A 72089-nucleotide genomic window follows, 5' to 3' on the forward strand; every position below is an offset into this window, starting at 1 on the left:
CCATATGACAAAGTGCAGCTCATCAGGCAACTAACCTGCTGCCACTCAGGACTCAGAACTCAGGCCGCGCTGAAGAGCCATCAAAACAGAGATACTCGTGAGCCACTTGGCCAGGAGGAAGACAGCAGGACGAAGGAGATGACGATGAGCCGGCCTCGTTCAGCAGATGGTCAGACTCGCACCTTGTTGTCCTGGTGGTGGATGTCCTTGCTCTCTCTCTCTCTATCTTTCTCTCTAGCTCTCTCTATGAATATGTGCAAATTAGCATATCAAATGCCATAAATGGCGCTAAGGCCGATAGCTGTGTGTAAATGTGAGTGAGCTGCTCTCCATTGTTACCCATACGCCACGTTGCACGAGCGAACGAATGAGCGAACGAAGGGCGGTGCGAAAAGGACGAGGGTTGGGTGCACCTGCAGCTGTGTGAGTGCAAGTGTGTGTGTGCGTGTGATTTAGTTGCATGCGATAATGTCAACCACAGAGAAGAGCCGTTCGCCTTTATTCCGCTGCTTGGGTTGGCTCGCCTTGCGTGTCCTGTATTGGTGGCACACGTGTATGTAACAGAGTGTGTCGGTGTGCGGTGGCTCGCTTTTCCTTTTTCTTTTCTTTTTTTTTGGTGGTGGTGCAGCGCTGCCACTTCAAACGCTACTGAAACTGCTGGACGCCGACTTTGGCTACTTGGCGACTTGGCTCTTCAGTGTCAATTCGTCGACACGAGGCGCTGCTTTTCGCTGAGAACTATTAATCGTTTAAATCTTGAGAAGATTTTCCTGATTTCCCGGGTATTTCCGGCTGCCACGTGCTCATCCGTCCTCTCTGTTTTTACCGTGCTCGTTCTGTTTTGTTTCCCGGCCTCTCCGAGTCGCGAGTTTTGTTGTGCGGAAGTATAAAAATTCGATACAACCCATCCAAAAGTGGGCCATTCGGGCGGTGTCCTGCCACGTTCTGTGCCAGTGTGTGAGTGAGCACTGCACTCCGGCCAACGAGAGAGAGAGTGTGAGTAAAGTAGAAGGACCTCTGCAGGCCGCTCTCTTTGTTGTGCTTCATGTTTTGGCCTACGTGTTCTGACCTTGTTTACAATTTTTTTCGTGTTGCCGCAAAAGACAACAGCGGCTCAATGGTGTGCGCATGTGTAAAAGAAAACAGATCCTTAAGTCGAAATCTGTGATATTACTCTACATTGTTCGAACAATTTGATGAGATTTTATGAACAAAAGACTTAAAAAGAAATTACGATCATATCAGATGGTTTTATGACTTTAGTTTTCACATACAATATTAAAATAAATATCACGTAAAGTATATCTATCACCTGAAACGCTCTTTAAAATGTGCATCATTCCGCTTAAATCTTAGATCGAAAACATATAATTGACAAAATCGAGAAATAGTCGACATATTCACCAAAAATTATTCCGAAAATTAAGACATTGAAAGAAAGGCTTACATTTTATGAAAGGAAGATTCCTTTTAAGCATTTTTACAGTCTGATGTACACCATAAAGTCATTAAATTGCATTTGGTAAAGGGTTTCTTTATTATTTTTTATTTGAATTTTACGCATATAAGCTTACTAGAACAATCCCATTAGGGCCAACTCAAAACATATTAAAAAGAAGTTATATTTACCAGGAAATCTACACTAAATACTGAAATGTATTTTAATTAGTTAAGCAATAACCTTGTCATGCTTGAACATCCAAGTGGTAGTTCAATGGAATTTGGCAGGAATTTCTAATTTTAAGTCCCATTCTAATGCATTTATAATCAGCCAGGGATTACACATTTAAATGCCAGATTTAAATCACAACCCTACCCTCAGCGGTCCGCCCACATAATTTATGTAAAAACTTTATAATCCAGGAGAGGTTTTTTGTTGCAATGGCGCTTCATTAATTTATGAATATCAAATTGCATTTTGACATTTGCCAACAAAAACTATTTAAAACTTGTCCCGGGGTTAGCTTGGCGCACAATAGCCTTGGTCCCTGTCCCAGGACCTTTTCCGGGCATCCTGTCCTTACTTCGCTCTTCGCCTTTTCCCATCCCGCGCCATTGGCGATTCGGTTTGATTGAAGCAGCACCCGCATGTACAGAACATTTTAAATATTTACAAAGATATTTCAAAAAACGCTTTTGGCATGTTTTGTTTTTGTTCCCACCGCCCAGTTCCCTTATAATTGTTGTTGTTCTCCAGCTTGTATGTCCAGAGGTCCTCGGAGTTTCCCCCTCAGTTGGTCGAGTGTTTTGCTCACTTTTCGGTCGTTGGTTGAAAAAAAAAGGGAAAACCGAACTTCAAATGTGGCATGAGGGCGGCTTTCGAGCTGTGTGTGGTGGTGTGTGTGTGTGTGTGTTTGTGGGCGGGGCACTTGAGGGCGCGTGTGTCCTTTTAGGAAAGTGTCAAAAACCGTTGGTCAAAAAACCGTATGGCAATTATTCAACACAATTGAATATGAAGTGTGGCGTTGGCAAGGGACAAGGATGTGGGCTGAAAAAAAAAGTTGCAACGCTGGGCAAATAATGAAAAATACACCCACATCAGTATTTTTCGGCTGTCTGCACTCAGGCACACACACACACACACACACACACATACACTGAACCGAACAACCACCCACCCATACATTTGCACCCTTTTCATGTCCTGCTGCTCCTGCTGCTGCTGTTGTTGTTGTTGTTGCGCAGTTGCTGCCGCCTGGCAATTTTCGGTGATAAAATATTTAAATTTAATTAAGGCCACCACCGACGAGCAACACGATTGCCGACCGAGCCAGCGGCCAAAAAAAGGGAAGATGAAGTGGTGCCGGTCCTGACCGGACCTTTGACCCTGCATTCTCGTTCCCAGGATACGCGGGGCGGGGCCAGGTCCTTTTTGCGCCTTTTGCATTTGCGTGCGGTGCGTTTTGCAGGCTTACGGCTGCCCGGCAAGAAATTCATTAAAAATTTTTGCTTTGATGCTACCAAATTCTTTTTGTAAGTTTCTTTGTACTTTCGAGCTTTGTATCTCACGGACAACACTGTGGGCCTCGGCCACATACAAAACATACTTTCAAAGGACCCCGGCGGTCGGTCTGTGCCAGTGTCCTTGCCAGTGATTATGTGCCAGGACTAAAACCCCTTTCGGTTTTTGTAATTAAGCTCCAAGAGCCACAAAACTTCCATATGCACGCGTATCGCCCAAGATATTGTGCACACAAATTGAACACGATTGCAACTGAAAATTGTTGGGCAAAAGCAAACTTTCCATTTGCTGGCATCTTACCGGCAAGAGTCAGAAAGTTGCTGGCTTGCCTGTCTAAATCCAGAAACTAAACTATTTCTGCTCTGCCACCAAACTTTTGATCTTGAGTTGTGCAAATATTTTTCATTATGCGGGGCCAAGTATTTATGGAATTATGGAAATTTGTTTTCAAGATATTTGTTTCTGTATCCAGGGAGGTGAATTCTCTGGGACTCAAGAGTGGTTTTAAGGGCATAATCTGTGTTGTTTAAGAGTCTGGTGGTTGTTTTAATATCACTCGGTGTTGTTTTTGATGTTTTATTTAAATTGTAATCTCTCTTATTTTGGTAGGTGTTCCTTTGTTTTTGAACTTTGGAACAACAATACATCTTCAAATCATCTTTTGATTTATCCAGTTCAGCTAAAGCTTTTCTCTATGTACTAAAGAGACTTATGACTTTGATCTCCTTTATTACCCCATTACAACCTCTTTCTCGAGAGTCACAAAACTGATTGATTGCCAAACGTCTCAAATTATCCCTCTATTCATTTCGAAACTGCAATTTTAGGAATCCTCTGTCAAGTACCCGATTGACTTCTGATCCTGATTGATTCTACACGTATGTTGTAAATGAGGATTTATGGCCGGCAGGCAGTCTGACAATTAACCATGGCCACTTGGCTAAGGCGAAGGCACATCTCCGAGTTCCGAGAAATTTGGCCAAAGGGGCTAGTTGCTATGATGGCTGGACACGTGCACCTGTTTTGTCACATCTAATATTCTATTGTTTGGCCTGTTGCAAGGACTCGTTTCGGGCCGAAAATGCGTTTCTGTTGGTTTCAAGAGAAGGGGCAGGATGGATGGAGTCAACAACAATGGACTGTGGACAGAGGCATGCAAATTGGCTAGGAAAAGGAAAGGGAATGGATGAGCCAGAAGGAGAAACGGGAACGGGAACAGGCCCAGCCAATTTTTCTTGCATTTGCCTTGGAGTTTTTCGGTTTTCCTCGTGTTATTGTTGCCCCAGCCCGTGCTGTTTGTCCAAGTTGCCATTTCAAGCGTGTTGCAATGAAAAGCAAACTTTTCCATCGCACACGCAGTTGGGGTTAGGCATTCGGTCTTCGGTCTTCGTCGGCCTCTGGGCTGCAGGACTCAACAGGCGAACACGGGGCGTATACGAAATTAAAATGCACTCAGCTGAAAAATTGGTTTTCTCGTTCTTGACAAACTTTGAGTGATTTCTGAAAGCCTCCGACGAGTGTGCCAACCCATCGACGGCGAATCCTCGATTGCGACTTTGTAACCAGCAGACGAGGTGCTGAAATCCCACCCACAATAAGATACTCGAACTTTTTAAAGAAAACCAATGTACCTCAACCTTGTTTTTCCCAAAGAAAAATGTTTTAATAAGGCGGCGTACATTTTAATCAAGCGTGCCGAAAATAACTCATAAATTATGGGAGGCCAAAGCAATGATAACAAGAAGCCAGAAAATTGCTTGACTCATTATAAATAAATTATTTGGTATTTTAAGCCCTCTTCTGAACTTAGGTAGATGCTGGCTACTAAATGGCTCATTGAAAAGGGAAATTCTTTGAAGAATTTGTTACATTTTTCTAAGGAAAATATCTATTTTCTACAGGAAAAATATTTGTATTTTATGGGTCCTTTATGAACTGAAATTAAATATCTACGAAAATGAAGGAAGCCTTTTATTTTATTGAGTTTTGAGTAATAGATTTGAAAGTTGGGGTATTTGAAGCTTCTGCTAATTGTATTGTATTTTAAATTCCTTCATTTTCCTTTTTGTATTTCCAGCCGAATTGAGCTGTTGCGGCCAAGATAGCGAACCTGTCGACCGGACTTTCGGCCAGTCCCGCCGCGGGGCTGGGTATTGTAGGCATCCTGCCCTGTTCGCTTCATTGGCAGCCGCCGGGCAAGGCGCCCAAGCTGCTGAACTACTCCTCCGGTGCCCGATCCACCAGTCAGCCGTATGCGATGCCAGCTACCGGCAATAGTTGTTGCAGCAACAGCAGCAGCAGCGGCAGTGCTTGCTGCCAGGACTGCCATTGCTCCAAGCAGGGCTACGAGCATTTGCCTGTTCCTCGTTTTCGGCACCAACAACCACCGCCGCCGCTCTACCAGGTTCCACAACAACAACAACAACAACCACAACAGCAGCAACATCAGCAAGTCAGTTGCATTACTACCCTGCAGCAGACAACGACAACACAGCAGCTGCAGCAACTACCACCTGCAACCTCCTCTATTTCCAACTTTTCCTATGGCAACTGCCTGATGCCAGCAACAACAACCTCCAGCACTTACGTGAGCAATATTCGGCAAGATCAGCCTCTACTAGCAATGCAACATTGCCACTCGCATTGCAATGGGTATGGTAGCAACATGCAGCAACCTTGCAGCAACTGCAGTACTAGCAGCAACATGCCACCAGCAATCTACAACAATTCACCTGCTCAGTCGATGATCTTTGTGCCCTTCATGTTGCCCATACAAAATCAGCAACATTCTCAGCAGCAACAACATTTTCATGTGCAACCTCCTCTTCCGCCGACTGAAGATTGCAAGCCCTTGTTGGAGGGCAAGAGCGTTCCGCCGCCGCCGCAGCCACCTCCGCTTCTCACCCACATCCAGTCGCTGTTGCAGCCACCACCACTGCCACCGGCTTCGCCCTCACTAATGCCTCAAACACAAGTTGCCTGCCCCCTGCCCAGTAGGGCACCTTCTACGCCTCCGCTGCCGGCAACCCAAAGTGTTCAGAGCCTCAAGTCCGCGGCTGCATCGGCTGTCAGTGTTTACCAGAGGGTAAGTACACTAAGAAAATATAAGATTAAGTCGAGTCTGGCCTACTTTAATTAGAGTTTTAAAGGAGAACGAATTAGGATTTAGATATAATTCCCTTAAAACGAATAAACTTCTAGCTAAGATTAGGCCAAATACCTGTAAGATGTATCCATATCGATCCAAGTTGGCTGGCTGTAAACTGAGAATATTTGTAGTACATCAGCAGCACTTAGTCAATGGCTGCAAATCCTCCTGGGCTACTAAAATGTTGCAATTTGCGAAGCACAACAGAGGCAGGGACAATGCCACGTATACTTAATATTTATGGGTGTGCTGCTGCCAAACTTCAATTTACATAAACATAAAAGACAAGCAACATCGGAGGAGCAGCTCTTCCCGTGTAGAATCTGCATGCATGTTGTTGGTGAGATTTAGCGCAGCGACAGGACACAAAAAATCAAAGCTACAAGGTTGGCTGGTGGTGGAGGGGTAGGGGACGAAATGCAAATCGGAACGAGCGGAAGTGAAAGCGCAGATATGGTGGGAGGGATGTGGGGTGGCCATAGATGGTTAAGGCGGACTTACGACGAGCACGAAAAACTAATGCATAACCTAGTAAGATCATCAACACGAAATTTTACAGCAAACTCATGTCCAAGGATGTGGAAATAAACTAGTTGTTTTTGTTACCATGGTCGCTACCTTTGCCACTTTTTCCTCTCCTTTCCCCTTTTGAAGTTCTCCTCCTGCCACTGCCCCTGCCCCAATGTTGTCCTGCGCTCAATGACTTTTGCATTTAATATGAGTAAAGAAGCGCAGGACAACAGGAAAAACAGCCAGCAGATAAACACACTGAGGGGAATTTCGATTGACTTCGATCAGTGGTTCTTAACTTGTTTTATAATGAAGAGTAATTGATTTAAGAAATAATATAATATTAAAAAGTTAAGTATAAGCTTCAGTTATAAACCAGTTTCGGTTTTCAAACTACTACTGCTGAATTTTTCTCTGTGCAGCGTTGGTCTAAAAGCTGAGCTGGACTTGAGTATTGGACTTCGGCCCTTTACGGCGGGCTGAGTCCTGGCCAGCGACATGCAAAACGTGCTGTTTAAATTACGTTCCTGCCGGCAGATTTCAGATTTCGGATTTCAGGTGGGGCCGCCAGTAAGGACAAGCAGATAGTGTCTGCTGTCGGTTCGCCTCCTCAGCTCCTCAGCTCCTTTACAACTTGGCTGTGTCCGACGATTCGTTTATTTGATAGCCTTGCTGTTGATGCTCCTGCATAGCGGATAAGTTTGTCCTGATTAAGAATCTGCAACAGAAAAAAAAGTAAGGAAAAACGCGACTTCAAAGATTTGTCGGAGGTAGGCAAAGCGGAGTGGTCAATGTCTTTATGCGGTGGCTAAGAGCTGATCTAGATTGCGGAAGGAGAACTCATAAGTTATCAGCCAGCAGTTTTCATTTCATATATCTGATGACAAATCTGTAGCATCTCATTTTCGTAGCTGCTTCTTGAAGTGAAACATATTTTTTACATACAAAATAAACATAAGCGAAATGCACATCATAGTCCTGCATCCTTAATGCTGTTCATTCACATGTGCCTAAGTAGTTTTATTTAGGAGGAGCACCCTGGCACACTAGCACACGAAGGACCCTGGACTCTGCACATTTGAATGTTAAATCTTTTATGAAATGCCTTTTTTTCGACAGTCCGTCTGTCCGCCTGTATGTCCTTTTGTCCATATCTAATACATCCAGCAAATACTCATGTGAGAGTGCTTTTATATGTGTGGGTTTGTTGTGGTCTTCCTGCAACTTAACAATACCTTTTCCTCACATTTCCCCTCCATGCCCCCCCTCCTTTCCATCCGCCGGCATTCGCTTTCATTTGTTTTTGCATTTCCTTCCCCTGTTTCTGAAAAACTGAGCGCGCTATCATGCACAAAGAAAGCATTTTATGTGCTGCCTTTAATGTTTGCACTAGCCCACTGTTATAATGTACTCGCACTTGAGCATGTGTGGGTAAATATGGTATATGTGTGACTATGAATCGGCACTGGGAAAAATAATTGTTAGACTCTCTATTGAAGGAGAAGTACCTTCTCTACTTATTACAACGTTGCAGTTTCAGAAAGGACTTTACTTAGATTTCGCTGATGATTTAAAGTTAATGGTGAAATTTTCTTTCTGTGTAATTTACCCACAATGATTTCGGTTCTTGGGTCTCTGCATTAGAAAGTTTTCTCGGATCTGTTGTGCATTCGGAATCACTTGAAGCCCGGGCATCGTCTGGTTGTCTTTGGCCACCCACTTGACCCCGCCCCGGGGCATTATGTTGGAAAAACAGTTGGTTTCCATCTAATAATTGTTCTGCTCATATTCCATATGCACTTGCGGAGTATCTCAAAGCGGATTTCGTTGTTGGGGCTTTCTTGTTTTTACGGTTCTTATTTTTTTTTCTGGTTTGCTAAGCTCTGAGATATTTCATATTGTTTATTTGGGCTGTCGAAATCTCTTGCTTAATTCAGCTCCCTGGCAATGATGATGCTGGTGGAGAAGTGTTACTAAGTACTTACATCATAAATAGAAATGCGGCCCAGAAAACAATTAATGCTAAATGAATGGTAATGAAGTAGAGAGTTTTTATCCTGCCAACGGGTTTGTATAGAATTTACTAAGAGGCTTTCGGTAAGCCCGTAATTATGGTCCGGATATTGCGATTTGCCTACTTTTAAACTTTTATAAATGGGAAAACCTTTTGATACACAAGAATGTAGTAAAACATTTAATATGTATTAAATAAGAAAGTTACAAAAAAGGAACCTTACCTCCCCTAGATGCCATTTTCGAGAGCACTATAAAAAGCCTTGGCCAATGGAGTAAAAATTGAGAAAGGGCCACAGCTTCGCACTGTTGTGCCTACTTTTAAGAGGGAACTAAAGTGGCAAAAGAATACAGAATAGTGGTAGAGGGGCATATAAGTTGGACACCGAAAGAGGGAATCCTTCAGTCGACGGGAGTGGAAGCAGTGGTGCTGACTTAATGGCCTCGAAGGGTCGCGAGTGATGCGTAAGTGAATCCATATTTCATATGCCGCGTTAACGGGCCAGCAAAAAGCAGACACACAAAGTGAGCAACATATTTCGAGGACTGCCAGAATGCGTTGACTTCATTGGAAGAAATCCAAGCAAAAAGTTGAAGACCAACCAAGGAGGCTGTCATTATTTCGCTCTTAGCAGTGGCAAACTGAAACTGAAACAAAACGAAATAAAAGCTGAGGAACGGCCAGGAGAAGAGATTCGGGCATGTCCTTGTTGCTGCTTAAGTAAAAGAAATTTGATAGCTGCGCCAAAGGATGCGATATCAAAGGACTGCCTTGTGGCCAACGAGTGACAGGCGGCGAAGGAAAGTCGAAGGAAACGGTTGACAGCCAAACAGCCAAACTGGCAAATTGGACAAGCGCAAGACAGGACAAAAAGGCAAGGACCCTGGAGTAAGCAACCAACAAAAAACGCACCCAAAAGCGCAAATCCAAATCAAAACTTGGCCTTAGGGCCAGTAGTAGTTTTCAGTCGACGGCCAAAGCTGCTGCCAAACAGCCAAGTTGTGGCATTAACAGTCGCCCCATCGCACCATTCGCCAGCAGAATGTGGTGACTTTCTCGCCTTTCACAGAGCCTGTAAATGTGCTTCATTGCTCTCTAGAGGATTTCGCCATACCACCCCCGCCACCTCAATCCCTTCGCATCAGCAGTTTTATATGCCGATCTCACCATGAGAATCTTTGGGTCCACCGACCACGCAGCTCTGTTAATTCAATCTGCTGGCTGACTGGCCGCGAGATGGCGCCCCAAAAGTGCCAGCCACTGCTGTTGAGTGGCCCGAATCTCACCGCATCTGATTGTGTGAGTGAGTGTTGGACGCCTCGCCCTTCGTCCTTCGTCCTTTGCGCACGAGTGTGTGCGAGTGTGTCGCGCACTGGCTGGCTAGAAGGCGATTAACCCATTATGGGCTCAGACGAGTTATTTTAAGTCACTGGGTAAAATGAAAATTATTTAAAATATTGGTCTTAATGGTTTTTTTTATCACAATAAACTGTAAATCAATTAACAAAAATCATAAAATATAATAAAAGTTTGCCAGGTTTTAATTATTTAGAGGAAAGAAAAGAAGATAAAAAAGTTATCAACAAGCGATTAAATAGGAAAAAACTATCTTTTGTGAGAAAAATCTCATTCAAAGCAGCATTTCACTTAAAAAAACCTTTTCCATACTAAATTGTTTTCCCGAATAGTGGAAAAACCTCCTAAAATCGAATTGTCCCGGCAAAAAAAGTGGGTTAATCATTGCGAAGCAGATAAAAAGGACGCGAGCGTCAGGAGCAGCCTCTCCTTTCTTGTTGTTGCTGCTGCTGCTGCTGGCACTTGAAAGCTTTTACCACAATGACAGTGTATTGGTGCGTGTGTCAGTGTATGTATTTCAGCAATGTGTGTGTCTGTGTGAGTGCGCCCATCAAGTGCTCCTTTGTTTCTCGCTGTGTGTGCGAGGGCGCCAAATTTCAAAAGCAGCCGCGCCAAAAGCTTTTTTGCTGCCAAACGGTTTATTTTGCGCGACACTCGACATGGGACGCATCCTTTGAAAGTGTAAACGCCGTCAGCAGCTTCACTTTCAATGGCGGCCCATGCGGCGTATACTTGATACTGGATGCTACAGGATACAGCGGGATACAGGAGTGAAGCAGCGCTCTTAAGCGCCGTCTCTTAAACCCTTGCCAACCCTAATTTAATTTAGCGTAAATTCAGTTTTAGCTTCAACTTTTTTTCTGCCTTTTTTTTGATTTTTTGTTTTGCCGTTGTGTGGTCGCTTGGCTAAGGTCAAACCGCCAGGAACAGGGCGAATTAAATGCAATTGACAGTTGCAATTTCCAACTGGCTGTCAGGCCAAATCCCAAAGCAACTGCATTCGAAACAAGGGAGCGGAGCAGGGCTAAGTCCAAACTCTCTGCTAACACAATAAAATGCAACCTCAACTGACACAAAGAAAATGTTTTACCGAATGTGAACCAAGAAGTTGTTGGTTGTGCAACAACGTCCAAGGGGGCGTTGCAAAAAAAAAGGGTAGAAAAAAACCTATAGTAAAAAGGATAGACATCACGTAAGCGAAAACAACAATGCCAAACCACGGCAAACCTCCGCGGCTGTCAAATTAGAGGCATTCAGCCAGGCAGGCAGGCACCTCTGCAACTTTGTGGGAATTTTCTCATCAAATAATTCAGAGCTTATAACCCACATTCTCACACTCACACACACACATTTTCATCGAACAATTAAGTTGACATCCGGAGAATTTAGAACAGAAGACATAATTCGCATTGCAAGTGAGAAAATCAGTGAAATGTATTCGCAGCTTATTGAATCAATCATTTTGGTTAAGTAAGCAATTTGCACCGAAGGCGTTGATTCATATGCTCTATAGGCCATGACCACTGTGATTCCGGCTCACATGTAATCGTAATTGAAATGCCCCGGCATTGTTGAAATTAAAGTTTAGCAAGCACTCAGCCTGAATCGTAATTTAGTTTCATTGCCTAACTGAGAGACTGAGACCATAATGACCGTAGGAGTTGTTGTCGCAAATTTGCCTGCAGTAATGAATAGGTTTTTGGTATGTCCTTACACCGATAGAAACGGCATCATTAATCAGGATTGATCTATCTTTGTATGATTTTTCTTTAGGGAGAATAACCATTTTAAATGAGGTCTTAAATCTTGATTATCATGACTTTAATCTGAACATTTTATCTTAAAATTGTTCTATTAATGTTCGTTTTATCATCGATTTACGGATAAAGTGTAGATTTTAATTTTGAATTTTAAAGTTATTATTATTATTTATAATTTATTCTCAGTGCACATGAAATAAAACAACTGTCGATGTCCGTCTCAGCTCGGTGTTTGTTAAATATTTTCTGAAATTCTTCTCAAGCTTAGACCAGAATTTATTTTATGGAAAATATTTGGCAGAAAATTACCTGTCCATCGGCCAGTTGATATGTATGCGAGCGTCGTTAAATTAGAATGCAGACACAGCTGGGACTTTAAATTTCATCTAATGACTGACGCATGTGAGTTGTTTGTTTCATTTCGATGCATTTTGTTGGTCAATTAATTTGCATGTCGTTGGTGGCCGTAACTAACGATAACAGGACTCTGAAGATGTTCGAGTGGACACGTTAGAGACTCCCAGGTGGTATTTCTTCATTAAATTAGTGTATGTGGTGACTTTGACAAAGCGGCTGTCTGTCTGTCTCTCAGTCTCTCAGTCAACTCACACCCATCCCCATTTTACCTCAAAATATCCTTGCAGATGGTTCGTTACGTTGGCATTCCTGGGCTGGCCGCCTTGTTTTGTTTGTCTTTTGCAACATGTTCGGGCATTTTTTATTTTCAATAACAAATAAAAAATGCTACCAAGTACAACGTAAAATAAATTGCAGCCACGAGCTGCTGTCTTCTGGGCCTCAGTTTCCAGACTGTCCTGGATTCCAGTCCATTATATTTGTTCGCATTTCCTTTGCTTTTCGGCATTTAATTGGCCGTATAATTGATTGGAGTTGTTGCTGTTACTGGTCCTGTTTGTTGTTGTGGCTACTTCCTGGTATTCGATCCCCCTCATCTAACTCATTATGTGTGTGTAGAGAGTGTGTGTGTGTGTATTTGCAGCAAAACATTTCAAAATACCAGAGACCAAGTGGCAAAGTTTTCTTTGGCCAACTATTGAATTGGCTCATGGCACGAGCCTTTGATAGACTTTCCTCCTCTTTCCCTTTCAGCTGGCTAGTAGGCTTTCGGGTCTGCCTCTATAAATTTGTATTGTACTGGCTTGTTCTCTGCGGTGCGTAATTAATTATATTTGCCTCCGACTCAAAATGTCAGTCGGTCTCTAATTATTATTATTCGAATAGGGGAAGAATGTCCAGTGCCCCCCAAGTCTGCATATCTTTTTTGGCCTGGCTCTCACAGGTTGTTTGACATTAATTGATTTATTTGCCTTTTACATAAATTAGGCGCTGAATATTCGGTTTCATTGCCGAAGTGCAGGTGGTGTGAGTTCAGCTCTATTTGGGGTCTCATTTCACTTGGTTTATTCATTAAAGTAAGTCAATGGGTATGGCCATTAGTTAGGAAAATAAGACGTATTTATTAGGTTTATTTTTTTATTAGGAAAATGGGGATCCTTTAAGGTATGTTCACATATTACCCGTTAAGTAGTCAATAGCTCATAATAGCCTACCTAATAAGTTAATATACTAGAATCCCAAATATTGCAAACACAATTGTTGTATCAAACTTTTGGCATTATGCCAGTTAGCTGGGTTTAGCTGCTGTTTTTGAGCGAACCAAAGTCCGTTGCTTTTTGGCGGTCGCTCAGCTGGAAAACGCGATCGAGGAGGCGGTAGGCGGATGGTGGGAAAAAAGGCAAACTTTTTGACAGCGCAACATGCAAAAACAAATTACCAAACAGTCAAACTGTCAATTACGGGGCAATTAGTTGGCTTCGATTAAATGGCAGTCGCCGTTGTAGTTGCTGTCGTCGCTTAAGCCGTTTTGGCCCCCCATTTACAATGGCAGCACGTCGTCTCCATACAACCAACTCCTGTGATACCCAGAGCCGGCCCAATCCCAACTTCCAACTGTTCCAAAGTCCCTGGGAAGCAGTGTGCAAATATTTGTGGCTGAAAATTAATGTCCGACAAGCCAGCGGCATGGACAACTTTCTGTGATAATTGGCCCACTGCATTGGGCGCCCGCTTAAGTGGCCGGCCAGCAGTTTGATTTATTCCCGCTCCCTGGCCGAGAGACTCTGGCTCCGGGACTCGATAGCCAGGTGCATGGATCGGATGCATCCCCGGTGGCCACTCAAACGGCAAATACACAACATTTACAACAGTGCTGTGTTTCCAAGGCATCCAGCTTCACCATCAGCTCCAGTTCCAGCTCCAGCTCTACAATGCACTTTCGGGCCTGACAACTGATAAGAAGATAAATGAGCACATTCGGCCAGCAAGAGTTAAGTCCTGCATTCAGAAAAGGATATGCCATGAGTTATCGAATTTCGCAAGCAATAAACTCTTTGATTGTACTGCTAAGTGTGAGGGATGTTCGAAGGCCTTCGCTTAAATGGATAAGTTTTTCCATCATTATTAAAATGTTAAGTTGCTTATTACATATTTTTGCTAATTGTATTTCTTTGCTTATAAATCAATTCAAGTTATCCACTTACATATTTTTTACTTAGGCAACACTGAATCAGGGAATTTAGGAATTTTAATATATGGCAAAATTTTGGATTTTTATAAGGGGTAACACGAAACAAGGGGTAACATCAAAATTTTGGAAAGAAAGTCAAAATTGTACGTTTCAAGGTGGGGATGCAGTTTTGTTAAAAACAAAATTACGAGCTCAGCGAGGTATGACATTCCATATTTGGACTATTATTAGCTGAGTTATAGGAAAAATACTGTCACCTTGAGGAGGAAAATGGGAGAAACCAATTTTCGCATTTTTGGTAAGGGGTACCATCACCTTTTTTTTTGGTAAAAATTGCAAAATTTTGACATTTTAAACTGTGAACACAGTTTGACTAGGAATTTGAAGACGAGCTCATCGAGCTATTGCATTCCATATTTGGACTATTATTGGGTGAGTTATGGGGAAAAGGTGACAGACCTTGAAGAGGAAAATGCCAGAAGCCAATTTTCGCATTTTTTTGCAAAAAAATTGGCAAATTTTGTCTCAATGAAATTTGACGTTTAACATTTGGACCAATATTTTTCAAGTTGTAAACAAAACTGTGCTTATTTTTGTTTGGAAAATTAAGATTTTAAAGGAAAACTAGTTTTTCGATTTAAATAAAAAAACATTTCTAAGTCGTATTTGGATAAAGTTCACAAAGTAATTTAAATGTCTTTGAGAAAAAACATTTGAAAATTTAATGATCATAAAAAACAGCGGTGGGCCTTCCTCGAAAATAAGCAGCATAGCCCATGGCAGGATATGCAAAATGGAGCCGAGACACTGCCTCCAAATAGCTGCCACTCCTCGGACGTCGTCCTCTATCTTTGTTTGTTTGCTTAGACTGCCTCCGGGTGGCATATGCGAACTGGAAATTATGAGCGATAGTACGCCTCGTGCGTCTGAACGCAGTCTTGGGCTATATTTCCCGATACGGCTTTGGATCTGGCTCGTCTCCCGTGTGACGGCACATTTGGCATTGCTCATACGACGTGTGGTCGCAATATGCAATGTTGCATGTCCTTCCGGACTCCGCTGCCAGTACACTGAAAAGTAAATATTCAATCTGAGCGCTCTGTTTAAATATTACTTTAAGAATTTTCTAATTTCGGTTCTTAAAACTTTTATGAAATCATCAAAACAAAGTCTTGCCAATGAAAATTTTAAGGTAATATTAAAAAGTTTAACTGTTTAATGTTTAAACTTTAATGCTAGAAAAAAAGTAAAATATCATATTTTTGTAATATTTTTTCTGTGGACTACAGAGACGGAGCTGAATTCTGCGAGTATCTACTGCACTGCACTCTTGTCGATTGATGCCTTTGGCATGCTTTTGTGTTTGGCTCTGGCTGCAGTTTCATCTCCATCCTCAGCCGCATCTCTATCCTCAGCCCCATACCTATCGCCATCTCCATCCCAATCCCCATCTCTCTCTCATAGCCGCAGTCTGAGTGATGTGGGGCCTAATTTATGGCCCGGTTTTGCCTGCTAGCCCGTTCCGCATACCGAAATGGCAAACGGCCACTGTCAAAGCAGGCCAGAAACTGCAACGACAACGGCACTGGCAACGGCAACGACAAACTGCAACGGCGACTGCAGAAAATTGCATGGCATTAGATCGCCGATTGCCCCAGGAACTGGGGTCGTATAAATTGCATTGCATACCTCGGCGCGCTGCTAATTATGCGACCCGCCCGATCTAATCCAATCCGATCCGCTGCGGTCTCCTGAGAGCCAGCTGTTGGTCTCATAAATATGCATTACAGCATATACTTTCACCTGTCGCTGGACGCGTCATCAATCAACGTCCATTAGGCCGAAGAAATGCACCAGGAAGCGGCAGTGCAAGCCAAACATACAGCGCTGGGTTCAGGTGCCATTCGAGGCAGGAAGAAGGGCAGTTTTAAACATGGAGCTCGGGAAAGCCTACCTCTTAGTTTTTGTAATAAAATGCAAATATGGAATGGAAATTCAAACTACATTCTTAGGAACCTTAAGAATATTAGACAAATATTTACTCTTTGTTATTTATAAAACAATTGTAAACGGAAAACAAAATAGTTTTTACTTTCTGGCAAACTTCTTTAAAATTGGTAAACAAATACAGCCAATAAACTAGGTTTTTGTCACTGTTTAAGAATATTTAAGAAAGTGTACACTATAAGCTGATTAAGAGTTAGTAAACCAAAAAGAGAGACAAATATTTGAAGCTTTTGAATCAGCGTCGTTTTCAGCTTTATCCTACACTCAGCGTCTCGGGCTCAATTGTCATTTAGGCATTTTTGCAGAAATCAAACGTAGCATATTTAATATGTCTGCTGGTCATTAAATAACAAACAATCTGGCTCCGGTTCCTTGGGCTTGCCAGGAAGGCAGCCTGTCAACTGCCGCTGCTCCGACCCTCTGATGGTAGAACACACACACATACACATACATAGTGGTCCTGTCAGTGGCAACAACAAATGATAAAATGTTTGCGTCCAGCCAGCGACTTTCTCTTACTTTCATCTCAGAGTGGTGAGCGGGGAGGGGAAACGAAATAATTTAATTTCGCCTGCCATGTTCGCCGCAGGCCGTCGCCCGCTGAATTTGTTTTATTAAAAACTGTGCACTATACGCTGGCAAACAACACACAGGCGATGGAAATGAAAGAAATGAAATCAAATACTCAAAAATGAGCAAATAAGGCCAAGCGAAACGAAACGAAGGCGGCGACAACAGAGCTTTTCTGGAACAAAATAAAAAATATATACAAAATATATATACTACACGTACACGATGGGGCTTGGCAATTTTGTAATTTCTTGGGGTAAATCGCGAAACGCTTTGTTTCGCAAATTTCCTTTGACGGTTTGACGGTTATTTAATTTGCTTTCTCCCCCACAGAAATTGGGACACCAAATCTACGTAATCCCCGAATGCCCGCGAAAATCGAAGACTGCGGGGGCTTGAGAGTTGATGCTAATGCTATAAATGCTCGGCCCATCATTTGTCTTCATTCGTCTTTGGCAATTGTCCACCCATCCGAGTTTCAAACGCCACTCGAAATCATTAATTTCAAATATTATCCCCGCCTGGCAGACCCCTCCCACGACTCTCTCCCAGTAAATAGTAATACGAGTGGCATATTCATAAATATAAAATAACTTCAGTGCCATTTAGCGGCAAATAGTTCGCAAGGGCCACGCCTATTTTTAAGTGTGGGAAAGCGGTTTCCCACAGAGAAAAATCGTATCTAAAACAGATTAAAAACAATATAAGTCTTTGTCAATTCGTTATGATTTTATAAAATTAATGTTTATTTATATAAAAAATATAAAACTAATTAATATAATAAAAAAGGGTTAGGAGAGGTTTTAATAGATTATTTTCACATACAAAAATACAAAATTAAAATTTCTATAATTTTATATATATTCATAATCTTAAATTCTTTTCATTGAACGTTTTTCCTTATTTTTTTAAGAGTGCCTTGTCCTTTTTTCATATTTATCGGCGCTGTTCCCTGTTCTTTATTAAGCAAACTAATCATGACCCTTTGTGGCCGACACGTGGCTGGTAAAAGCGGTCCTGGGGACGGCAAATAATGTGCGCTCTGATGACCGGAATGGGCCCAGGATTCGAGGTTATAGGATCCCTCGCAACAGCTTCAGTATTTGGCATTCCCCATAACGCCAAGAATATTCAAGGTTCGTCCAGGCAAATCCTTTAAGTGTCATTCGGTGGCATCCCAGCGTTCGGTTGCATCGTTTGCTCTAGTTTTTCCTCGGGCTTTTCCTCTGTTTTTTTTTCTCTTTTTGTCCCAGCATTTTTCCTCTGGCGTAGCAGAGTTGTTTGCTCACTTTTTATGCGTTTGGATTTGCACATTTGGACACTAGTTAATTATGTTCTTAGTCCCTTTTATGTCACAATTTTCATTTTGCAACATCAAATAAACTAAATGTCCGGCAGGGGCTTGGCCGGAAAACTGCCGTCCGATCCCCCTTTTTGTGGGGGAGGGGGGAAACTGTCTACCGCAATTGTCGTGGCAAGGTAAACAAATATGCGTATATGGCTGGCTGGCCGGCTAACTACATTGGCCATTGGCTGCAGTCCTGATCCCGGGGTTCCTGGTGTTCGTTCCAATGGGGGTGGCTTGGGTTGGTTTTTGGGGTGGAACAAATGTGCCTATTTGTAGCTGAAGGTTGGGGATTTGGACACCCTCCTTTGGTGCGGTCGCCTGCTATAAAATTCTGTGCGGAATGGACATTCGGACTTTTAATATGCTCGAGTAATGTCTGCATTAACAGAATTCATTTGCAGGACATGGCCAGCAGCCAGGACAACCCCATCCATGTGTGTATGTGTGTGTTGTGTGTTGGTGTGGAGAAAACAAATTTATGTCGTGCTACTTGCTGAAATTGGATTTCTGGCCGCTGCCTTCCCCTGGTTGTTATTGTTGTCGTCACATCGTTGCTTTTTAGTCACCAAAATGAGAGGAAAAACCAAGAAGAAAAACAAAACTTAACACACAGGACGAAGGACGAAGGACGAGGTTAGGTGGAGTGGAGGAATTTGTTTCCATTCCAGGTTTTAGTACGTGTAATCCTTTTTCATGATTTGCACGCCACTTCAGGGGACATTTGCCGGCCTTGGCATTAGTCTCAGGTTAGTCGTTCGTCCTCAGCTCTCACTCTTTCACTCTCTCACTCAGAGTCGTAATCAAGTTGAATGCCTCAATTAGGGCACTGGCTCCCTCGAAATTGGAATGACCTGGCACGTGTTTTTATTTTCATCTTTATCTATTTATTGTCTAATTTTAATGGTCCATCGCTCGCTTCTTCTTCTCTCCATTGCAGAATGGCAAATTGCCCAGGAACCTGCCCGCTCTGCGGGCCATGGAAATGGCATTGCGTACCAACTCCTTTGCCACGCCCCCATGCCCAGCGAGGAGCGAACAGGACATGGAGGACTCCGACGAGGAAATGGAGTACATGCCGCCACTGCACAGTGAGTACGAGTACACTGGGGGAAATACTTTAAGGTTGAGTTGGAAAATTAACTGAAATTGGGTCAATGCTTTTGTGGAAACTGCTAACACCTTTTAAGACCAACTAAATATTTATAAGCCAATCTTTAATAATCTTCTTTAATCTTTCTCTTAACTTACAAAAGATAAGTCTTTATCTTAAACCATTTCAAAGATGTAGCCATCGGAATATGTCATTGATAATGCTTTGGATCATTCCAATATTAAATCCAACAGTTAAATCCTTGACATGAGATTGATGAATAAGATTACAGTTTAAACCCAACATTGTCACAATATTTTTTTCGGCGTGTAAGAGTACCTTTTCCCTGTCCAGTGGCAAATTCAATTAAAAATTTTTGAAACTGCTCCACCTGCACGTGCGTGACGAGCTTCTGACGTCCAGCAATGATGGTCGGGAGCAGAAGCACCTGGCTATCCTGGTCCTTTGGTCCTTCGGTTCAGTGGTCCATTGGTCCAGTGCTCCGTTGTCAGAGCCACTGTCAGGCGTTTCAATTTACTTTTATGTCTCGCAGCCTTATCGCGGCGCAAATTGAAATGAAATCTTGACACAATCAGCATGCCCATGCCACCGGCAGCTCGGATTCCCACATACAATTAAGTTAAACGCTGACCATCAATTATGGGACGGGCTCTAAGGCAGCTGGGCGCTGGGTTGTCCCAGAAATGGCCAAAGTTTCCAGCCCAAAAAAAAAAATACATACACATTTGTGCCAGGCAAATAGCCAGGGCGGTAAATAGACAAGCTGGAGAAAAAGAAAACAACAACAACATTCAGGGAAAAGCCAAGTCAGAGCGACAAAAAATTGTCAACTTATGCGAAAGTCCCTGCCCTGCCCTTTTTTTCCCACACTTTTCCCGGATGTTACGTTGCGCTAAAGATGATATCAGAAACTTTCCTCTGAGCTGCCGGCAAACAAAAGCCGTAGCCGTGGCAAAATGTTCTCAGAATCTCTCTTCAACTCCCCCCCGTTATTTATATTAATATTTTTATCATTTTATGACGACTATACAAATGTGAAAGACGTCGGCCTGACCACCTTGAGCCGGGATTGCGGCCAAAAACTTTTTGGCCTCAACTTAAATTCAGTTTATTTAGCCGTTGTGTCGAGCAACCGTATTAATCCTCTGCCAGAGACCCATTTACATTTCATTTGTGCGTCCCGCCCTTAAATATTATAGAATAATGAATATATAAATCAAGACGAAACTTTCTGCGTTCCGCCTTGTGTGGTTGGTGCTTAGCATATTATGTAATAAATCAATATTGGTGGATTTATGGGACCGAATATGGTTCGACCTTGGCGCTAACTCTTTTCTTTAAGGAATTTATATAAGGAAACTAGAAGATTTTGGCTTACTTTGACTTACTTTCAAAAACTGAATAGGTTTACATTTTCACTACATTTAAAATCACTTAATTTACAAATATTAACTTAAATGTATTAAGTTTGATATTTAAATAGGGGATCGCATTAAGAGGGCTAAAATTCAAGGGGAAATCTACATCAGCTGGCTTTCGTCTGCTCGTTTTTCTTGCCTCCTTTAAAAAACCCGCGGCAGCAGCTGTAAGTGCTTCGCTTTGCAGCTGTTCCAATTTTTAGTGTAAATAACCTCGGCAGCAGCAGCAGCCTTGTTTTTGTCCCCTGCTTGAGTTTTCCCAGCCAACCCCCATCCGCCCACCCATTTTCCACTTTCCACGCTTTCCCTCTTCGGCACACTTGTCAATATGAAAATGTTGCTGCTGGGCCGCTGATGTTGCCGGTGGCGCTGTTGCCATAGCCGTTGCCGTTGCTGTTGCATTTTTTCGCTCACCTGAATGTTTGTTCAGTCAGAAAGTTTTGATTTATTTACGGCGCAAGTTTTACATTTTACACGACACTCGCCTCCAATTACACGCCGCTGCCACTGGCACAGCCAGCAACCCTTCCAACTGAACTCATTTGCACCTCACCAACCCCCGGCTGCCGCCCTAAAAAAACCGGGTAAAAAAGGAAAACTGAAATACTTTCCTTCAGATTTTAATCGCTCACGTGAGTCCTGCGAAAGTGTGCGAGTGTTTGTGTGTGTGTTGATGTTTGTGTTGCTACATATTTAGTCGCAGGATATATCGCTGTTGGTGTTTTACTTTCAGCTGCTCATGTTGCTGTTGCTTTTGCTTTTCCCAATTTCCATCATTGTCGTCACGCTGGACTTGGCCATTTGCATAATGCAGCAGCTAGAGATCTGGCTAACTATGGGGTAAATGTGTGTTCATGGGATGTGAAATTCCTGATATAGATCAGGTCTTTTAGCAAATCCGAATCGGATGGGTAGGATATGAATAGACTTCTGGGGTTCTAAAATGTTATATGGTTTAGTCTTAGTTATTCTTAATCAATCTTTTTAACCTGATTTAAGTTTTACTTTACTTCTTTGAAACTTTAATTTAATTTAATATATTTAAAGATGTTTGGAAAACTTCTTTAATCAATATTATTTAACCAAATCTGGGTAAGCACGCCAAAGCTTACCTTCATTAAACCATACTTATAAAGTTTATTTATACCTTTTAAGTTATGCGTGCGACAAGTTCTTACTTGGTTGGTTTTTCCCCAGAGTTAAACCCTTTCCTTTCTGAAGGTTTTGCAGTGCAAGTTGCATGCAACGTAACCGATATCTGTTACACCATCGACGTCATTTCGTCCTGCAACGAGGCAACGAGTGTGTTTGTGTTTGAGCTTGTGTTTGTGCCTACCCCATGAATATGCAACACAGAGTTTGCCTCGTTATTCCGCCATGTGAGATTGGTATGGGTATCCGTATCCGTTTCCGCTTTGCGGGAAATCGATCAGGAGGCCGCTTTGAGATACAGAAAAGAAGATTGTCGCTTCGCCGGTTCATCTTGAAAATACTTAACTGGTCAACTGTTCTTTAAGGCTTAAATAGGGCTAGGAAAAATATAGATACATATAGATTTATTAAAGTTAAGAAGTTTTCCTACATTCATAATGCGAAATGACCTTGAAGACCGGCGGGGAATATCTTGTGGCAGTCTCTTTGCCTTTTGCCTGACCAAAAACCAAAGCCATTTGCGACTCAGACTCATCTTAGCCACTTTTCGCTCCACATGGCCGCAAAATGCTGCCCAGACTTGGGCCCAACGTCTTCGGAGGTCTGCGTCTAATACGCTTTCGGCGCAGAGTAACAGTTGCTAAAATGTTTTCTATTGTTTTCACGCTCAACAAAAGGCAGACAATTAGTTTTCTTAAACGACAAATCAAGTAGAAATTAAGTGGTGGCGGGCAAGGGCAAAAGCTGCCGCAACGATCTGAGTGCTGCGGGTGGTTATGGTGGTGGGTGATGGGCGATGGGTGGTGGTGGTGCTCGTGCCTTTGGTGGCAAGTTAGGCGACTAGAGAGTGATAACAAAACAAAAGTGGATTATTGGCTCTCGAGCGCATAAACAATAGCATATGAGCCTGTGTGTTTGTGTGCCTGGGTCTTTGTTTGTTTGCCTAGTGTAAAGCGTTTGAGAACACTCCACTGAGAAGGACTCGGGGGTTTTTGCATAATGAGTTCATACTCGCGATAATGTAATCTGTAAGCAAATACGCTGTTAGAATTAGTCTTGTGAAGGAAAATGATAAGGAGGATTAACAGAGAGTGCTTAAATCTGTTGTATAACAACAAAATGTGCCATAATTTGGTTATAAAAGCAGGGAAATAAATCAAGGGAATAATAATAAGAAAGTCCTGGAAAAACCCTTAGCCAAGACAGCAACCTTTTCGAAATTTCCCATGCGCATGCCTGAGAGAGATTTTTTCCTTTGAAGACTTCGTCGGGCATTCGGGACTTTTCCTTATGGCCAGCACGAATGCTAGTCAGTCGGGCAGGATGAAAGGATTTCGGAGCGGCAGCGACGCCGGCAGAATAACGGTAAACGACCAGAGCGGTACGATGTGTTGACTATTTGTGAGGCGGACGAAGGCGCTTCGCTTTCAGTTTGAATTGTGTCCTCGTTAAGAAAGGATATTCGTTACATTGTTGTTAAGTTGTTATTATAATTTCTCAAACAAACCAACCAACCAACCAAAAGCAAACCGAAAGCCAACAGCTCGCTAAAGAGAATTCAAAATAAAAACCGAAAAGTAAGAAAAAGCGAAAAAAAGGAAAACCAGAAATCGACGAAGTGAAATAAACGAAAGCCGAACAAACGAAAAACTAACCAAGAACTGAATAAAAATAAAATATAAACTTACAAAATATGATAAAATATTAAAAACTTGAAAAATAAAACGAAATATTCATAAACCAGTTAAATATTTATTTTTTATCAAGTTGATTTGAGTTTAAATGCCTTTTCCAGTGCTGATCGCTAAAGTGTTCGAAAACTGTTGTATTTTCATGAGTTAAGAAGTGTTCTTAGAGGTTTCAAGAAAGACTTTTGTTGCATAAACTTGCCAAGTGTTTGGAATTGAAAGATTTGTGTTTTGAAAAATGAATGTGCGTTTTTAGGGGCAGAATGTTTTCCAGCTTTTATTTAGCGATTTTCCAAACATTTGAAATGCCTTTTGCCAGAAAATCGATTCGAGTTGCGGATTTTTGGAAACGTTTAACCCGTTTTGGGTTCCTTGGCTCCGTTGTCACCCAGGCGAGCATCGATTTTGGCCATATTTACATAGCCCAGCCACAACGCTTTTTGCGTGCATGTATTTTTGTATTTTTGTTGTGCCTGTTGTGTTTTTGGCCACATTATGTACAACTACAGGCGTCTACAGGCACTTCGGCTTGTGGGCCACATAAACCGACAACGAGCAGCCAATAAATGCTGCCGACCGGGCTCCTATATAAAAAGGACACTGCAGCTGTGTGTGATTCATACTCTCATTCTCCGCCAGACACACACAAATGCTGTGTGCCGTATGTATTTTGTATTTTTGGTGTGGCCCTTGCACTCGTCCTGGTTTTTTTTTCTCCTTCTCGCTTTTTTTTTTTTGTTTGCCCGCGAGTGCTTCCGTGTGTCCTGGGCTCTCCAAATAAACATAAAAATATAAGTTTATATTTATATTTATACATAGCATTTGTCTGTCCCACCGTCCGGGCGAGAGATATAAAAACCGGAAGCGTCTGATCCTGACACTTGCCAACACTTGGGGCGTACAGGGTGTCAGGACTCGCAACTCAGGATTCAGGACTCGCTTTGTTTGGGATGCTCTTGGTGGCATTGCCATCTTTTTCGGGGGGCCTGTCGTAAAACCCCAAGCTCGACTCCTTGTGCGTGTTTTTTTGGCACTTGTACTCCGCTGCTTTTATTATTATTGTTATAATTTTTTCGCCGCTGAGCTGGCTGAGCTGTCTGTTTCTGCTTTTGGCACTTAGACATTGCGTTACGCGCATAACTTTTTATTTTTTGTTGGCTCATGTTTCGCTTTGTATGCGTATGCGTGTGCGAGCACACAAATCGTAAAATATTAAATTTAATTTTTCAAATGATGTGTGAATGGCTTAGTCTTGATATATGATAATGGTTGTGCGTTGTGTATCCATAAAACCGAGTTTTATTTACTTTTCTTATGGTTCGAAGGACTTTGATCACACTAGCATGTCAGCCAAGGCAAACTTAATTATCCGTTTGTTTGTTTTCGCTTATGATTTTCAGCTTAAGGAATATTTATACTCTTCGAGTACAACAAATATTCTGACAAGCGTAAAACCAAACTTTGTGTTTAAATTTTTCCTTTAGAAAAAAGAAAACCAAGGGAATCCACTTGCCATCCAGTGCTAGGGATTCTGCCTGGGAACATAATTCAAAAACCAAATGAACTTTTCGAAAACAAATTTCATTGGTCTGTGATAAGTGAAGGTCAAGCGAAGAGGAAATTTTTTATGAAAACCAAAAACTAAAAAACTAAAAACCAACCACAACCAACACGAAGCGGAACAAAACGGCAAGGAAAACCACAGAAAGGCAGCATTTTCCAAATTAGCAAAATTGTAGAAATTATTTAATGCATCAAATCGTTTGACCAAACAACAAGCAGCAGCTACAACAACAGTGCGGTTTCACACAAAAAGGCGGCCATTAAAATAAAACAAAAACAAAAGTTAAAAAACCAAAAACCTAGCCAAATTATAACACAATTTATTTATATCATCAACTGCAAGGCGGCAGGCACTTCATTAAGCATCAAAGCGAGCTGCGTTTAACCACAGAACGTGCAAATTTCGCACCGCAACTGTAGTAGCAACACCACCAGCACCGCCACTACCAACACCACCAGAGCCACTGCGCCAGCCGTAAAATGTTGGCCATGCCCACGCTGATGATGCAAGCCACCGCCCAGATGACGCTTAGCGCCGCCCACGGAAAGCCCTACGAGACAAAGCTCTTGGCCATCCACCAGACGCATCAGCTGCAGCAACAGCAGCAGCAGCAGCAGCAACAGGCTCCCGCCCCGCAGCAGCAGCAGCAGCAACAGCAAGTGCAGCAGGCACAGCAAGCGCCTAACGGCAAGCAGCAGTCGCAGCAAATGACCATTGTTACCACGCAGCAGCAGCAGCAGCAACAGCAGCATCCCCAGTCGCAGTCGCCGCATCAGCAGCAGCAATCGCAGCAGCAGGCTGCCGCAGCAGCCGCCGCTGCAGCTGCAGCAGCCCACCATCAGCAGCAGCAAGCTGTGGCCGCTGCCGTCTGTGCCGCCCAGCAACAAGCTGTGGTTGTGCAGCAGCAGCAGCAGTACCAGATCCACTCGCAGCAGCAGTCGCCGCAGCAGCAGGTGCTCTGCATCTCGCCTAAGCAGGGTAAGCTAAAGAATCAGAGAGCTATATAGTATAAAGATAAATTTCGGGATGGGTCCATTAAGTTTTTATAAATCAAACTCTGTTTTCATATATCCTATATACGTACGTATTTATTTCATTTTTGGTTAACTTAATTTCCCCACAAATATTATTTCCCAACAATAACTGATATTTAACCTTGTACCCCTTTCTGACTTTCTGAGACCTCTCCCATCAAATTCTTAAGCTAATACCCACATTAACATTAGCTCTTTCTGCGCGTAATTGTCATAATCGATATGTTGATGGCCCAGCTAATAAATTCGTTGCCCGAAACTGGGGAACTCCTTTGACGATTCCCTGATGGATGAGCTAGACCCCATCGAGGTGTGGGCTCGACCCATTTGTTTACGAGGACCCCCAACACTTTGGGCACTTATCGATTGGGTTTTATTGCCTGCCTACGCCTATGGCCGTATTTTAGTCCCAGTCCGAGTCGCAGGTCCTTACAAATTTCACGAGTTTTACGACCAGCTCGAGCAGTTCAAGTAATGCTTTTTATGGTTTCGTCGTAAAAGTCGGCCAAGCCTCTAATAGCTGTCTAATGTTATTTGGCCTCAGAACGAGGCCCGCGTGTTTGACAAAGTTTACGTTTTCACTTAGTCTCTGAAAATAAAAACAAATAACACAAGAATATATAGTACAACACCTATCCGTATCACAATTATAGAACTAAAGGTGTCTGGCTTTGTTGCTCTGCCAAATCAAATAGAAATCAATTTGAAATTATTGACAATTTCCACATTGGCATTGGCTCAGTCAATCGACTCGATTCGATTCTGATTCTTCGATTTTGTCATAGTTGGCATTCTGACTAAACGAAAGGCAAACAAACACACTCGTAGGAAAAGCAAACAGACGGCGTGGGCGTCTAAGTAAATACTATGGGAAGGGGGGCGTGGCCCTTGTCTGTCTGCTGCTGTTGTTTCTTCGTTTTTGTTCAACTTATTCGAGTCTGAGTAAAAGAAAAAGGAAAACGAGACGAACTAGTAAAGTGCAGCGGGCAACGCGGCGTATACGTAACATTTAAACGCACGTCCACACTTGACCAGTTTTTTTTACTTCTCTGCCAAGAAGACTGGGAATTGAAAATCGAACTGGAGACCTCTCTGTGCAGCAGGACTCTGGAAAAGAAAAGTTTCTTTCGCAAGTTTGCTGCCGTTGCTTTGCGGCAAATTTGTTTTTAAATTTTCCGAGTGTCTGCCGAAATTTTCAATTGAATTCGTCGTCGTAAGATGCAGAAACAAATTGCCAAAAGCGAACGACACAAGAATGTGTAAGAAAGTTGTAAGCAAACAGACAAAGGCGCGTTGAATTTGGCTTATAAAGTGGCTACCGCTTTTTGTCTGAGTGTCGCAACCGGCAAATGTCGTCCTTTGTTAAGGACGGTAAGGACGTTGACTGATGCGTTGGCACAGCTGCCAAGTAGCCCCGCCATTGTTGTCCTCCCAGGTTCTTGGGTCTTTGGTTTTGGGTGGGCCAACTTTAAACAGGTGATCGATTTTTCTCTTTGTCACTTTGGCGCAGCGTTTCGTTGGCCAAACGAGAAATTTAATAAAATGTGGCGGGTCGAATTTAATCCGCTTGCAGGCGGCTTGCGACACCTATCATATATTAAATATGGCATATTTAAATTATAAAATAAAGTGAAATAAAATTGAGCGCGCAGAGCTGGCAGATTATGGCTGATTTTGAAGCCCATTTAGCTGCTTCCATTATGGAAATTATTTATATTATTTTATTTGCCATTTTTTCCCGCTGGCTCTCCCACAATTTGCATATTCATATTCCTAACGAGAGCAATAGTTTAATATTTTTATTTTTTTCGCCACTCGAATGCAATTGAATAAATAAGCGTATTAAATGTTTACCGAACAGCCGACATAAATTTTCATATAACTACAGCTTAAATTAGGGCCTTCTGCCCAGACCTTGAATATATTGGAAAACACTATAAATTCCGCTGGAGAAGCCATTAAGAGCCCTGTAATTAGGCTGATGAATTCAGAGCTCCGGTTCGGAATAACAACAAGCGCCGTGTGGAAAGGAGCTACCCTAAAGTGGAAAATAAATTCAGTTCGGCGTCTGCTGCTGAGTTAATGCATTTTCCGCTTCCATAAGCAGACACAAAGACCGATTCGTGTGCGAATGTCGAATGTCCTTTGGCTTCTGCTCCTGCCGCCTCCCTAATGATAATGATGATGATGATGACGATTATTATTGGCAGGCAGTGCATTGCATGCCGAGTGCATTTTGTCAACCTGCTCGCTGCTAACTCATCGCCCATTATCGTCATTATTGTGGCCGTTAAGTACGTTTGCCACCATTATCCTTCTAGTCCTTCTGTCCTCTCCTGTTCGTCCTTGCTCCTTCAGCAGTTATTATGTTTTAAATATGCCAGCAGCGTTCTTCGTATATCTTAAGCATTTTTTCTGCCAGAACGCCTCGCCATGGCCTCGCTGCTCAATGGTTTTTAAAATTGAAAACTATATATCAATTGCCTAGGCCAAGGGGATAGTTTGTCGTCGGCCGGCAGTCTGGACCGGGAGGAGGCATGGGTATCGGCATCGGCATCTCCTTTGTCTGGCCGGGTGCCCTTTTTTTTCGTCCCTGCTCCTGCGAGGACTTCTCTCGCTCGCTCTCTCCTTATGGGCTTTCATTTATTTGCTATTAACCTGTCATTGTTCATTTTTATTATTGTGCGGTTTTTATGCTCGCTTTTTGCGCTTTGTCCTCGCCATTTGTTGTTGCAATCGTGTCTCGCGGCATTTTTCCGCTCGTATGTGTGTGTGTGTGTGTGTGCAATAAATTGTTATTATCGCCGCGTTGCAGCATGTCGTCGTCGTCCTTTTGGAAGGACTTCGCCTTGTCCTCCGCAGACCATGCAAAAGATTTATAACTTTTATTATTATTGAAGCTTATTTGCCGCTTTATCTGGCGCTCCCGGACTTTGGTTCACAGCTCAGCCATGGTTTACGACTGGAAAATCAATCATACGCCATGTTTGACGTCGAGTCAAGCCAGCCATGAGCATCACCTGCCACTATGGTGAAGGCAATGGAGTTTATAGACACCGCTTTTGTTTTCCCCAGTTGTCAACGTCTTTTTGTATTAATTTTTCACCGCCACCCGACACTCATTGATGTTGGCTGTCATTAATGCCTTTGCCCTGCTGTCCATCCGCTGTCCACTTTGGCAGCGACTTTGTCTGGCTGCAAGGCAGGTGCAGGAATGCAGAAAAGAATCCCCGAAGGATGCACTCGAAGAAATTCGTGAGCGGTTCCATAAGGATTTCAAACGTTTTTAAAGTATTTAGCCATGATGATAGCCATGAATTCATTAGCTCAGTAAGAGAGTTCTAACTTAATGACTTTATTTAAATATGCTTTAACAGATTTTTCCTCTGTGTGACAGCTTTTACAATATATGGCATACCATATACTATTGGATGGGGAATTCGCCTCGAAGGCTGCTCACTTAATTCAGTGGGAGGCGCAAGTGGGGCATGGGTTAGTATGCCAAGTGACGTCCAGCGGCTGATGCCTTGTTATTAAGTGGACGCTGCAGTTCCACTTCCACTTGGACAGAGGGAAAACTTTTTACAAACGTCACTCCTGTCCAGCTCCCTGGCATTCCGCCTGATTTTCCCGTTTGTGCCGTTTTCCTCGTCTTTCTCGGCTCCTTTGTTTTTGTTTTTTTGCTAAATGCCAGCAAACAACAAAAGCAGCATAAGGCAGTTTGGACAGCCGGGATGAGCATACAACTACGTAGCTAATACTTTAGCAGCCGGATTAGGTTCAATTGGAGCGGGCAGAGGGATAAAGGGGAAAAGGGGCGTAAAAAGAGAGAGACATCCTGGCTGGGAAAAAAATCTCAAGCCCACACATATACCCATACATACACACCAACACTTACATGCAACAAGGACTAAAAGAGAAAAGGAGGAAGGAATAAAAACTGTTGTAGCAGGCATTAAAGTTTAAACGTTGGTAAATTCCTACAGCTTCCGCTTTGTTGGACTTCATGACAGTCACTGCGGGGACAATGGACCGCTTGACTGGACAAGGCCAGGTGGAAGAGGGTTGAAGTAATGGTAGGTCCTGCGGTCCAGTCAGGTGCGTTCGTGTGCTTGATGGGTGCAAATGAAAGGACGATTACAAAAATCGATCAAGTTGCCTTTAGTGGGAGAGCCAAGGCAGTAAGTCAAATATCGTGTAACAACTTTGTCTTCTAAGCTGCAAGCCCTGGCATTAGTGTATGTGGGAAAACTAAGCTTCGTATGATTTAAAATAGCTTTTAAATTCCCCATATTGCTTAGTTACTTTTTCAATGATATTGTACACAGAGGAAAATGCTTTTTCAACTTCAAAAGCATATATTTTCTATTGATTTTTCGAACATTTTAAAGACCGGCAATATCCCTGCCAAAAAGCACATAAAACGTGAATACTTTCCCCAGAAGCGCTGCATACTTTTGTGCGCTGCGGTCTCAGATAAAAATGTTTGGCGGGGCATCATAACACGCACATGCACATTTATATGGCGGCACCATTGTGCTTGTTATCCTGCGGGCACAGCATCCACATACACATCCACATGTGCTCGTAATTTTGCAATCGTCAATCATGATCAATGTTTCATACACAGCATTTTAAATGTCAGCCAGACTCACATGCAAATGTCTGGTCCTCTTCCTGTGTGGAAAAATCGATGCTGCTGAGCCGTTCCGTCTGGCAGCGGCTTTAAAGTCCGCTTGGAATGGGTTGGGTTGGAGTTCGGGGTTGGGGTTGAGGTCAGCCGGGGGTCAGCTGGGTGGGCAGCCATTTTGCCATTCGTGTTGCAGGGCGCCTTTGTCTTTGTCTTTGGCGCCTGTTTGGAGGCTGTCGCAGCCACAGGAACTGGATGCAGAAACAGGCCATGGCTGTGGCACCGGTCACAATGCAGCAGTCAACGCATTTGACAATGTCAGCCGGTAGTAGGGTAGGAACTGTTATGGCTTAAAGAGGCTTTTCTAGGGAAACCAAAAAGCTGGATGGTTGTCAATGGAAATTTAAGCTTTCAAATTGCAATCATTATGGAAATGATATCAGATATTAACAAAGACACATATTTTTTTATATCATTTTAACATTTCTATGATAATAAAAACATTTTGTAATTGCTTTAAATTAAATTACTGTGTTTTAAGCAATGTGGAGAACCACATTGGTTACCCCTTTGGAAATATTCCCCATACACCACCCTTTTTGCTAAGGCCTCTGCTTCTGTTGGCTATGCGATGGTGCTATCTTGGTCATCCTCCGGCCATGACCATCGTCAACAGGATCCTCTTCGAATGACTAACAGCAGCTGCGGTGCCAGACGTCGACTGAGGCAGAGACAGAGACAGAGACTATGGCTGCGACTGAGGCAGCGACCGCACAAAAAGCCACAAAGCCACATCCGTCTGTGCGCCGCTTGGGTCGCTCTCTGCTCCTGGGTCGTGGCATGGCCTTTTGTTCTGCAGCTGCCGCGTGACCAGCCAAACAAGCAGCACCACCCCAGCAGCATCCAACTCCTCACCACCCACAGCTCCCCCTGACTTTGTGGCATCCGCGACACTTCCCCGTTCGCTGATTTGTATATTTCGTGGCAGCATAATTTATTGATTGAGTGTTTGGCCAGTCCACAGCAACCACCGAATGGGGAGTCCTGTCCTGTCCCTAGCAACCAACTACCCTTAACCACCAGCCATAACCCTCCCGACCACCTTGACCCATCCGACCCTTCCCTCCATTCACCCCTTCGCACTACCCCGAATCCGACTTTCAATTGTCATTGCGAATATTTCAGCTCGTTCTTTTTGCAGCGTTTTGTTTTGCTGGCCCTGCCGGTTTGATTTTGTCAGCTACGCTTTGTTGCGCTTTTCGCCAGCTCTGTCTGTCCCGCTTTTCCTGATTTTCCACGCTCTTCCCCATCTCTTCCCGTTAACAGTGTTTTTGCATCCAAACTAACACCAACCGCCGATCCACCGACTCCGCTGAAAATTTAAATTGGTTTGTTTTGTACTGCGGCGGCTTCTCATGCACTGGAAAAAATACTTATGAATTATATTTAACAAAATAAATCATTCAACTTAAATTGAATATTTTAGGTAGGCTAACTAACTAATTAACATCTCAGATCTATCAATATATTCAAACTGTCTAAGACTAATACAAGGCCACTTTTCCCAGTGTCGTACTGCTTCTGTTTCCAGCAGCGCTCCCATAAAATTGCAAATTGCAATTCGCTGGCAGGTCTTGGTCTTTTCCAACTTTTCCCCCGACTTTTCCGCCCGCTTTTCCCTTACTCAAGATGTCTGGCAGACATCAGCGTCATGTTGCGCATCGTTGACAAAGTTACGAGAAACTGTGGTAAATTTTATTTGAATTTCCAATGCATCTGCTGCCGCTTTTCTGCTGCTGCTACTGCTTTTCCCCTAACCACAGAAGCAGCTGCTCGTTGCGGTTGGCAAGCGTTGATGAATGGAATGCAGTTAACACCCGAAAAGCATGAAGCTTCCTTTGATTTTTCCCCTGCTCTCCTGCACCTCCATCCGTATTTTAGCCACCAATTAATCATGGCCCTGGGCAATCACTTTCTGCTTCATTAATGATCGCATCCAGCCGCAAAAGATAAGCCCTGGCAGAGCAATTTTTAATCATAATGGGATCTTGGATCCGTCGGAAAACCCACTCCCACTCAACTCTCTCCGTTGCCATGTCAAACTTGTTGAGGCCGCCTCGAGGAGCCAAGCCCGCATCATTGGTAAAATCGCAGGGCCAAGACAAAGACAACATGTCGAACATGGGCCAAAAACGTGGGAGGTGGTACGCTTTAATGATAACAATAAAACAGCTCACACAGCGCGAGCAGGCATCAATGTCACACATGAGGAGCAAGGAAAAGCTGGAAAAAGCAGGGAAAGCACCAGCACAACTTTCAACTTTTACAGCTGGGCAACAAAAATAAAAGCATGAGGGTGTTTTTTTGAAAAATTGCGACAGCAGCAGGAGCAGCTTCTGCGTTAAATCAAAAAATTATATAGTCATATAGTCGGGCGCACACATAACAGGCACATGGCCCAGGAGAGACCAGAAGAGGCAACAGGAGCAACATGTTTGGTATTAAGGTGCGGGCCGGGCCCTCTTCGAGTGATAAAGGCGATAAGGATGGCAAGGAAAAGCCACGGCTGGCAGAAATTAATTTATAATAGGCATCCTTTATGAGATGACAAGGCTGCTGAATAAGATAATGGCATCAAAAGGCGTAGCTCGTCGGGATTTGTGGCCCGAACCAGTCGCATGTTTGGCAAATAACGAAATTACTTAACGGCAACGGCAGTGGCAGCAGGAGCGGCAACGATGAAAGCCCGGCGAAAATAGGATGAAGCTTGTAAGCTGTTGCTAATAAATATTTAAAAATGTTTGTGTGCAAAATGGGAAAATGTGATTTTTGGCGAGGGAGAGGAAGAAGAACAGCTCCCCCACTCGCTCAGCCAGTGTGAACTGGCAATTAATTATGCAAGACGAGACGGGAGCAAATGAGATGGTCAAAAGGTTGGTCAATGAACCCCTGGAAAGTGCTCGAAACACACCTAATTTAGGTTTTATACCTGTCTCGTCTATCGCCATCTCGTCTTCCCACAGATTCTGTCATTAACTCTCGCTCATCGGCATTAACTCACTCGAGCTGCACAAACACCACGAATCCCAATCCCTGAATCCAAACTGATGGCTGATACAGGGCGCGCGCAATAAAACGTATTTTATGAGCAAATTATGTTTATTAGTGCGTCAAAATGTCAACATTATGCACGACAAAATACATATTAAAAAGTACATATAAAAAAAGGAAATATGAAGCCTCAGACAGGGTCATAAAAGTATGGCTTTTTTGGCAGCCAATTTCGAGAGTAAGGTAATTTCAGAGCCAGCTCAAAGGCAGCACCACAAGCTCAACGACGGGGTGTTGGTCAAAGGGCAGCAGAAGCCAAAGGGCAGAGCAAGGACGAGATGCAGAACTGCAGGCATTATAATGCGGCCTTGTCTGTTGTCTACATTGTGGCAGCAGATATAATTCGATTTGCAAGCTATCTCCAACCAGCACGAGCACACGATTCGAATATGAAAATGAAAATCATCGTAAAATTTCTTGAGATGAAAAAACATTGTGATCACTGAGAATAGTTTTGTAGTTTAACTTATGGAAATATAATTTGAAAAAGTATAGATGAAACTACTTTACAAAATCATGTATCTTTGCGTTCTTTAAGTAATGGTAGTTCCTAGTAGTTCCTAGAATATAATACATCGATAGACACGTATTAATAAAAATATGATTTCATATGATTTTCCTCCGTGTAAGCGGAAAAAGCTGAAGCCAACGAACCGGACAACAACAAGCAAATTACAACAATGGCCGGGCAACATTGTTGCATCACAGAACGCGCCGCGATGCATGCTAAAAGTAATGCACAATGACAAACGCTCGCCCTGAACCACCACCATTACCACCACTACCACCACCACCGAATCCGGCTAAAACCCCCGGGGGCGAGTGCCACAAAGACTGGGCCAGCATATAAAAATAGTGGCTTGAATGAAGGAGGAGCGAGTGTCAGGAGGCGGTTGCCTTTGCCTTTGCCGTTTTGCGATTGCGATTGCAGCCCACGCAGGATGGCCAACGCGCATGACGCGCTCCTCCAACCGCCGCAAACTCACTGGCTGTTCCGCTGACCCACCGCCCTTACTAGCTAGTAGTTGCCAGGACCCCTTAAAGCCACCCAAACCACCCACCAGCGGAAGCTGACGAAATGTTGCCGATGAGCATTGCTAACGATGTGGGCAAGAACAACACAACGCCTACGAGGACGCCGAAGCGATGACGAGGACAAAACCAGGACGAAGTCGGCAGCAACAAAATTGCAGCTAGCCACTTTCTTCCTGGGCGGGAATTGCATTATCTGCTCGTGTGTGTGTGTGTGTATGTGTGTGGGTGTTTGTTGCGTTTTTATTTGCCGTCTGTGTCTGTGTCCATGTCTTTGTTGCTATTTTCTATTTTCTGTTTTCTATTTTCCAGCTTCGGCTGCCTTCATTTTCCACCCACTTTTTGTTTTTGCCCCACTCGTTGCTCGTCGTCGTCAGCGGCGGTTGGGCGTAAAACTTTTAAATTAGAAATTTTTGTTAGTTGCAGCAATCGAGGGTGGAAAGGGGCAAAAGTGAAGTGTTGGGACGCCAGCACTCAATAGTTTTTTACACTTTGTTAGTCGGTTAGTTTTTGTTGCCCAGTTGTTGTTCATTTCTTTTCATTTTTTTTTTATTTCTAGTTGTCCGCTGCATTGTGGTTTCCATTGGCACTCGCCAGTTGCTATTAATTTTTAATTTTTTCTTTCGACTTTGCCCTTAAATGTATATATATATTCTTTTTTTTTTCGCTGTGTGTAACACTTTGTGGCAGACGTCGTGGGGTCAAAGTTTTAATGCAATTTTGGCAAGGGTTGTTGGATGGAGAGCAGCCTGAATGATTTGTAAACAATCCAGAGCTTATGAGGAATTGATGAATTTAAAAGCAGGGATTGCAATTCTATTATATTACCTCTTTTTTCGTTGACTTACAAGAAAAGCCATTAACATTGTGCGCCCACAAAAGTAGGCAATGCTTTTCTTTGGCCTCTTTATTCCTTTGTGGGCCGCTCCCCCCAAACTTGTTATTACCTATTTGGCCAGGACTGGAGTTTAACAAAAGATGAGGTGATTGAAATTTCGCTTCACAAAAGGGAAAAAAAAGGGAGAAGTCGAAGCCAGAAGCCCAGAAGCCAGAGATAATTTCAGCAATAGGCGTCACCTAATGGCATTCCGCAAATTGTTTGTTGAATTCACAGGCAAGGGCAAACGCCTGTCAAAACGACTGAGATTCAGGACTACGGGACTAACTTCCTTGCCAGCCAGTCCTCCTCCTGGCCGCCCTTCGGCCCCAAGGAGTCGCATAAAAAAAGGTTGTCATGCTGCCAAGAAGCGACGAAGACGATGACAAAAAACAACAACTTAATACCCAGCTGATGCCTATTAAGCACAGCATTTGTGGCACCACCAACCTCCAAACCTCCCATCATTGTCCTCATCATCCCACCCACTGTGCAGCACTGCGTGTGTCTTGCCTTGATTTTGTGGCTGTGATATTTTCATTTGCTTGATTTGTTTTGGCATAATTCTGCCATCTTCTTGACTTTTTTTCCGTTGTTGTTGTTGTTGTTGTTCGTTTCGGCTTTGGTAAATTATTGGGAATTTCGTTGTGGTTGCGGATCTCGCATCGTTTGGGTATTGGCAAACCGCAAATCAGCAGTTTTTTTTTTGTCTACTTCTGGCCTCCCTTTGGCTCGCATTAAGCATTCGCCATGGTGGCCCGGGCTCCACTAATTTGGGGGATGCCAAGTGACGATGCACACGTAGCAGCAATAATTTCGGCTAATTGCTCTCTGAACAGCAATTTAAATGCGAAATGAATTCAGTGAGGCCACACGCCCACAAAAGAGGGCCAGCAAAATAGTTTCAAATGAAACTTTGGCTTCTGCTACTGCTGCTGTTGCAGTTGTAATAAAATTACGCATACGCTGCGTGCGCCCACTGCTGGCTGCATATTAAAAACGAGTTTGCCGTGGCCAGACAACCGGACTAGACCATACAGACCCGTATTTTGCAACAACTGGTATCTGGACCCGTCGTCCCGTCCCGTCTCGTCTCGTCTTGTCTTGTCTCGTCAGAATACATACATTCATGTCGAGTATGACTTTCATTGCAATTCATATCTGAGCGCAGACATCGCTCGGAAAATGGCAGAAATTAAATTCGTCTCTCGACTGACAAATGTCCCCCGAGTGGGCAAAACCAGAAAAGTACTTGACGATACGTAAAAGTCAAGTCAAATTATAGAAGGAGCGAGGGAGGGGAACACACTCACTCACTCCCCTTTTTCATAAGTCAGCTTGTAATGTTGTTAAGCATCCAAAGATACTGTCACTGTAGTGGCCACAGAATGGGAAGGACCCTGTGGGGCCAGGACTCTTCTGCCTGCCTGTATCTGCAGCTTTGTATCTTTAGTGCTGCCGGCGGAGTCGGCAACTTCAACTTGGTCCGGGTTTTTGCTGCTGCTGTTGCTGCTGCTTCTGGTCTACAGTTTGGTGGTTTGGGTGGCTGAAGAGCAGCTGATGTTGATGATGATACACACTCAAGTGCGCTTTGGGTACAGCAGTTGAGTAAATACACAAACAGGACACACATATACACACGGCCAGGGAAAGGACTGCCCTCAGACACACCCACACACACACACACATACACCATATGCGCAATATGGCGACGTTGACGTTGACTTTGGCGCTGTTGCCGCTTTTACTTATTTATGCCAATTTTTGGCCTGCGTGTGCGAGTGTGCCTGCCGGATTGTGGCTCGTTTGTTATTGTTGATTTTCGGCTGGCTTTGCCTCTATTTAAGCATTTAAAGCAAGATGCTACGTGAGCTGAATGACGAGCCTTGAACACCCCGGCAATTACACTGCACAAATTTGGGCATTAATTTGGTAGCAGGCACTTAAAGAGATGATGCAGAAAACATGATAAATAGGTAATATAATCAATAAAGAGATAGAAGCCATTAGGTGAATTAGGATTACAACATAAAGATTATTTAATATTCATTCGATTTATTTGTAAATAATAAGTCTGACTTATTTATTCTGCATATTTAACTAAGTTTAAAGTAACCCCATCATTACTAACCATCTAACATAACCCATTCCTATCTGCGATATGTTGGTTTTTAAACTCCACCCCTTAACCCACTGACTCCCTGGGGGACATTAAAGACCTCTAAACCAAACCAAACCGAACTGAAGCCAACCAACGAACCAAACAGCCGGCACAAATTTAACCAACTGAAGCCACTTGGGAATCGCTCTGACATCGCTCCCGCATTGGTTTTATTTCATTAGTTCTGCGCCAATTTAAATATTTAACGAACATTGCGAGTTGATAGCATTTGCCGGCAGCTTTAAATTGACAAAAGCGAAACAGAGAGATCGCAATAAAAATGAAAAAAGAAAAAAGTGGGCAGATGAACGCGACTGTGGCATAGATTAAATTTCCGCTCTTATGAATGCGCGTAGCTAATAGAAACGGTGGTGCAGAATGGTGTTTTTGGGTGGTTGCGACAGCACGGGAGCTGCATATATTTTGAGTTAGGTCCCTCTGCTGATGCCGCACATCCGTGGTCCCTGGCCGCTGCTCGTCAGTTTCGAATGTCCGAAAAAAGAAATCCAATTTGCTCGCCGCTCGCTCGCGTTGCCAATGCCCCATGGACATGCGTTAATAAAAACAAAAAGAAAAGAATGAGGGAAAAAAGTAGGCAAAACGACGGGCCAAAACAACGAAGGCACAGCAAAAAAGCTGGCCAACTGGCGACGGCTGCAGACGGCCACATCCACAACCAAATCCAAATCCAAAACTGGGGGCCACGGCCATGGGAACGTGTAGAAAATAAAAATTTCTATTTAAATGGCAAAAATCAACAAATGCAACGCAAAACAATCTAAAACACAAATCGAAATTAAATGACCGCACTTGCACACAAAAGCGAGCTCCACAGAAAACACACACACACAAACACTCACACACCCAGACACATATACAGTGAAAAAAATGTGGGGAAACATGGCAAAAACAAGCCACTCGTGGCCAATAGGGAAAAAAAGAGCGAGAGTTTCGGAAAAAATGGAAAGCAAGTGACTGAAATAAAGTGCAGCAGCTGCGCAGCTGTCCAAAAAAAAGGTAACAAGGTTGGTAAGAGTGTTGGAGAAAAAGGGGAAAATGGAAAATGCCGGCCGCTTTTCCATGTGTATGTGTTAGCCAAATGCTAGACGCGGGTTGTGCAATTTCAACATTTCATTCAGCGACGAGTTTTGAATTTCATGTTTGCCTTTTTGTGCGTTTTCCCTTTTTGGCATTTTTATTGTTTGCTAAAAAAGAAAGAAGGGGAAACCCCTTAACAGATGCAGACTTAAAATCACTTTGTTTTAGATATGGATAACAATTTTTCTTTTCTCAAAAGAGGTAATATTGCCTACTCTTTGAATAAAATAGAATATTATTATAACCTTAATTAACTCATGATCTCATTTTGCAACCACTTCAACGCCTTTTCCTTTGCCTTTTTTTAACCAAATTAATTAACTGCAAACGTGCGAAACTAAATGAAGTCACTTGCCAGTTTTTCCATGCTCCGAAAAAAAAAAGAAAAACCACAAACACTTTACAATTAACACTCCAACGCTCAACGAACCCGAATTGTATCCTATCCTAACCCATATATGTAAAAGTCATGTTGGAGTTTGGGAAAAAGGAATATCATGGCCAATATTACTATAGCCACGCCAGCGTTTTTGGGCGCCTAACGAGTTACACTACGATATAAAGGGAAGGACCCCGTAAGTGTGGATATATCAACACCTACTCTATATATACCCACAACAACAACAGCAATAGCAATCGGAACTAAAACTAGAACTGGGCAAAGGAAAAAGACAGGGACAATAAGTGTAATGGAAGCGCAGGAAAGAGAGGGAAAACCAGCGGAAAATAAAAACGGTAACCGCAATTTGACCCAGGTTTTTACTTGCTTTACATTTCGTGGCGCCCGACAAATATGCAGATTGGCACACAGGGGGTGGTCCACATTCACATCCACATCCATATCCACATCCACCTGCGACGCGTTTACCTCTAACATGTGCTACCAACGACGACAGATACATTTTCCGGAGGGCTGGTGTTTGCTTCCACCCTCAAAACGCCCATTCCACCCCCTTTGACAAACGCTTACAGCAGCGTTAAATGTTCATCGGGGGGTTGCTGGCGGGGATGTTGTCTATAACTCTGCAGTGCGTTTGTGTGCGTTGGCTATAACTAACCCGAGCTCAAAGGCAAACACATGAGCACCCAAAAGAGCACGGCCAAAAAATGTGTTCTATATTCGAAAAGATGTTTTTGAAAAGGGTTACAGAAATATTTTTAAATGTGTACTGGAATTTTGAAGGGTTTTTAATAGGTTTTTAAGGAACATGTTAAAGGATTAAAGTTTAAATTTCCCAAAAACTCTGCTAGTTTCTCCCAGTGAACTGTATAAATTCTTTAAGCCAAGTTTGTTTTGTTTTGGCCAGTGCTGCTTTTGTTGTTCTTAGGCCGGAACACACGCAATTTCCATTTCGGCTTCACAGTGGCTCTCTGTGTGCGAGATTTCTAATTTATAAGGCAACATGTTCTCGGCACTGAGGACTCAGAACTCAGGACTTCGAACTCAGCCTTGCTGCATTTCTTGGCCCGTCCTGCCTTTTTTCGATTCCTGGCTACGCAAATTCGTTGTCGTCTCCGGTTTTCCGACTGCCACCGCTGCTGCTGCATTGTCGCTTCACACGATTGTCAAACCCCATGAAGTTGGAAAATCGAAAAATACCCGTTGCTGGCAGTAGGCTACTAGCATTTAAATGCGAATTTTGCACGCGATCTGCAAGCGGAATGTGAGACCCTGCCACATTTAAATCAAATTATTGACATTTGCTTAAAGGCCGGGCGGGTGACTCGCATACAAATGATTTAAGTTTGGCCGGCACTTAAAGTCCTCGCAAAGGACTCATTCGCAGAGTCAGCACTAAAAATGGGACTTGAATTGAGGCCCTGATAAGAGTCGAGAATTGCTGGGGATGATAGAGTTGGGCCTGGGTTTGGTTGCCCCGGGGGCAGCAACCCTTTTGCCGCATTTGCGTTTCCCTTTGCTTCTGTCATGTTTTGTTTTTAATAGTTACTGAATCTCATTAGAATTTAGATGAGTCTTAATGAGTCATTGTTTTACACGTTAGACGCAGAACGCAGAACACTGATGGCAGAACGCAGAAGACGACGCCGGTGGCAACACAAACAACAATACAACAGTAGTGCACTGCTCCCAAAACTTTTCAAAGCCAGGAACGAAAACATGAAAAGGTAGCGAATTTCCGTGCACAATTTTTCCCAACCCCCGAACACTCGGGTACACAAAGACAGGGAAAGCGAGTCACAACACAATGAAATTTTCATTTGATCTGAGCGACGCGACGACTTGATGAGGCTGCACCATCCAAAACAGCTACTCCCCACTCCCGTTGCCCCACAAGGTTGTTGCCACCAGAAATGCACAGGAAGAAATATATTTTCAGATGCATTTAAGGAGAAAGGAGAAACTATTCTAAGACATACTCTCTTCTTGCTACATTAGTATATGCAATATGAGATGATTTTCAAAATTACAGGTTTCGTTTTTAATTTATTAACTATTTAAATATGAAATTATAATATTTTCTCAGTGCATCTGCACAATACAAACGGCTGGGGCTCATTTAAGTGGCAACTTAAATGCCACGCACACTTGCGGAAATGATGCTGACTCCGGGAGCTGCTCGCTTATCTAAGACTTTCAGGGGGCAAGTGGGAAAAAAGAGGTGGCAAAGGATTGCGGCCTGGCAGCTTGCGGTAATCAGCATTAAAAATCAGCATTATCATCGGCAAGGCGGCGTCTAATGGCGACAATGGAGACACCGGGCTGGGGATTTTGAATGCCTTAAAGTGACGTGGCGTTTCATTAGCGAGTCAAGTTGATTGGCTTTTGCAGTTGCGAGTTTCGAGTTTCAACTTTCTAGTTTGCTGCACAAACAGGGGCCGCGCAGCTGCAGTTCGAGGACGTAATCAAGATGAAATTAAAGCGCAAAGTTTGCTTTAAGTCGACTCTGTGCAGCGGCGGCCAACGCTAATTAGATTTTTTAGTTCCACTCAGAAGAGCAGACCAGGGTCCATTGGCTGACTGCTTTCTTCCCTCGCATTTCATGCAAATGAATGAAATTAAAAGCACATTATACTTTATAATGCGCCCTGATTTGCCCCAAGCAAATTTAATTTAAAGATTTGCTGAGCTACCCATAATGATAGATATATATATAACAGGACTTAGGCTGCCCCAAGATAACCGCAGTGCCAAATTGTGGGCATAAGTGACTCTCGAGAGCACATAAATGCGGCAGGGACCCCATTGATTGGGTTTTAGGGGCCAGGCCTGATCAAAGTCATAAGTCAGCGGCATACAAATCTCCATGTAAATATCCTTTCACAGTTGAGTTGTCCTTTTCGGACATCCCGGGATGGCACAGCACGTCTAAGCAACTGGATTATTAACATTTCAATATAATTTGTGGGCCAGCCTTGGTTCATATTCACGGGACGAAGGGCTGTCCTAACTTTTCCTGCTGACGTTTGGGAAAATTAACGCGCCTCAGGACTTTGATCCTTTTTTTATATATATATAATACTATACTTGTATGTACAATGTATGGCGGCAAGGCAGGGGAACCCGCTGCGTGTTGGTCCGCCGTATTTGCTTACATATTCATCAATTTTTGGGTTAAGTTGTGGGCGGGTTCTGGGCTCTGGGTTCCGGTTTTCCGGTTTGGGTTTGGGTTCATATACATATCTGAATGCGAATGCTGGGGCGGCCAGCACGTTTTGCGGTTGTTGGCGTCAAATTGTTTTGCTTGTTTGGGGCTTTCACTGTCACAGCGGGACATGGTATCAGTGCGTAGTCGGTCAGCTGGTGGTTTTTCGACCGCCGGCTAAACGCTTTTAGCTTTAATGCACTGTCCACTTAGTTTGGGGCGAGTTCATAATTGCCATTACGCATACGCCGTGTGGTTGCTTACAAAGTGAATTGCCAAATGAGATTGCAGGGCCGTTCGGTCAATAAAACATTAGGGTCCACGGATCGATGAGACTGAGAACTGACTGTAACTGAGCGACTAGGATACATACATCTTTGGCAAGGCCATTGGCCGTGGGGCAGCAGAGTTTTCGCCGTCCTTAGGCTCCCTGGGGGCAGATCAGCCAGCCACATCCTGGCCGGAATCGTGTCCTCGATGGGGTTGCGTGTAATTAAGCGCTGCAGCTTATGTAAGACAAACAGGAAATAAGGTTTAGCACAAACGCATAAATAACAACGGCAAATCAGTAAAGCAAGGCAGACGGCAGGCGGCAGGCAGTAGGCAGCAGGCAGTGGGGAACATAAATAAAGGCATACAAACAATGAAAGCGGATAACATAAAATTTACAACAACTAAAGCCAACAAAACAGGAGCACGGCAAGACAAGGCGTAAAAGTCTATAGTTCTGCACTGAGAGAAATAGGAAGTAGGTTATATTATATACCTTTTAATCTATGTAAGTTGGAAGAGTGGGAAACTTAAGCCCAAACTTACTGAAACAAACTATGTTCATAACAATTTCTCCAAGTGCACGAATGTAACACACACATGGACACTTGTATACGCCCTGAGTAGCTTCCGTCTTTAATCAAATGGTACAAGTGGGCGTGGCAGGAGGCACTGCTGACACACTTAGTCCAAAGGCGACTCGCAATCCCCGCCAGCTGAATCACCTGGCTCACTCACCTGGCTCACGACGTTGTTAACGCTCTCGCCCAGAAAGACACCGAAAGGTGGAAAGCCAGGAAGCCATGGAAGCGGAAAGGGACAGGTGCGTCCTCGGCAAATATACAAAACACTTGTAACTGCCGTGCAGCTAGCAAGGATTTATGATTAATTTATGGCCACGTATGTGTGTAAGAGTGTGTATATATGTCTGTGTGTGTGTGTTTGTAAGACAACGACAACGACAACGACAATGGGCGACTGTAACGATGGCAAAAACTTAATTAACTCATTACATACGCACCGTTTTAATCAGCAAACGAGCCGACATGGGCAATGAAGGCGGCGGAAGCGAGCGAAAGAAATGAAAGGCTGCCATCGCGCTTGACATGCTGACACCGAGGGCGGCTGCCAAAAGGAGGCGTGGTTACCGGAGAGCTGCCAATCGAGCCCTCGCTTCAGTGCAAATTTAAAGCGGCCTTTGACTGCAATTAGTGGCTGCCTCGTTTGTCTGTCTCGCACACTTTCAGCACAGCCAACTGTATCTCACGGATACGGGCGAGTATTACGTACACTTGGCAAGTTGCGTGCCGGGGTTTTATCGCCCCTTCCCGCTCTCTTTTTTATCCGTCCAGGCATCCAAGCATTTTACCTTTGAACCAACTGTGCAAAGAGGCGAAAGCAATAACCTGAGAACTGGTGGAGCGAACCCCAACGATTGATTTACAATAACTACCCAACTACTCGAGCCGAGTCAAGCCGCCTCAATGTACTAAGCCGCGCTCTGCTACGCCATTGCGATTACAATGGGCTCATTAACGGTGGCGTATACGCAATTTCCAATTAAATAAAAAGTGGCCACGCACCCACAAACGCAGGCACTGAAGGAAAATTTTGCTTAAGTTGTTTGGTTTTATAAAGTAAAGCTAATCATTTAGATTCCAAATCGTATCATTCAGATTAATATTATTTGGAAAGTTTATCCCTTGTCAAGTTTTCCTTCTCTCTTTTTATATATTTACTATATCTAGTTCCCATAGTTTCTCTCAGTGTCACCCTTTCGTATATTTGTACACGTGAACACGCAGAGATTTACTCGTTGGGTTTGTGTTTTTAAAAGGCCAACAGGCCGCAGTCAGAATGAATCTACTTACTCAGCCCGTCTCATAGCCCCTCGTCTTGCCATTTTCTCCATCAGTTCCGCTGGCTCTGGGAAATTCCTTTTAATATTTATTTAACACAAAAGCTTTCCGCATTTCGCATTTTGCATTCGCTGCGGCCGCGCCGTTGCGACGTTGCCGTTAATTTTTCGCTTTGCTTTTCATTTTCGCAAAATTACCGGAAATGTTAATTTCTGCACGTGCAGCAGACAAGGCCATTGGACGGGGAGGTGGTGGGAGGTAGATGGGTGGATGGGTCTGGGACACGCCCATCGGCGTTGTCAGCCTCGAATGTTGTTGTCGTTTTTGTCGTCGTCGTCGTAGTCGTAGTCGTCAGTGGGCCCCAGCTGAATAGTGCTAATTATTTAGGGTAAGAATTCACTGTGTGTCTGTGTAAATGGGTGGGTTGGGTTGACCCCCGAAAAAAGCCCCGTTGCATTGGCCCTTAACCCATTACCACCCCACGTGCGTCGCTGTGCTGGCTTTGCCTTTTGCCCGTGTCTTGGCAGTGAGTTTCGAAGCTCAGCGCTGAGCTGGGCTCAACCGAACTGAGCTGACACAAGAGCGCACGAAGGACAACGACAACGAGCACAGCCAGAACCATAACCAAAACGAGACCCAGAGCCACCTAAGCCACCCCACTAGGATTTACCAGTCGCCTCCTTGCCTCCGCAGTCGCGACTTTTTTTTTTCTGTGTCAAAGAGACAAAGCACACAAAAATAATAATAAATGATTGCGATTCGTGCGAGTGTGGGTGTGTTTGCCTTGCATGTGAGTTTCTTACTGTATGAGTGTACACTCTAAATTTTAAATTACTAAATAAATTAAGAATTATAATTCCCATTTTAAATTATGAAAAAGATAACATAGCGTAAATATCTTTTCTTTTCTGTAAAGATTTATGATAGTAGAAAAGTTTTTCAAAAAGTTTCAAGTTTCTTGTATTCTCGACCCTTAAGTTTTTAGAGTGTTTGGCGGTGCAGAGGTTGGCTTTGTGTGGGGATGGGTGGTTGGTTGGGTGGTCACCCTCACTGAGAACATCACCCACTGCACTTGTGTTTGTGCAGCCTGCATGACAGCGAATGGCTTTGAGTTTGTGCATATGTACACGATGTTTGGCCTGATGATGGGGCCAGAAGATTCGAGCGTGGAAAGTTTACTTAGATGAATGGGTTAATTAGTATTAATGGGGACGTTCTTCAGGGGGTGGGCGGGTGAATGGGCGTGAGGGCACAAAAGACACACAGTGGGCAAAGTTTTCCGCGACGTTTCTGGAAAACTAATACAGAGTGGGTATGCTGCCAGAGAGACTTGCGAGAGTTTTGTCACCCACACTCTCTCCTTTGAACCCATCAATCTGCGCGGCTCCTTTGTGATTTCAATTAACTTATCTCTGCTTATGCAGCATAAAATTATATATGAAAAACTTCACCATCTTTGGGATTTTTCCATACTCTCTACTCCCTTCCTTTTTTTTTTTTATGAATATGCATTAAAGCACAGCGTCAGCGTTGGCAATAAATTGCGAAATAAAAGCGCATGACTTGGGATTCTCTTTTGATTTGCGTTTTTATCTGGCGCATATTTTGTGCGATTCACGATGCGCCAGCGGCATCTCAACCCTTTCCCCAAAAAGCAAAAGTCCCCGAAAATCTGTGAAAATCTGCGAAAAACCCGATACTCAACTTGGCACTCTCCCTCTTTTTTCTTGCAGAACAATTCCACATCTTTGTCGGCGACTTGAGCTCAGAAATTGAAACTCAGCAATTGCGCGAAGCATTCACACCATTCGGCGAAATCTCGTAAGTATTAAAATGCAAATTTTCCATTTGCCAGTTAACTTGAAATTGCCTTTCTCCCATTTCCACCATTCTGCAGCTTTTATTTAGCCTTTTCTTACTTTTTTTTTCCATTTTTTGCAACAATTTTCCTGTCACACATTCACATTCTCTGATTATTGGCAGGCGTGCGTGTGGAGGAGGCCCTCTACTCCATAAAAAATTCATAACCGAGCGGCAAAAAATGAATTTATGCAAATGCCACTTTGGCCGAACTCTTTTCGCTGTCTGTAAGTGTCGCCTTGAAGAGCAGCGGCAGAGGCAAAAAGTCGGGGCATTCAAATATTTAAGTTGCTATTTTTCGGCATGAAAAGGCAAAGTCACTAGCCCGCCCAAAACCACTTACCACCCATCAGCAGTCACCCACCGCCCACCGCCCAACGCCTTCTCCCGTGGCAACGACAGCATCAAAAACTTGGCTTAATTAACTTCTGTTTAATCGCAAAGTTTTGAGTCAAAATGTTAGTCCGTCTCTTGGGAGGATCTCCTCATCCTTATCCCCATTCTCTTCGTCCGCCATCTACAAAAGGAGGCCCTGCGGCGGCTTATCAAAAATTACGCCAAAGTATTTGATTTTCGGATTTGCCGCTTGTTTGAACCGCGAAACGGAGGATTCAGTCAGCCAGTCTATCAGCCAATCTGCTCTGCTCATCTCCCAGCCGATGGCCAATTTAAATTTTAATAATTTGAAAATCATTCTAATGACTCTGGCCTTGATTGGGTTAAATGGGTTCTCTGATTCCCTAATGAGCTGGTCATGTCTTGAATCAAACTTGGTAAAAATAGAACTTAAAAGCCTTTAATATATGTATATAATATTCTGCCTAACTGATTGATATAAATAGAATCACGAAAATATATTTATATAAATGAAACCTCAGCCAGGAGGGGATTCCATACCCATCACTGCCTGTTGACAACCGTATCGATGGCTACGGATTTCAGGCCTATTGAACAATCGTTTGGCACCTTTGTGATAGCAATCGCTGACATCATTATCGCCAATACTCCCCGAAAACTCAGGCCACGTCGCCAGCTGATTATCTTCCAAGGATGTGAGAGGAGGCAGAGGGACAGGGACCAGCTTAAAGAACTTTATTTCTTTTGGTTTTTCTTTTTGGGAGCCAAGAGCCAGGAGAGCCAGGAGCAGAGTCGATCTGCTAGCCGACATGTCAAAACGCTTAACGCACAAAGTCGGCGGGATTCGGTCGTGCGGCTCCCAGGGATCAAGATGTCCCCGCTCCGGCTGTCAAAACTTTTATGCGTGCCTGGCGTTGTTTGCCCTTTTTTTTTGGCTTGCTTTGTTTTTTCTGGTTTTTTGGGGCATTGTTGCCTGGCTTGGTGTTGCCTGGTTTTGGCATTATGTTTTTCCTTTTTTTTTTGGGTGCTCCAGCGCATTTTGCTTCGTTTTGTTAAATGCGCGGCGCGTGTGAATATTTAATAAGTCCTGGCAACAAAACCCCAGAAGCGAAAGCCATAGCCAAAGCCTGACCCAAACCCCGACGGGTCTCTCGGCATTTTACTTATAATAATCATAAAAAAAAAGTTGCCGTCCTGCGTCGCCAACTTCGCCGCCGCTGTGGTTTATGCTTCATAAATGAAAAGTAAACTGCCGGACCGGGGGTAATTGCGAAAGTTTCCTGGCAGCCGCCCGCTTTAGTGCGGTGTCGAGGCCCCAATTGTCCAAATGAGAAGTCGTACAGCCGCTGGGGGAAATCAATTTGGGCCCCCGAGTCGGAAGTTGGCCAATTGGCACAAGTGCCGGGTCACTAGTGTAAGTGACCAAAACGACCAGGTCCTTTCCCCTTAAATGTAATGAGCCTAGTTCGGTTCGATTTTCCGGCTTGGGGTTGGGGCTCAAATCACGGTTCGGAAGAGAGAAATTCATCAAAAACTTTATCGTTATCTTAAAGCCGGGAAATGGGAGATGAGATGACTGGACTGGCTTCTTGACAGACCAAATCCTCCCTTTCACAAACTGCAAGATAAAAAAAAAGTTTCCAGCATGAGGTCAGATTTCTAATTTCCGAATTACAGGGGGACACGCCCACGTCCATGCCACCGCCCACGCCATAGCAAACACAGACTAAATATATTTGTATTTTGTACTCGAACGGAAATATTTGAACACGTCGGCCAGACCGAGAGGCAGTCGGAGGAGGAGTCCTTGAGAGATGTCTTTATTAGGAATTTGCATAAATTTTAAAGTTTTCCAGGACTTCCGCTCGGTGGCAGGAGGAGGTCCTGCCAGAAATATATATTTAAGACTTAGTGAACTCTGTTCAGGACTTTAATGTTTACATTCCGTGTTCTTCTCTTCTTTTTATTTGCAGGGACTGTCGCGTGGTGCGCGATCCACAAACCTTGAAGTCGAAGGGCTATGGCTTTGTGTCCTTCATCAAGAAATCGGTAAGAACCGCCGACGGCATTAGCATATTTAAGTGCATATTTATGCAGTCGTGCGCAGGCTCTTTATTTCGAATTCGGCAATGCACGGCGACAAAAAAGTATCGGAAAATATTATTTCGCAATAAATTGTTTTTAAATTCTAAACATTAAATCGAAAAAGAATCATATTTGCAACTTACAATTTTTAATTTCAATATTTTTCCATGTTTTTATAAGTAATTTAAGACAACCAAGTTGAGAGTAATGTCGAGAAATGTTAAACTAAAGATGATTTAAGGAAGTAAAGCTTTAAGTAGTATTTACCTGGATATTTTTGCACCGTGTCTTCCTTTTACCGATTCTGATTCTGACCGTGTCTCTGTCTTCATTATCGCCCCGCAGGAAGCCGAAAGCGCCATTACGGCCATGAATGGCCAGTGGCTTGGCTCCCGTTCAATTCGCACGAATTGGGCCACACGGAAACCGCCGGCGAGTAAAGGTAAGGAAATCATGAGTGTCACCCCAGTCGGCAGGCCAACGAAGTTTCCGGTGTGCGTACACACTCCGGCGGACTTGGGACCCAGACCTGGACTCCAACACCGACACCAACCCGAACTGAGAACCAGACATGAAGGCAGTCGACGCGTCGTTCTTATTACAGGAAATGATGGCAATGAATGCCAAAGGTAGACCGACACAGGCACAATGCCAGGTTTAAATGTGATGCTGTGGAAAAGGTGTAGGCCCTGGGGGAGGTTGGGTAGAAATTCAGGAAAACCTCTCGCTATTTATAAACGTCGCACAAATTTTCTGCCAGATTATGTTTTCTTAATATTTTTGTCCTTTCTTAACCGCACGCGCTTAATTTCCGTAATGGGCTCTACCCAATTTGGTTTAAACTTTTTCAATTAGTAGACCCAGAAATATACGAGCGGTGGGCCAAAAAGAAAAAACAAGAGAAAACCCCGACTAGAGGCATTCAATTAGGACCGGCAAATCAATTTTCATTTGGGCCCAGCGACACGCCCCCCAATGTACGGCCACGGATCGTTGTCAACCACAGGACAGACTTGCCAAGACCGTAACCGTAACTATATACTTAGCCGGGGGCGTAATCATTATTAACAGCGGACAAACATGCGCGGGGCTTCCCTCGTTTGTCTTTCATAAATCAAAACTTAACGCATATTTGCATGTTTTAACATAATTTTTATTTGTTAGACATACACATACATACATATACAAATATATGTGTATGTATATCCCACGAAATCAGATAAATAAATTTTGCCAACACGAAACTATTATCATAAAAGGCCCAAACATACACACAAGCACAAACAGGGTTATACAACGAATATTTTGGTAGAAACTAGTTGGGGGGAGTCAAGGTGGAATTTATCGTGCAAAGGCCCGAAAAACTGTTGAAGGGTTCGGAAAATGCGAGGGAGGAACTTTTCCTGAATATAATATTTTCCCTTTGCATTTATATTGTTGTCATAAAAAACGCCTATGAAAGCTTAAGCGTATTTTTATTGGTCTCATTGTTTATTTGACTGTGTCACGGTTTTGTCTGCTCTTCTATGCCATTCTTCTATACTATTCTATTCTGTTCTTTGGGGTAAAAAGTAAAATTACTGAGCGGCAGTTGGAGGAAGGAAGTAGTTGGGGAGGGGGCCTGTAATACAAGTTATTATTAGCAATTTGACAGCGAAATAATTTTGATTTTTTGATCGCCTCGATAGGCTGAGTCGGCACAAAAAGCAAAAAGAAAAACTGAAGGGTTCCATACGAAACTCTAAAGGGTTTTTATGTTCCGTTCACATATGCAAGGGTTGGAAAATGGATATATAGGGTATATGTTTTATGGTCCGCCTAGCGACTGCTGGCAAACTTTACGATTTGTAGCACTCAACTCATTTCGCATTTGGCATTCGCATTACTTCATGTTTTACGCAGCCACTTTGCTCGATTCTTTTGGCAATCCCCATTGCGCTGAGCTTGGCCCCGGCATTTTTATGTTTTAAGCAGGCTGCACATTTCACGTCCGTCCGCGTTTAGTGGGCCACTCATGTGTCTGCCCCATTGTTGCTAAAGATTTACGATCCGGCGCAATTGCGCATTTTACAGTTGTGACAATTTTGGCGACGCTTTGCAATTTCTCTCGTCCCCGGCTATCCCCTCTACTCCCCTTACCACTTTTCGAGGTTTATAACAAACGCATTTGCCGCGGCCCTTTTTTATGGCGCCTCCCTGCTAAAGTGAAAGTTCTTACAAAGTTTTTACCTTTGTCAAACAAGGACCCAACTCTATTCCAGTGCATGCCCATAAATAAGGCCCCAAATACCTGCAAGCTCATTATGGTAATAACTTAATTAACCAGAAACAATATGCCGACGACAAACGCCGCACAAAAGACGACAACGCTGTGTCGTATGACAAATTTCTTTGCCAAAACTATTTGACTTTTGACCCGGCTGTGTGGGTGCTTTATTGGCCAACTCTCGCAGCAAAATATTTGCAAAAGTTGGAGTTACGTGAACTCGTTACACGGCAGTTGCCAGTTGACGCAATAAATCAACATTTTATGCAGAGTTGCGCACAATTAAGTAAAAGTTTAAATGCCTCAATGCGTTCAGGTTGAAGGGACGAAATTTAGAGCTTAGCTTATAGGTAAAGTTAAAGAACGTTTGGCCAATTTTGGTTACGGCTTTGGGAAATTAAAGAATTTTCTGTTTTGAAACATTAAACTGATTTTAAGCTGAAAAAAGTGAAGGTCTTTTAATGTGTAAAAGAGATAGAACACTTCAAGAAAGTATAACAGTATCGATTGTTCAGAGAATTCTGCCACGCCCATGCGAGACGCCCCTTAGCACGCCCCTCAAATAAAAAATCAGCCCCCTGCTGAACAAGCATTTCCATGCATATTAATTACTTTTGAATTTCCTCAAGTGTCGGCCACGTCCTCGAGGCCCATGTTGTTTTTGCTGCGTGTAAAAATGTGAATTATTTATGTTAATGATTTGGTGATTATTTCATGATTTAGTTTTACATGCCTATAATTGCTCATTAAAATTTCAAATCGTCGGGAAAAATGGGAGCACCTGCCGGAGCGCCGATGGCATTCGCTATTTGCCCCCATAATGGCCCTCGGGCTGACCAGACTCCAATTATTTGTGTCTGCCCCCGCAGCAAATGGGAATTGGAATGAAAATGTGGAAAAATGGGAATGCACATGGTTTGTCGTAGACAAAAATGTGCGATAATTATGGCCACGCTGGGCCAGAAAGTGCTTTAATTTGCTGCGGACATGAAACTTGGCCAAGTCAACCCAAACGCCAAGGCTGGTCACGTAGGGCGTGTGCGAATATGTGAGGCTCGTTGGTTGCATTTTCAAAATTTAATTACACCTATTTAAAAGCGTAAAAAAGAAATTAGAGAAAACAAAAAGTGGAAATAATATAGGGAGAAATGAAGGGCCACACAAACACACACACACAGTCAAAGCCAAGTGCAAATTAGTGAAACATGGCGCTGCAAAGTATGCTATGTTTCTTGCGGATAGTCCTTATACGAGTGCACTTGGAAAAATTTAGATTTGCAACAAATTAATGATTCATAAATTGGAGTTTTCTTTTAAAAATGTTTTAAATTTAATGAAAATTTACCATAGTTACCAAAAATTATAGTTTGGAAATATTGAATGGTATTTTTCCGAGTGTTTTAGTCCCTATTTGTCTGTGTGTGCGTGGCCAAAGCGCATACATTTGTGGCGAAAGCTTTCAAAAGTATTTGCGAGCTTGTTAGTTTTCCGTGTTTTTCGGCTTCACCCTCGCCATCGAGCTGTGATTGTTGTGGCGTGTGTGTGCTGCAATCCTGTTGCATGTCATTGAGCCATATTTTTGTGTTTTCTTTGGCATGTTCGGTGCGCAGTCGAAGGCAAAACAAAAAGCAGTCGCAGGCACACACAAATCCAGACATCCTGCAATGGCATTTTGACGGTAAGGGCGGTAAGGGAATGGGAATGGCCAGGCGTTGGCTGCCACTAACAGGCCATGTTAAGTAGGCCTGGACCCGCAAAGTCCTTGGCAGCAAACTATCTCTCTCTCTCTCTAAGAGCTTGGTATCCTTTACATCGATCTATGAAAGTGTCATTATCGTTATAATCCCTTACAATAGAGTGCGTGGAAATGCTACCGAAAAACTAAACAAAGACATAAACACGCAAAGCTGACATTATTTTTAAAAGTGCAAATTTAGTTTTAACCTCAAAGGAAGTAATTAGTGTAGCTCTTGCATACAAATACGTGCATTCATGCCGTATACGGAACAACAATCAGGGCAACGACAACGACAACGACAATGTGGGGTTGTTTCAGGCCATTACTGTGTATGTACTGTGAGTGCAAAAAGCATGGCGACAATAAAACGGCATACGAAAAATGTATATCCACAAAATACGTATAATAAAAAATGCAATAACAACCGCAACAATTTTAAATATGCAACTGCAACAACAAGAAAGCAACGGTAAATGGTGTTGCAAGCCTCCCTTCCCCACCAACCAAACACTCACTCGAACATATACGTATAGGAACCGCACACACACAAGCATATTGACTAAGTGCATGCGGTTATTTTAATTACCAAAACGTTGCCGAGGCTGCTCTCGTTGCGTTGTGTTGTTGCTGCTGCTGCTGCCGCCGTCGTTGTTGCGGGTAAATCCGTTAATTAATTTGCATATTAATCATGCAGCTGGAGGATAAAAAACTGACTCGTACAGAAAAACTGCCTCACATAAATTGCCGTTCGAGGCGGCAACATTAAATCCAGATCCATCACGAGCACACACCATGGGTAACACTTGCAACTCCATTTTATCCCCCGCAGAGAACATCAAGCCGTTGACCTTCGACGAGGTCTACAATCAGAGCAGTCCCTCCAATTGCACCGTTTATGTGGGCGGCGTTAACAGCGCCCTCACCGCCCTCAGCGAGGAGGTCCTTCAGAAGACATTCGCCCCCTATGGCGCGATACAGGAGATCCGCGTCTTCAAGGACAAGGGTTACGCCTTCGTGCGGTAAGTAAAATGGTTTTTGCTAATATTTTAGGTTTGTTTAATTATTAACTTTAGTACTTTGTACTAATACATACTAATATCAGGCATAGACTTAATCTTCTTCTTAAAACTAATTTTAAATTGATTTTTCTTCACAGCTTCTCCACCAAGGAGGCAGCCACCCACGCCATCGTGGGCGTTCACAACACGGAGATCAATGCCCAGCCCGTGAAGTGTTCGTGGGGCAAGGAGAGCGGTGACCCCAACAACGCACAGACCATCGCCACTCAGGCTCTGAATAGTGCCGCCGCCGCTGCCGCCGGTTTCCCGTATGGAGTTGGCGCAGCAGCCGCCGCCGCCGCCTACGGACAGCAGCTGGCCGCTACGGGCTGCTGGTACTCACCCACGCCCACCTATCCGGCCTCCTCGGCCACGGCGGCCGCGGTGACCCCGGCGGCGGCCAGTGCAGCCGCTGTGCAGAACCAGTTCCTGCAGGGCATCCAGGGCTATCACTTTGGACAGTACGGAGGCTATCAGCAGGGATATATGGGGTGAGTAGGGGCTTGAAGTCAGTGGGGGTCAGTGGTCAAGGGGTCATCCATTGTTATTGGATTTGCGAGCAATAATTTTATTAGCTGATTTGCCTGGCTATCAGAATCCCTGAGGGTGTCCATAAAATAGGCAGGGAGAGAAAAATTTTAGTTTAAAAATATTTAAATTTATGTTTAACCTATGTTTCTAATTTATGCTAGTTCTTGACAGGCTTTAAGAAGTTTTAGTTTACAGTAAAAAGACATTTAAAATTTTTCTTTAACAAGATATTGGCTGATTAAGCTGCCAATTTACAACAAACTTAAACAAGCATAGCTAAAATGTGACACATAAAAGTACCATCATTTTCTCTTCGTGTATGGATTCCAGTCCAACGCCAGCCGTTCCATCTGTGTACTTTGTGCAATGATTGAACCGCCACCGGGGATCGGGAAAAACAACAACAGAGACGACACCAACAACGACAGCATGACGGATGGGTGAATTCATTTGCTAATTGCGAAAGTTTTTCATTTGCACCGTCCTCGGTCTGCGGCCGTATGAAATACATTTCCGCGTCCGTCGGGCTGTCAACATAACGTGCTATTTGCATCGCAGTCGCGTAAATTTTGTTTTCCGCTACCTCCTGCCAACCCCAACTGGCATCCCTTTTGGCTCTGAATCCCTTTTGCCATCCGCCGACTGCGACTGCCCGTGATAATTGTGGCGTACACCACGCTCCGGGGACTTGCAACGGACGGATCAGCGAATGCAGTAATGCAGCAGCTTTACACTGGCAGAAAATATTGCATTTAACATATTTTTCACATGAAAGATAGTAGAGAAAAGTAATTTTTTGATATGAATGTAGAAAGAAGAGTCTTTTTGGGACCCAAAAAAATCCCTTTTAAGTTTTTCTTTTCGTGTACTTATGTTTGAAAACTTTGGCGTCTCGTTGCAGCATGGGCGTGCAGATTCCGGCCACCTGGCAAGGCGTCACCCAGGCGCAGATCTCACCTGCCCAGCAGCTGGCAACGGGCGTGGCCGGCACAGCCATTCCGCAGGCCGCCGGCGTGGTTGCCTATCCGATACAGCAGTTCCAAGTGAGCCCACAGGTAGGTGCCATCCATTGGAATACAGATATATAGAGATACAAACACATAGATACCAACCAACCAACCAACCTACATACATTGCCCGACACATTGAAACATTTTTTCGTGCATCTCTACCACGTTTGTTGAAAGTTCTGAATGTATTTTGGATAGCATTGTAGTCCGCTCGGTTCGATTGAATTCGATTCGGTCGGTTCGTTAGGAGGGTGTGCGATGGGTTGTTTGCTCGGCAGCTGTGTGTGTGTGCACTCGATATGCGTACATATATATATATTTCTGGCTGCTATCAAAATATTCCATCGCCATTCGAATGCCTTTGCCTGCTAATGTTATTCTTTTGCATTTCCATATGAATATCGAATATGGACAGAGACAATTGTAATCTGTCAGTGTGCATGCATGTTTTTGATTAAATAACATTATACCGAAAGCGGAGGGTCTAAAACAATTTAATACAAAACATATAGTATATATTGAATATTAAAATAAACATTTCGATAATAAATATTGGTTTAGAGCTGCCTTTTTTTCTATTATTTTTTGGTCTCTAGTGAAATACATTTAATACTTTTATGCATGTACTGGCTAGTAATCTTGCCATAAATTCGGCATTTGTACTATCTTTTAAGTGTAATATATTTGCCAATTAGTTTGTTCGTTTTATTTGTTTATCTCGTGAGCTCACATTATTCAAGCCAATCCGGTTTGGTAAACAATGACCATAGAATTTATTTTTGCATCTCAAATATGTGTGTTGTAAAAAGTAAAAAATATCAAAAAATCTAAATAAATAAAGTTTTTGCATTACAATTACTTTTATTCCGTCTACTACTTTTTTCCAATTCTTACTAACACCCATATTATTTTTTAAGGTTTATCCTTTACTCTTGCAGGCACAGTAAACGCCAAAAGCCAAAAACCAAAACCAAAAAACCGAAAATCCAAGCAAAATTTTTAAGTACAGCCGCAATTTTCTGAACAGAAACAAAACCAAACTGAGCTGTAAATAAAATGCGAAGCGCAGAACACACAAATTGCTAAAATCAATTGATGGCATCTTGAAGTTTGGCGATTTTAGAGAGCTGCACCCCAGAAACAAAAGCAAGCGCGAATGCAAAATCCAAATCCAAAATCCCACACCCACATCAAAATATATCTATATATATATATATAAAACTAGAGCATAATTATCTGTCAACGCCCGATGAATAGTCATCGGGGGAAGCAAACAATTACAATGTATATGCAAAAAGAAAAGGCAAAGTGAACATATTTTTAGCCCTAGCTGCTTAAACCACCACACACACTCACAAACACACATCACGTATTTTAATGCTTTATGTAAATGTGTTGAAGGACGACGCGTATAAAAAAAATAATAACAATTATTAATTGAAGGAGGCAGGAGTTGAAATTACAAAGCCCAAATGGCGAGCGTAAATAAAAAAGGGGAATGAAATTTGGTCGAAGGAAAACGTAAATCGAGTGGGCTGTAGCAGCCTAAGTCAAACATAGTCGCGGCATTAAATTAAAATAAACATAATTAAAAATGCGTTAAAATTAATTACGCGCACACAGACAGGCACACGACACGTATGCAAGTAAATATTTGTGCGAGCGTGTGTGTTTGTGTGTGTAAACAGCCCTTAACCCCACAATATCCTACACACAGCAGGACCCGCATCACTTTGTATTGCCTACTCTTGTGCGCAGTTTGGTTCTAGCTAAGCTTACACACACACACACACATACATACACTCGTACACACTACTTTCACTGGCCAAGTGAAAGTCGATTTCTTTTATTCATCTAAATCTAGCACACTGCACAGCGATAAAACAAGGCCACCAAGAAGGTTCTGTTAATAATTGAGTAGTGTGTGAAAGTTAAATGATTTTAAGTGGAAATTACTTTCACTCGGCCATACCCACACTTAGCACTAGTGCCTATAACCATGATAGATGATACTGCTTAGAAACAACTGCCAGTTATCGGGCCAAGTGCAGTTGATTTGCCAACTAGCTCGTCATGTCCTGCTATCATTTCCTATAGAATGCAACTGAAAGTTCACGCACTCACACCGATTTGTGATCGATCAGCAATCGAAAAAAAAGACAGGTTCCTACACACACGCACACTCACCACACGGTCTCACCAGCACTCGCAGTTCGAAGTATCTGAATATATTAGTAAACGTATGAAAGTCCAGGAAAGTCCAGCCAGCCAACCAGCCCATAATTTCCCCTTGAAATCCGAGACTCTTAACCAATCATTTTCGACCTATCGCTTCACTTTCAACAAGCGATTCACGAGAGAGCCGTGTACAAAGCAGCCGCAAAAATGTTTCAAAACTCCCTCCAACAACTTACTCTTTAACACGCCAGTATTAACCCATGTTTGTACATGTTACGTTTATGGTTCTATTTCAGTTGCCAGAAGAGGAGTGGTTAGCTGCAAATTTGTTGTGTTAGTTTTCTGTTGTTTAGGCCAAACGAAAGCGATAAGGATACCAAAACCAAAACCAATACAAAAACCAAAACAAATCAAACCGAAACCGAACCGATAACCAAACAGAATATCCAAGTAGCTAAAAAATATATATATGGTATGAGTATGAGTATGAGTATGAGTATGAGTATGAGTACGAGTTATCCAAAGATAGAAAGTGAAAAAGAAAGGAAGGACAGAACTCCCCTACACAAGTAAAATATATTGAAAACAATCAAAGTATGCCATCGAATGATATTAATTGATATTAGCTAATCGAGCATAGCCGTAATAAAGTAGATATTATCGCCTAATCATATAAGCCAATAAACACACACACTTGCAGAACCCGAAGAACAGAGACAGTTTAGCAGGGAGCAGAGCCGTCACACACGGGACACAGGAAACGATATCCAAATGGCAAGCATTAATCAACTTATAGACAAACCGACACAAACACAAACACACACACACACACACACACAGACAAGACACAGGATCGACAATTTCAGATGGTAGTACAGTACATGAATGTGAAACATAAAAATAGTCATATGGAAAACTAAGCAACTAAAAGTGTAGAGTATATAAATGTAAAGTGGTAAAGCCTAGACTTAGAGTTGGTTGATAAGTACATAGAGTATACAGCATATGCATTAGACAAACATGCTTATATAACATATATATATATATATATATATACAAGCCGTATAGAGAACACTCACACATACACAGACACACACCCATATGTTTACATATAGAGAAGAAAAACTAAATGCGAGCAACGTATGGTAAATGATATTTATTGTTTATTGTGTTGTATGCGTTGGATGATAAATCACAAATAGATGTTCAAAATGAAAACCAATTAAAACGATGACAACAACAACAACAACAACAACAACAACAACAGAAACAACAACAGCAGCAACAACAAGCTAAAATCCCAAGTACTAGAAATAGCAATACGCATACGTAACGTAATCGCAATCGCAAACGCAATCGCATTCGCATATATATATATTCGTACGTATCGGACAATTAAGCTGCAAAAGGACGAAAGGACGAGGCTTGATTTGCATTTGACACGCCCCAATCCCCAGCGACTGGCAATGGCGTGGAATTTGTTATGTCATTTTTTTAGTGGAATTTTTTCGCAGCAAACCAAGCAGAGAGCAGTGGCAGAGCATTTAGTTACACGGGTGTGGCCCTAAGCACCAGTAAATGTCTATCGATAATACCCCCACACACCAACAGAACACATAGGTATATACTATGAAATATATATGTATGTATGTTCGTTTGTAGGATGCGCTCACTCACTCAGTACGATAAGATATGGGTCTGGGGATTTTAGCCAAGGATCTTACAGATCAGCAGGACATGTAGTCTTTAGGGGCAGTCGTACTGTATATTTAAATGTTTTTAGCACTAGAACTTAGATGAACTACAAGACGCATGGCATGCGACTTAGATGTAGATGTGATTTTAAAGTGGGCGGGATTGGGCCGGATTAATGCAAGTGAAGTGAAGCTGACAAATGCATTTTCTGTTGTTATTTTATTTTCTAGAAATTTTGTTAAGTCAAAAAAAGAAAAAAGAGAAGAAAGCGAGAACAAAAATTTGAAATGTTGTTGACCAAACGAAAAAAAAAATAAAGAAAATAATACTAAAAAACGTTTTGCAAAAACCAAAATTTGGCTAGGAAAAACAAAAGAAAGAGAAAAAACATTTATAAGTGAAAAAGTTTATAGTTAAGACAGAAAAAAAAACGAAAAAAAAAAATATTATCGGTTTGTTTGTTAATGTTTGCGCTACATATCAGTAAAGAGTTAAAATGGGTAGTTGGCACGTAGAAATAGTGAAGAGTTGGAAACTAAATAAGAATTAACTGTGGAAGGTAGAGGAGGCATAAAACAAGCTGACACGAAGACGACGAACTAAATAATATACAAATATAAAAATAAAAAAACAGAAATTAACAAATATATATATATAAATAACAGCTGTAACTGTATGTATTTATGTTGTGTAACTATAAACTGTGCTAAGTCATTTATATACGTCTATATATATATATGAACATATACAAAGTATTTATACACATGGAAGCCCACGTCACATATATATACAGCAGAAAGAGATGAATCCTGCTAGAAGGATTTGCTAGGAAAAACCACTACAAAAGTACTGTCTAGCTGCACTATATTGCCGGATGATGATGATGATGATGATTATTATTATTATTCATCGACTCAGGTTCTGTTCCGATCATAGCCCATTGCCACCATTAGTCAAGCATAATTCAATTCCGAGTCCTTCGCTTTGAGTTACTAATTCGGTTTAGGGTTCAAAGCCAACTCCACACACACTGAAACGATTGCAGTTATTAACCCATAAACTACAATTACCAATTAGTCAATTCGAAGTGTAATTAACTGGAGTGCTGAAACAGGAGCAGTTAGCGAAATTTACCACACGCAATGCGAAAAACCAAGCGATGCATGTGGGGCATAAATAGCATAAATTTAACTAAACCAAAACGAGAGAGAAACAAATTTTAAACGAGATCCAATTGCAGCAAAAGAGAAACCGAAAATCAATCAAATAAAAGTATTATCTAAGCTACAAACATTATATATATTTACATGCAGACAGACCCTTCAAGGTGAATGGCAGCAGTGCATACTATCTATCTGAGTGTGTGTGTATTCCGCATAAGTTTAATCACACACCAGCATAGGGATAATAAGGCAGAAAGGATCTAAATAATATATATACTAGCCATGAGAATCACTTTGGAACCAAATCAAAATCAAGTCAGTATGATTATATGAGCAGGCTAACCAGGATATTTTTGTGCAATAAACCAGGCGGATTGAAGGGCATGTTATGCAATTAAAATTACACTAAGATTGTAAACAAATCAAATGCAAATGTAGAAAAAATCAAACGATGAGCAAACAACCAAAAGCTGCTAACAAAACAAACATCAAAACGAAAACAAAAGCTAAAACCAAAAAAAAGTTTTGAAAGGCATTCGACAAGAGGACAGAACACACACACAGATACAAATACACAGACACACTGACATAGATATCGATATTATACGAAACAATATATATATATATATATACACACATATATATATACAGACGTAAAATATGATAAGTAAATAGCAAATAACTAAAGTAAACAAAGTATAGATATCGACTGCAGTATTGCAAATATTTTGTAGAAATTTAAGCATGTTTGAGTGTGTTTTAGGACAAGGACTAAAGAAAACACAAAGGCGAAAGGCAAACAGGATGAAAAAATCGAAAAACATTGTAGCGGAATATAAGGGCCGAGAACATAAGCAAACAACCAAACAAAAACAGCAAGAACAAAGCCGAAAATTGGAAACCTAATGCATAAGCTAAGTATTAAATATACACTGAAAAGGAAAAAAAAGAAAACAGAAAACAGAAATATATATACAATATAAATACGGCATCACAAGTCTCACACAGACATACCACACACACATACAAAACAGCATTTGCATAAGAAAAGAAATCACACATACACACACACACACACTCACCCACAAGTGAAACAACGTAACGAATATTAAAAGAGTTAATCAAATTAAGCATAACAAGAAATTCAAAGGAAAAATATTTATAGTTGAAAAACGAAAAACAAACAAATAAAAACCAGGATAATTTGGTTGCGTATTTGTATACCAACGCGCCAAAGGACCCCGAATAACCCAGCAGCGAAATGCAAGCAAATTATTATACAACAATGTCAGCGATGAGGCGTAGGGGTTACCCAATCTATCTCTCTCTCCCTCTCATTGGAACGCCAGATGGGTGACCCCGGCATGTGGGGTAAGGTTTTAGAGCTAGACGCTGGGTTTGCCACAAGAGGCGAAAATGCATAGAGAAATTATACTTAGGTGACAGCATAAAAAGAAAAAAAAATAAAACACAAAAAAAAGACAAGAGAGTGTAATAACAAAACAAGAAGAGACAGGCGAGATGGTAAAACAAAGAACAACTGCAACATAGAAATGATGAAAATAAGTAAATATACCGAATAAACAACAAAAATTATATTATGTATACATAAATATATTGAAAGAAAACAAATAAAAACGAACAAAAAAATTTTGTAAAAATAAAACATCTGGATGGCGTTCTTATTTCGAAGATGTCCTTGCTCAGCAGGGATTATTTTGGTTTTCTCTGAAGTTTCTTTAAAAGTTATAGAACCTTTAATATTTTATCTTAATTTTCTTATATTAAAGAATACTGCTCAGCAGGTCTAATAATAATTCCCATAAAATTCAGACGAAATGATTTTACATTATATTATTTGTTTGTTTTATGATCTCTGCATATGGCAGGTTCCCTGGCTGGTTGTTCATTTCCCTGGAGGCATTTGGCCAACGCTATCTGCTGTTGTTTTTCATCTTCCTTATTTTTGTTGTTACATATATTTTTCTTGAGAAGCGAGCGCTCTGCTTTCCATTTACACAGGTGACATGAAGAAGACGTTCTTGCTACTTATGCGTATGCCCCACAGGTGAGTTCGTTAAAAACATTTATGCCCCGGATGGGGCACACTCGTTTACCCAGAGATCCGTGCCACCTGCTCGGCAGTTGGGCCGCCAAGGATGGATTGGCATAACAAAGGCAAAGGACAACACGTGCAACAATAACAAATCAAAAATTTACAAAAACAGAACAACGACAAAATGCTGAAGGGCGGAATCGGCGGAAAGGACTGTTGGGAAATGCAAAGCGGAGAAAAATGTTTAAAACATATTTTTTCGCCAATTCCTTTTGTTGTTGTTTTTCTTTCTGCCGTCGCGACTGCTGGCTCTTGTTTCACATTTTTGCCGCAGGTTAAAACCAGCGGACTCACACACATCTACACGAGCCTCAATTTATATTTATTGTGTGCGTGTGAGTGTGTCTATTATCACAAAGATTTCGAGCAGTGAAACACACACACACACCGAAGGACTCCTTGATGGCTGCATTTTTAAGCAACATATGCGTTACTTTCACTTTCTCCCTGTGTCGGTATATGTGTGCGGAAAGTAATGGCGCTATGTTTGATTTGCATTGCAAATCGGCGTAATTTCGCAAAATGTCTTCCTATAAGAGAAACAATATGTTTTATTTACTTACATTTGACTTTGATTTCACTGTGTCATCCGCAACCCTCGTCTGATTCCCTTTCGCAGGCGTGCACATGTCGCGGCCCCAGTTTTCTTTCCTTTGCCGCCTAAAAAAACAAAGAAGCATAAAAAGTGAAATCCAAGCCATTGCTTATTTTAACTTTGCCCAGGCCATAGATGGGGGCGTAGGAAAAAATAGATTGTTTGACTAGGAAATGCTGTGTACATACGGATAAGTACATTTCGCCAGCCAACTTTCTCCACGGTTATATTTAGACTTAAACGAGAAATCGCAGCTGTATTTTAGCGGGGCTTTGCTTATTTACGGACTTCAATTCAGAAATAATATTTTTAAAAGGTTGGTAAATTGTAGAAGAAGATATTATTTAGTTTTTCCTTACTGTTAAATGATCTGTAATAGTTATATCTAAAATTCAAAGTAAAAGGAAATCCTATTCATAAGACCACAACCTTGCTTTCAAAATGCCACAGCTTAGCCTTCCACGCCTCTCGACGGCATGTTTAGTTAATAATTCCCATGGCTGAAAGCCTGTCGCCTCCACTAAGACGACACGGGAGCAAGAAGCATTTTCTGCATAACAGGATATTTGCAGAATATAAAGAATGTATCAGCAGCAGCTGCAGCCGGATGCTGGGAGGACGAGGAGGATGAGGTTGGAGGGCAACAGGACGTGCAGCTGTGCGACGGAAACCGGAAATGCGCAAATAGCAGGGCACTGAGGATTTTTACGCTCAGCACGATTCCGTACGGCATCGAGGCTATGAGGCTATAGCCGCATGCAGAGCTCACTGCCAGCTGAGTGGCTCCATATCCATATCCAGAGCATATACAGATCCCTATATCCTCATGCCAGCAGATTAGACACTCAACAGGACGAACAGAAGAAGAGCAACAATGCAGCTGGCAGGCGACAATGCCACTTGACAGCAGATATGCATTTGTGTTTTGTGTCTCTCTCAATTCTCAGGCAGTCCTGTGACATATCCTGCCCCGAAAGTATGCCCTCCTTTAATTGGGTCACTCGCAAAGCGGTGTGCAAAAAGTTTCCAATACACGAAATCATTAACATACAAAGCACCGCATAATTTATGGCCAGGGACCCCTCCGTTGTCTGATGGTATTTTTTTTGGCATATTACCGGACGCTTATGACTGCTAACTGATACAGATGCCACCCCAAGGAAAACACGTGCCTTCTCTTCTCGGCATCCTCGGACAACCACAATTCGGGACATAATGAAGCAAACAATTTTGCGCAGAGAAAACAGGCAGCCAGGACCTGCCCACAATATCCTGCATCGTTACAAGTAGCCGAATATCCTCAGCTCATAACACAAAACAGAACAAATGTCCTTTGCTGATAAAGCCTCATAATAAATGTCGACCTTTCGTTTTTCCATTTATATTATCAACTCAGGGGGAGCACCGAAACGAGGACTTTTGGACAGCCACGAGGATAAAAAGCGGCAGATGTAGCCTCTGTCCAGAACCTTGCTTTTTGTCACCCCTCCCCCGTCGGTTCAGCCATGGAAAAGGGGGCGTGGTCTCATTGTGGCTGCTGCTGTCGTGTTACCTGCAACATATACTTGTATATATACTTAGTATATTAAAATTTATAACAAACATTGTGAACTGCAAAAAATAAACAAGCTGACTTGCTGAACTTCGGGAAAAAACTTTTGCATACTCTTTTTTATAAAGTGATTAACGACTGTTTAATAATCTGAAGAAATCGGGGGATATATATCGGAAAAATATTCGAACGTTGCCTAATATATCTGTAAATAATATTTGTAAGGCGTTTTAACATATGCAATTTTTTGTTGAATTAGAAAATAATAAAAGTAAGAGCATCATTCCACCTCCTTTCTTTTTTAGTGCTGCTCTTTTTGTAGGCCCTGGGCAAATCAAAGCTCCTCAACTGGAAGGACACACGCGGTGGCAATGGCGCCGGAATTTATGTTATATCCCCGTTTGCCGCCATATCAGATGAGCTAATAAAAAATATTATAATTACATATATCTGACGGCGGTGACCGCCGTCCGCAGCGCCTTGGGTACTGCGCAGCTGGAGCTAGAGTAAGCCATAAGGACAATTTAGACTTTGAAGTGCCATTGCCATGCGAACTTATTTTAATTAGACGCGCTCACATAAATGCTTAACGCCCTCGCCGCAGAGCAGTTTCACCTGGGAGACAATGCGACCGCCACATAAAAACAAGGTGCCCCATCCTTGTCCCCCACAAGGTGAAAGGTGGGGTGGTTGAAAGGTGTGCGGCGAGTGCCGTGTCGTGTAACTCACATTAACCGATGCCATGCAATGCAGCCATAATAAGAGGCGAGCACAAGTTTAATTAGTGCACCCAGTGAGGCCAAAGGAAAGCGGAAGCCTGTGGCCACCGTTGCGTATGAGCAATGTGTGTTCGTGTGATAAAACGGCATGGGCCGCATCAAGGTCCCCGTGTCTGTGGGTACTTTTATTGCTGTCATCCATCTGAGGAGTAAAACTCTTATGGCCATAAAACTCTAGAACGCACAGGGGCAAAAACAAAGCCAAGCCCGACCGAAAACCAACAGGAAAAAAAAAACACAAAAACCAGAGCGGAGCCACCGCAAAAAATGTCAGAGTGCTGAACTAATAATGGCACCTGTCAAAATTCGTTAGCCCCAAGCGGGTAAGGTGGGAGGGGGAGAAAGAGTGTAGAGGGGTGGCGTTGGGTCAGGGTGATTGAGGGGAACAACTTTGGTCCGAATGACGAAACTCAAGCGACATTCATAGTGATTTGGTTTGGCAGTTTTGTGTCATTTGTTGGATCCAACCGATGGCACACATGGCTGAATCTATGCAGAGGAAATTATTACTAGTAATTAAAATGAATACTTAATATACAAAAACAAAAATATAATTTATAATATTTTGAATGGAAAAGCAAAAATTAAAGCTGTATTGGAGGCTTACTAATGAAATAATAAGTACAATGAAAAATCAGTATAAAATAAAATCATTGATTATTAGCCATAACCTATTGATATTTTCATTATTGTTAGTAAAATGATTATAAATTATTGATACAAAATAAATCATTAAACATTATTCATGCAGTTTGGTACACTTTTTTCCCTGTGCATAATGCCAAATCCTGACCTGGCAATGATGCCGACCTGCGAGGGGCCTCAAGTCGCTCACTCGGATAGCTCCTGCTGATATGGCTTGAAGGACGCAGATGAATGGGGGATCATATAGCAGAATCAGTCGCAGCAGCAACAGCGGCAGCCGTGGCAGCGAAGACAATGAAATTTATCACCCAACCGCAAAGCCACAAAACTACAGAAACAACAACAAAAACGTGACATCTAATAAAGGCCAGGGACATAGCAAGAAAAAAAGGGGAATTCTGAGGAGAATATGGAGCAGGAGGCAGTGAGTCAACACCATTGTGCACCTATGAATGTGAAGTCTAAGACTGCGCTTTAGTTATGCATTTTATGAGGGACCTTGCAGCATTTTGATGGCCCTCGGTGGCCGTGTTCTCTGCCTCCCTGTTGGGATTATGGCCGTAATGCGTGGCATAAAAACCATGCCCCGACCCTGGGGCACACCGTATATCTCTAATGATGATGATCATCTGGCTTTTTCGGTTTCTCGAAAAACTTTAATCGCTCTCAACAGCACCCGGCTCCTGGAACTTATCCTCCCCATCAGTTTACGTTGCTGTCGTGAAGGGGGGGAGATGTCGCTGTTGTCCGACAAAGCCGCAAACACTTCATGAAACTCAACAACATGCAGCTGGAAAAGGAACAGGAGCAACAGCAACAGCAGCAGGCGTCGCAGGAGGACGCAGCTCCTGGAGCTGGACACGACATGTGTGGCATGTGCCACACGCATGCGTTGCATGCCAATGCTGCCTGCCATATAAACAGAATAAGAAACTGCATAGAATTTGCAATGGCAATGAGAAAAGTGGAGCAGGACAGTAGGGAAGCGGATGCGCAGTGAGAAAAACTTTCGGCATATGTAAATTTATTCTACTATCGATATAACTTAAGGTAAGTCAGTTTAATCTATAAATGAGTTAAGTATATAAAAATGATCATGATTTTTCTATTAACTTTTGACTTTAGGAATATATTTTTCTCTAAGTGAGAGGCCAAGCGGCAGCTGGCCAAAGTCGAAGGAAGTTGGTTGGCTGCCATGTCAACGGCTAAATGACACTGGCACTGGGAATGGGAATGGAAATGGAAATGGTCCTAGTATTGGTACTGGGGACAGTGGCCCTCTGTGTATGTGTGATCGTTTGCTGGTGTGCGAGTGTGCTGTGCGGTTGTGTGCCACTTCCGGTGACAATGTGCAACCGTGGCAAAAGGAATGAATACGACGACGTGCAAGTGAACGAGCCGGATGAATGGTCAGTGGCAATGCACAAAGGCCGGCGACTCGATTTGGGATTGCAACAGGAATAGGAATACGAATGTGGACAGGAATAGGTATAGGGATATGCCACAGGAATGGGAATAGGCCAGGGACTTGGACTCGGACTCGCAATGTTTGCCGGTGCATCCAAAACACTTGCCATTCAGCCAATACTCAGATGTGAGTATTCCCCCAACTTCTTTATCCGGCCAAATTCATATCTGTCCCTGCATTATGATTTATGACAAAGGGACATGTGTAATTTAAAGCTAATAAATTTGTCGTTGGACTGTGAAAATAACTGTCATGTCAACTTTTAATCAAACCAAATAAAAAACCCAATTTTGTAAAAAAATCAAATTAAAATCACTTCAAATGGCATGTAAGTCCAGATGACAGATGAATTTTTTCTCTCGATTTGCTTAAATTGCAATTACCCTAACCACGAGACAAGGCTTATGTATTTCCCTTTATGTTTCCAGATTGTTTTCGTATCTTTTCTGGGAATGGGCTCAAGTTAAGTGCCCCTAACTGCAGCGATAAATTCAATTAATTGCATTTTATTTCGATTATCGTTGGTCTGCAGACCACCGAGGCACATAAATGTCAATTGCGGCCATTGGATACTTGAGTGGTGGTCTGTGTAAGGCCCTTCTCTCATCTAATGTCTAATTTTTGCTCATTAATTCCGTTCAACATTTTTATGCACTGTCATAAAATTCATTTTACGAGACGCACGCATATCATATATGTATGTATATACCCCATACAGACTCCCCTTCGATTGTTTGTTGTTCGCCTAATTAGATTAGTTAGTTGCGCATTCTTTCGAGGGAAGCATTCGACTTGTCATAGGAGAATGATTCGGTTTTTTGGCCTCTGGAGATTGAGCTTTGGTTAGAATGGCCGGGACTAATTGGTCAGGTTTTGTGGGCTTTATTTACCAAGCTTTCTTCGTTTAATTGGTGCATTTTCCGAGCTGCATTTTGCCAGAGTTTCTTTCGATAAATTCTCGATGCATTGTTAATTAATTAAATGGCAACAGCAGAGCAGAGCCCGATGTTTGTGCTCGTTAAAAACGTTGCAGGCAATGTGTGTATGTGTGTGTAGGATATCATTGTAAGCCAGCTGAATCCAGGGGCTGCTGTAAAAAGCAGCCACCTCCTATCTGGAAGCTAAAATCAACCCAGATTCGTAGACTCGTTAATCCACACCCATGGACCTGACATCGAGCCAGCAATTTTTGCATCTGCATCTCTAGCTGCAGCTGCAGATATTTCCACTCTCGACCTTTGTTCTGCTCGATACGCAGTGGCACACACTGCAGGGAAATGTGCTAAAATGGTACGTTATCAGTGCGTATACTTGATTTTTATACGCACACTTAAGCAAATAACTACAGGCATTATTTCAAAATTCGAAAATTAAAAGCAAACAAAAGAGAAAGAGTAAGAGAAGGAAAGAGATAGAGAGAAAGAGAAAGAGCAGGCAGAGCTATAGCAGATGGTCATAAGAAAAATATACACACACACACACACTCGAATGGAGAGAAAAGGGAAAAGGCGGAGGCAAAGTTTTAATATAAAGTGATGCGAAATGTTTTCCTTGCGAATTTACCTTCAATTTATGCATTTATGAATATGTAAGCACATTCGAGAGAACCTTCTGCCTGTGTGAGTGCAGTCGACTGGCACACACACACACACACACACACACACATTGATTAATAAAACGCATTTGGCTAAGAAGTTTTGTGCTCTGCCGAAAAGCATTCCCATTGCTCAGCCCCAAGGCATTTCGTCATGCGAACGAAGGCACATGAAATATTTATGGATTAATGTTTTATTTAGCCCGTAGAGAAACCTGAGCCATTGAGAAAAAAAAAAAAAAGTAAAAACAACAAGTAAATCGGAGAGAAAAAGCGGAGTACAAAGCACAACTAAAATTGTCTGGCCATGTGTGAAATTACGTATTTTGAAATGCAAGCGAAAATTTCCATTTTGACCCCAGGAGCTGTATGTTGTTGTGGCCAAGGATTTAATTTGGGTTTTTTTTTCTGTTCTGTTCGTAAACAGATTGTTGACTTGTTTACCATGTATTTACATGCGGATAACTATGCGGATGCGGATTTGGCATGCAAGTGAACTTTGGCCAGTCGAAAACAATTTCAAATCAAAGTTAATCAATTACGAGCCCAGTCACAAAGTGTCATGAATTTAACATGACAGCAATGTCGCATTGCCAGCGACACGAAACACGCTCTTCGGCCCCCATCCCCACCCCTACCGAAAAACAATCAGGAACCACGCCCCCAAGCCCACATGTTCCACAATTAGCGTGACAATTTGAAAAAGCCGAAAGCCACCTTTGTCGAGCGTCAATCATTCACAATTTTTGTGTCCAATATTTGCGGCTATTAAATTGCGTATACGCGACGTAGGCGCGCCAAGTCTTTAACTAAACATAAGGAACCCTTTTTATGGCCCAACGTCACTTACTCATTACGCAAATGGCCCCCGAGAGAAATTCTATATATCTATATATCAGTTTTACCGACTGTAAAACGCTTCGTTGCCCTTAACCTCCACTTCGTCCTCGTCCCCGTCTGCCTCGTCTTTCTCGTAAAACAAATAAACTTCCTCGTTGACATTTCTTTACGACAATCAATTTATGACATTTATGATAGGCAAATGGCACGCGCTAATCAATGCGTCGTCAACTTCCTGCTCCTCTTCGTCCTTTTTCGGGGGTAAACGACAAACTTCCGTTACGCACTGTTTGCCAGGACAATGGGGCACTCGTTACATCGGCTAATAGTCATTTGCCACGATATGGAAAACGAGTCGTGTTGAAAAATTAAACGAGCAACGAGACAATTGCCAAACAAGTGGAAAAAAGTTTATGGACAATTTTACGACCGGCACAGCCCTCGACCAAGGATCAGTCGACTTCTCTTTTTTTATTAAGTGAAGGCAGTAATCAATTTCTGGAGACTGTGAAATGACAAAACCATTAAATTCAAATAGTTTATGAAATCATGTCTATTTACGTCCCAGCCATGGATGATGGTTTACCAGTCGAGAATATGCCACCGAAATTAGTTTAATTTTATTCAAAGTCTATTAAACTTGATGAAACTTGTGGGTTTTATGGCTTGTCTATTGGTATGCAAATTACTTCTGAAAATAGTTTATGGCTCAGTTCCCGAAGAGAGGTGGATCAAAACGAGCGGGAAAATCTTAAAACTATTTGTTATGGTTTTGGAAGCCAAATCAAAATACCTTTCTCGCTTACATAATATACAAATTTTTTAGCCTAATTAACTATCATTAAAATCATAGATTCATAGAAGTACTCTTTGGATAAACCAACATAAATATAACTCTACTTTGCGAATAGCCAACGACAATGGCCTAATGGCAGCAATATCCATAAATGCCGAGAGCACTGTTACACGCACTTCAACTGCAATTAAATGAAGGAAAAGGCGGGTAAATTCTGATACATATATAGAGGAGGACTGTATGCGTATTCCATAAATAAATTAGAAAGTGGCAAAAGCGAAAAACGTTGAAATGTCAGCCGAGTCGACGGAGTTTTCATTCTCCAGCTCGTTTTCACACTGACACGGATATGGGGCTTGGAAAAGGGAGAAAAACAACAACGATGCCGACGCACTGCGACATAATGGCGTCCACTTTGCGTTTTTATGCTTAATTTACTTAAAAGGACGGCCTGCAGCTCGGAGCCAAAGTGCACTGATACATGGAAGCACTGTGGCGTGGCATGGCGAAAGGGGAAGGGGGAAATGGAAGCTAAAATGGAAGGGAATCGGTTGGGACGCACCCCAAACCGTTATGACTTAGGCATAGGATGGGGCAGCACCCGGATCCGACAAGAACACGCAATGCATTATACCCACCATCCAGAGAGGAAGGGTAACTGTCCGAGTCTCTGGGTGTATTTTACATTTCACGCACAATTTTCCATGGCACGCAATTTGCCGCTTATGGCAGTGGAGAGAGTGGCGTTTTTACTATTTTAAAACGCTTGCCTTATGCTGGAAAAGCACAGTGGCTCCTCATAACACATGCACGGCGGCACATGCAGGCGACAGCTTAGCGAGCGCTAAGCAAGTCCTCGTCATAGTCGCATATTACATATTACATCACTCGCCGAGTGACTGAACCCAATCCAGTTCATCCCACTTGCCC

The 72089-nt window shown here is 42.6% G+C and overlaps 1 protein-coding gene across 3 annotated transcripts; it reads left to right on the plus strand.

Moving 5' to 3' along the window:
* Positions 1–5204: 5204 nt before the first annotated feature.
* On the plus strand, positions 5205–59915 carry LOC108115998 (RNA-binding protein 208). 3 transcript variants are annotated; one of them, XM_017227670.2, is made up of 9 exons: positions 5205–6047; positions 19161–19311; positions 46567–46654; positions 49024–49099; positions 49481–49577; positions 53969–54158; positions 54296–54688; positions 55630–55783; positions 56656–56703. In XM_017227670.2, the coding sequence occupies exons 1-9, from the start codon at positions 5220–5222 to the stop codon at positions 56683–56685; spliced, it is 2007 nt and encodes a 668-aa protein (XP_017083159.2). In that variant the 5' UTR covers positions 5205–5219; the 3' UTR covers positions 56686–56703. The 3 variants fall into 3 exon arrangements, with proteins under 3 accessions (XP_017083159.2, XP_017083157.1, XP_017083158.1); XM_017227668.2 differs by lacking the exons at positions 5205–6047; positions 19161–19311; positions 56656–56703 and adding exons at positions 23326–23481; positions 25077–26134; positions 58213–59915; XM_017227669.1 differs by lacking the exons at positions 5205–6047; positions 19161–19311 and adding exons at positions 23326–23481; positions 25077–26134.
* Positions 59916–72089: the final 12174 nt, after the last annotated feature.

This window comes from Drosophila eugracilis, unplaced genomic scaffold (assembly GCF_018153835.1).
Source record: "Drosophila eugracilis isolate 14026-0451.02 unplaced genomic scaffold, ASM1815383v1 contig_2159, whole genome shotgun sequence".
Lineage (NCBI taxonomy): Eukaryota > Metazoa > Arthropoda > Insecta > Diptera > Drosophilidae > Drosophila > Drosophila eugracilis.

Coding starts and splice junctions, on each gene's coding strand:
- LOC108115998 (XM_017227670.2), top strand. CDS start 5,220: ATGCCAGCTACCGGCAATAGTTGTTGCAGCAACAGCAGCAGCAGCGGC. Junction 6,048..19,160: donor CTGTCAGTGTTTACCAGAGG/GTAAGTACACTA, acceptor TCTCCATTGCAG/AATGGCAAATTGCCCAGGAA. Junction 55,784..56,655: donor AGTTCCAAGTGAGCCCACAG/GTAGGTGCCATC, acceptor TTATTTTTTAAG/GTTTATCCTTTACTCTTGCA.